This window comes from Pleurodeles waltl, chromosome 3_1, assembly GCF_031143425.1.
Source record: "Pleurodeles waltl isolate 20211129_DDA chromosome 3_1, aPleWal1.hap1.20221129, whole genome shotgun sequence".
NCBI lineage: Eukaryota > Metazoa > Chordata > Amphibia > Caudata > Salamandridae > Pleurodeles > Pleurodeles waltl.
This window is the reverse complement of record NC_090440.1, coordinates 145,097,499-145,169,587: the sequence shown is the minus strand read 5'-3', so window position 1 is coordinate 145,169,587 and position 72,089 is coordinate 145,097,499.

Sequence of the window (72,089 nt, the reverse complement as noted above, 5' to 3'; positions counted from 1 at the left end):
TGAGTGCAAGTGAGTAGCTTGTGGTGCTGGGTATCCTGGTGCGATTCCTGGTGCCTGTAGATGTGGTGCATGCAAGTGTGTGTGTAGACGAGACTGGGAGGGAGGAGGGAGAAGAGGAGGAGGGGGACACAGTGGAGACAGTGGATGTTGCTGTGTCTGTATGGGTGTGATGCTTGTGTGAGTGCCTGTGGGATGTGTGGTGCCTATGTTTGCTTGAGCTACTTTTGGGTGTTGACTTGTGTGCATGCTGGTCTGTAGGTGTGCTTGGGATGGGCTGGGGTACAGGGGATTGGGTCTGGGTGGAGGAAGTTGGAGGGGGGAGGCTCGACACAGGGACAATGGCTGCCATCAGTGCTGAGGCCAGAGATTGCAGGGTTCGCTGAAGGACAGCCTGACCAGAATGAATGCCCTCCAGGAATGCATTACTGAGTTGTAACTCTCGTACTACACCCTGAATGGCATTCACAATGGTAGACTGCCCAACAGTGAGTGACCTGAGGAGGTCAATGGCCTCCTCACTGAGGGCAGCAGGGGTGACTGGGGCAGGGCCTGAGGTGCCTGGGGCGAAGGTGATGCCCACCCTCCTGGGTGAGCGGGCACGAGGCGAACGCTGAGGGGCTGCTGGGAGGGCGGTGCTGGTAGGGGAGGTGGTGGCTGTACCTGTAGAAGTGGTGAGCACAGATGGTGCCGCCACCACAGGGGAGCTCCCATCGGCGGACGAGTCTGTGTCGCTGGTTGGTGATCCGGTGGCTGATGTGAAGCTCCCCTCGCCCTCCGTCCCACTGGTGCATTCAGAGTCCGTGGTGTGGCCCTCCATGGCCATGTGGGATGCAGCTCCCTCGTGCTCCGGTGCCACTGTACCTCCGCCTGTTGATGCTGATGTACAAAAGGACAGGGAGAGCAGGAAAAGGGGGGGAGACAGAAGAACGAGAGTTTTAGTGCATGGTATTCCGCTACCGTTGGCGGACAAGACAGACGCAGCAGCCCCCTGCATTACGCCGTGCTCCTGCACTCTGTACACGTAATTTCTGGGTTATGGCCTACATGGCAATGGTGGACATCTGCGCACATGGATGCCACAGGGGCAAATATACCTCGACTTGGCACTCTGCTGAGGTGGGGTTGAGTGCCACATGGCCTACATAACGGAGGGGCCTTGCCTACCTAACTCGCCCTGGCCTAGGGACACCCACAGCCCACCTCCCCCACCCAGACACCTCCACTGCACGCAAAGTCCGCAGAATGAGGTTGTACTCACCCCCTTGTGTCTGCTGTGATGTCCTCAAGCGCCCATCCAACTCCGGGTAGGCCACCACCAGGATCCGGAACATCAGGGGGGTCATGGTGCGACGGGCACCCATCCCATGTTGGGAGGCCATCCCCAGCTGAGCCTCCGCCGTCTTCTTGCTGCAGCGCCGAATGTCCTCCCATCTCTTCTGGCAGTGGGTGCCCCGTCTGTGGTGGGCCCCCAGGGTCCGGACCTCCTTGGCGATGGCACGCCAGATGTCCCTCTTCTGGTGGGCGCTGACCTACATGACATGCACAAGGGAAGAGGAACAGTCATTACCAACTGCACCGTCGTTGTGAGTGGCCCCCTCCCTACTCTGGCCATGTGGCCCATTCATTCGCATGCATTAATGTTCAATCAACTCTGCCCACTTCCCTCTTCCACCCAGCCCTCTCCACCCAGGCCTAGCCCATACAACGTGCTCCCTGTGTTCTAACCTGTTGGTCTGGAGGACCGTAGAGTAGCGTGTACTGGGGGAGGACCCCATCCACTAGTTTCTCCAACTCCTGTGCAGTGAAGGCAGGGGCCCTTTCCCCAGACGCAGCAGCCATCGTCGCTTCCAGACCGAGGTCACAGCAGCACTAGCAGTGTAGGTCCTCTCCTGTCGAAGGTCAGGTATCTAGTGATTGAACAGTTAGAAAATGGCGGTGACGTCCGCGGCGGTGCGCATCATCACCGCCGGCGCACCTGTTCATTGGCTCCTGGGACCCATAGGGTCCACTGTTAACCAATACAGCATTGTGCCGCGGTCTACGACCGCCTACCGCGACGGTGTGCAACGCCAGCGCAGTTACCCCACAATCCCATTGTCCCAGTTTAGAGGTCAGGCAGCCGCCATTTCAGGGGCCCACATGGCTTCATTTACTACTGCGTCACACATAGCTAGGCCTACACTCAACACACTTACAGGAAGGGTTTTGTGAGTGGTGTAGTCTTGTGTGTAACTGTGGGTACATACCTGGAGGAATAGTGACTGGTTCTTCGCTGTTGTCCTTCGTAGGCACCGTCAGCTGGGACATATGAGAAGATGGCGGAATCCTCCGGTGTACCGACCGCTGGTGGACCTGTTGACAATGGAAGAAAGACATATCATCGTCACCTACCGGTTTGACCGTGCCACTATCCAGGAACTATGTACCCAGTTGGAGCCAGACCTGATGTCACCGATCCGCCATCCGACTGGAATCCCCGCTGACGTGCAGGTGCTGTCAGTGCTCCATTTCCTTGCAAGTGGGTCTTTTCAGACAACAGTGGCCATGTCATCAGGGATGTCCCAGCCTATGTTTTCCAACGTGCTGTCCAGAGTGTTGTCTGCCCTGCTGAAACACGTAAGGAGCTACATCATTTTCCCTCAGGTGGAGGATTTGCCTACAGTGAAGGGTGACTTCTATGCCCTTGGACATATCCCCAACGTCATAGGTGCCATTGATGGGACCCATGTAGCTCTGGTCCCCCCCGCAGGAGTGAACAGGTGTACAGGAACAGGAAGAGTTATCATTCCATGAATGTCCAGATAGTCTGTTTGGCAGACCAGTACATCTCGCAGGTAAATGCTATGTTCCCTGGCTCAGTGCATGACGCCTACATCCTGCGGAATAGTAGCATCCCTGATATGATGGGTCAACTCCAGAGGCACCGGGTATGGCAATTGGGAGACTCTGGTTACCCCAACCTGTCCTGGCTATTGACCCCAGTGAGGAATCCCAGGACCAGGGCAGAGGAACGGTACAATGATGCCCATGGGCGGACTAGGAGGGTGATCGAATGCACCTTCGGACTCCTGAAGGCCAGGTTCAGGTGCCTCCATATGACAGGTGGATCCCTATTCTACTCACCGAAGAAGGTGTGCGACATCATCATCGCCTGCTCCATGCTCCATAATTTGGATTTGCGACGCCAGGTGCCTTTTCTGCAGGAGGATGATCCAGATGACGGTTTGTAGCAGCTGTGGAGTCTGTGGAGCCTGTGGACAGTGATGAGGATGAAGCTGAGGAAGAAGAAAACGACAACAGGGAGTCAGTCATACAGCAATATTTCCAGTGAGACACAGGTGAGAACATTTTCAGATTTTACATTACATTCACTGTCACACGTCTACCTCTATCCTGTTTGTCTGTTTCAATCACAATTTGTTAACTGAGTTGTACCCTTCCATTACGGTTTCACAGGTGTGGTAACCTACTTGTCAACTGCTTGCATCCTTGAAGGGCTTGTGATGTGTGACATATGTATGTTAGCCTTACAATGGTACAGCCATTATGACACTGTCATTGATAATACAAAGTACAAAATCATAGACTGACTCCAGATTGTTTTGTGTTTCAAGGGTGTTTATTTAAGTGCTAATTATTGGAGGGGGTGGTAAAATGGAGAGGGGGGATGGTGGAGGAATGTCCATGGCAGAGTCCAGTCTATTAGTCTCACAGGTGCACTGCCCATCTGGGCATAGGAAGTGGAGCTGGGGCAGTTCGAATATGGACAGGGTAACAAAGTGGGACAGTGGGAGGACAATCAGGGTGGTCTCATTTCCTGGCGTGGGTCTTGCCATCTTGCTCTGTCCTGTTCCTGGATCTGAGGGACCGCTTGCGTGGTGGTTGTCCGTCTGCAGGGGGTGGGGTGCTGGTGTGGTGGTCCTGTGGCGGGGCGTCCTGTCCACTAGCGCCGGCGGAGGTGGTGGGCAGTTCATCGTCCTGGCTAGTGTCAGGGGCCCCTTGGAGTGCCATGGTGTCCTTCAAGGTCTGCTGTATGTCCTTCAGCACCCCTACGATGGTGCCCAGGGGGAGCTGATTGTTCTGAGCTCCTCCCTGAACCCCAAATACTGCTCCTCCTGCAGCCGCAGGGTCTCCTGCAACTTGTCCAGGACCGTCGCCATCGTCTCCTGTTAGTGGTGGTACGCTCCCATGATGGAGGAGAGGGCCTCGTGGAGAGTGGGTTCTCTTGGCCTGTCCTCCCCCTGTCGCACAGCAGCCCTCCCAGTTCCACTGTGTTCCTGGGTCTCCGTCCCCTGGACCGTGTGCCCACTACCACTGCCCCCAGGTCCCTGTTGTTGTTGGGAGGGTGGGTTACTCTGGGTGCCCTTTAGTGGTGGACACACCGCTGATTGACCTGTCCTGGGTAGGGAGGTTTGGGTCCGCTGGGTGGGTGCTGTGCTGGTGTTACCAGAGGGTGGAAGGTCGGTGTTGGGCTGTGCCTGTGCAAGGGGAACCGACTGTCCTGAGGCCCACGATTGTCCGGGCTTGTCATCAAGATCCAGTAGGGCAGAGCTGCTCTCGTCACTGTGGGCCTCTTCTGGGGGTGGAGTGGTGTTGTCTGGACCCTCTGGTGTGGTGACGGTCCTTTGTGTTCCTGCAGGGGCATAAGATCATGATTATTGCATGTGTGTGTGTCATGGTGTGCAATGGGTGGCTGTGTGTGAACCCCAGTGCAAACATTCCTGTGTGGGGGCTTGTGTGATGATGGTTGGGGGGGTGTTCTGGGTATGTGCAGTGAGCATGCTTTGGTGAGGGGTGACCGTGCTTAGTTGTGTCATGCAGGGCTTGGTGTTGGGATGTGTGGTTTGTGTTATGGGTACATTAGTGATGAGTTGTAGTGATAGGGGAGGGTGTGAGGGTGGGGGTGTGTGATAGCATGCAGGTAGGGTGGGGGATCTGATAGTTGAGATTTGACTTACCAGTGTCCCATCCTCCACCGACTCCTCTGAGGCCCTCAGGATGCAGGATGGTCAAGACTTGCTCCTCCCATGTTGTTAGTTGTGGGGGAGGAGGTGGGGGTCCACCGGCAGTCTGCTGTACCGCGATGTTGTGCCTGGAGACCGTGGAACGCACCTTCCCCCGTAGGTCGTTCTACCTTTTCCTGACGTCCTCACGATTTCTTGGGTGCTGTCCCACAGCGTTGACCCTGTCAACTATTTTGCACCATAACTCCATCTTCCTGGCTATTGATGTGTGCTGTACCTGTGACCAAATAGCTGTGGCTCTACCCGTACGATTTCCTCCACCATGACCCTGAGCTCCTCCTCGGAGAAGCGGGGTTGTCTTTGGCGTTCCATGGGGTGGTGTGTGTGATGTGTGTGGTGGTGTATGTGTTGATGAGAGTGGTGAGTGTAGTGGTGTGTGGTGTTTTGTGCGTGGAAGTTGTGTGGGTGATGGTGTTGTGTGCCTCTGTGTGATGGGGTTGTCAATTGCTGTGCTGTCTCTCTGGCCTTCTTTCAGAATTTGTGGTCGTAGGGGTTTGTGGGTGATGTGGGTGTGTGTTTTATATAGTGATGGGTGTGTGGGAGTGTTGTTTGTATGTGTATCAGGTGTGTGTATTTGGAATTGTCCAATGTGGCGGTGTTTATGAGATGTGTGTGTATTTTGAGCGCGGCGGTGTGTACCGCCAATGGAATACCGCGTTTGAAAGACCGCCGCGTGGATTCGTGGTCGTAATAGCATGGGCGTGTTTCTGTTGGCGTGGAGGTGGAGGATTTGTTTCCGCATGTTTATCACTGACCTTTGGTGTGGCGGTGTTGTGTGGGTGTCTGAATTTCAGCGGATTCCGAGATGTGTGTCATAATAGCTGTGGCGGTCTACTGCGGCCGCGGCGGTGTATTGGCGGTCTTCTGCACAGCAGTAAGCGCCTTTTACCGCCAATGTTGTAATGACCCCCGTAGATATCTAGGGACGTGGAGGATACACTGATCCAACTGTCCCACTGCTGATAGCTGATTGGCTGCCAACACTGCACAAGAAAGGGTTGACAGCCTGTTTGGGACTCAGCTTCAGCCAAGTCCCACAAAAAAATAATTAAAAAAAGAAGAAAAGGGGCCATGGTAGGGATACTCTGAGCCTTTAGCCTTGATCTAGGTCTCCCCCAGGGATCCCACCAGGGCTAAAAATCTTTTTTTTTTAAAGAAATCTCCAGCACAGTTCCTTCTCCAGCTTTCCTCCTTTTCCTTCTCCCCACTGGCTCTCCACATTCCATGTGAAGTCACCACCTACATCACTGCATTCTAATATTGAGTCAACACTCCCATTGTATAAGATATCTCTACACTTCTTCCCCCTTTACAGTGCATAATTAACAAAACAATAAATATTAAGGAACATCAGTATCCACCACAGAATGTGTTATATTATACAATTTTTTTTTTCTCTTTCAGAACCGACACTAATAACTGTAACTAATAATTGCTTTTGTATTGGATACACAGAATAATGAAACAAAACTTATTATTTTAACGCTTGATTTTACACACACTTTCCATGCTCCATGAAGATCCATTCTCCAAAATCAATACATTTCGTTTAACTTCTTTCACCAACTAAGGAGCAGAATATTTGCTATCCCCTTTTAACACAATTCCACTTTTCCTTGTCACCACCCAATCACCCTTTTCTATGAAACAAGGTTTCACACTCATTCTTTTGTTATAATGTTGGATGTTTTTCTTTTGCATCTCATCTACCTTTTTTGTTACTACCTCCCTGTTTACCCACACTCTTTCATTTTTAACCACACAGGACATTCCTTCACCCCCGGCTCTCTCCTTTTCAAAGATACAATTGGTGACACCCCAGTGACCGAATGTAGAGTTGTACGATATATCCACATCATTTTATTCAATTCCCTTCTCCAAGAGAGATGATTAGCTAATGATAATTGAATATTTTCCATTACCACACGATTCACTCTCTCTACCAATCCATTGGCCTGTGGATGGAACAGGGCAACCCTCTCATGGACAATTCCCACCTTTTGCAAATAATCCTTCATCTCTCGTGACACAAATTGCACACCATTGTCAGATACAATAGTTTTAGGAATCCCTTCTTCCATAAAAGTTTCCTCAAAAAACTCCATGACTCTCGACGTGTTCACCTGGTCAACCTTTTTGATGGCAAACCATTTAGTGTGATAATCCACTAGTAATATTATAAAACTACACTTCATACCCAACTTAGAAACAGGACCAATAAAATCCACACCATGACCCTGAGCTCCTCCTCGGAGAAGCGGGGTTGTCTTTGGCGTTCCATGGGGTGGTGTGTGTGATGTGTGTGGTGGTGTATGTGTTGATGAGAGTGGTGAGTGTAGTGGTGTGTGGTGTTTTGTGCGTGGAAGTTGTGTGGGTGATGGTGTTGTGTGCCTCTGTGTGATGGGGTTGTCAATTGCTGTGCTGTCTCTCTGGCCTTCTTTCAGAATTTGTGGTCGTAGGGGTTTGTGGGTGATGTGGGTGTGTGTTTTATATAGTGTTGGGTGTGTGGGAGTGTTGTTTGTATGTGTATCAGGTGTGTGTATTTGGAATTGTCCAATGTGGCGGTGTTTATGAGATGTGTGTGTATTTTGAGCGCGGCGGTGTGTACCGCCAATGGAATACCGCGTTTGAAAGACCGCCGCGTGGATTCGTGGGTCGTAATAGCATGGGCGTGTTTCTGTTGGCGTGGAGGTGGAGGATTTGTTTCCGCATGTTTATCACTGACCTTTGGTGTGGCGGTGTTGTGTGGGTGTCTGAATTTCAGCGGATTCCGAGATGTGTGTCATAATAGCTGTGGCGGTCTACTGCGGCCGCGGCGGTGTATTGGTGGTCTTCTGCACAGCAGTAAGCGCCTTTTACCGCCAATGTTGTAATGACCCCCGTAGATATCTAGGGACGTGGAGGATACACTGATCCAACTGTCCCACTGCTGATAGCTGATTGGCTGCCAACACTGCACAAGAAAGGGTTGACAGCCTGTTTGGGACTCAGCTTCAGCCAAGTCCCACAAAAAAATAATTAAAAAAAGAAGAAAAGGGGCCATGGTAGGGATACTCTGAGCCTTTAGCCTTGATCTAGGTCTCCCCCAGGGATCCCACCAGGGCTAAAAATCTTTTTTTTTTAAAGAAATCTCCAGCACAGTTCCTTCTCCAGCTTTCCTCCTTTTCCTTCTCCCCACTGGCTCTCCACATTCCATGTGAAGTCACCACCTACATCACTGCATTCTAATATTGAGTCAACACTCCCATTGTATAAGATATCTCTACACTTCTTCCCCCTTTACAGTGCATAATTAACAAAACAATAAATATTAAGGAACATCAGTATCCACCACAGAATGTGTTATATTATACAATTTTTTTTTCTCTTTCAGAACCGACACTAATAACTGTAACTAATAATTGCTTTTGTATTGGATACACAGAATAATGAAACAAAACTTATTATTTTAACGCTTGATTTTACACACACTTTCCATGCTCCATGAAGATCCATTCTCCAAAATCAATACATTTCGTTTAACTTCTTTCACCAACTAAGGAGCAGAATATTTGCTATCCCCTTTTAACACAATTCCACTTTTCCTTGTCACCACCCAATCACCCTTTTCTATGAAACAAGGTTTCACACTCATTCTTTTGTTATAATGTTGGATGTTTTTCTTTTGCATCTCATCTACCTTTTTTGTTACTACCTCCCTGTTTACCCACACTCTTTCATTTTTAACCACACAGGACATTCCTTCACCCCCGGCTCTCTCCTTTTCAAAGATACAATTGGTGACACCCCAGTGACCGAATGTAGAGTTGTACGATATATCCACATCATTTTATTCAATTCCCTTCTCCAAGAGAGATGATTAGCTAATGATAATTGAATATTTTCCATTACCACACGATTCACTCTCTCTACCAATCCATTGGCCTGTGGATGGAACAGGGCAACCCTCTCATGGACAATTCCCACCTTTTGCAAATAATCCTTCATCTCTCGTGACACAAATTGCACACCATTGTCAGATACAATAGTTTTAGGAATCCCTTCTTCCATAAAAGTTTCCTCAAAAAACTCCATGACTCTCGACGTGTTCACCTGGTCAACCTTTTTGATGGCAAACCATTTAGTGTGATAATCCACTAGTAATATTATAAAACTACACTTCATACCCAACTTAGAAACAGGACCAATAAAATCCACAGCTAGTTTCTCCCAAGGCTTCCCTGGAAACTTCATGGGAGCTAATGGAGTTTGTCTTATAGTTTTAGTTGTATCGCTATTTGCACATGCCACACAATTCGTCACAGTTTCGTCTACCTGCCTATCCATCCCTGGCCACCAAAATGACTGTCGTACCTTTCTCTTCATCATTCCCGACCTAAATGTCCTTGATGTGTGATATCGATTATGTGCTTCCGCACGCCTTCTGGAGGAACAATTTGATCTCTCCTTAATAATCTTCCATTCCGTACACTTAATTGATCTTTATCTTTGAAGTTCCAAGACACATCACTACATTGTTCATCTTTGTTCTTCCACCCATTAATCACTTTACTTTCCACTTTACTCATAATATGATATTCGCTCTCGCATTTTCCCATTCACGCTCACTCACTGCCAGTTCTCCTAAAATTGTTCCCACAGAGTTTCCAATTTCTTCTCCTATAACCTCATCCACAACTATGGGCATTCTTGAAAGGTAATCTGCAACTACATTTCTATTTCCCTTTACAAACTCCACCTCAAAGTTGTACTCCATTACGGACAACAACCACCTTGAGACACGTGGTGTTACATTACCTACTAACCCACGCCCCCTTTGAAGATATAAGTTAATGGCTTATGGTCTGTCCTTAGTTTGAAAGGCATTCCCCACAAATAAAACCTGAAAGGGCTTCCCTTTCTATTGCAGAATACGAAAGTTCTGCACCTTGTAATCATCTTGAAGCAAATCCCACCACATACTCATCACCGTTCTTCGCCTGTGTTACAACTGCTCCGATACCCACATTGCTCACCTCAGAGGTTATGTAAGTCTTCGCAGTTACATCAAAGACACCCAAGGTGGGAGCTTCCAAGATACACTTCTTCACTTCCTCAAAAACGTGCTTACACTCTTCACTCCAAACATACACTACCCCTTTTTTCATAAGTTTTGTTAGGGGTTCCACTTTTTCTGTTAAGTACTTTATGAACTTTGAACAATATTCTGCAAGACCTAAAAACAATCTTAATTCATCTTTACAGCTTGGTTCAGGTGCGTGCTCAATTGCAGCCACTGTGCTTTTCTTGGGCCTAATACCACTACTATTTATAGTGTGTCCTAGATACGTTACCTCTGATTTCCAAATCTGACATTTTTCTTCCTTTATTGTTAAACCCTTCCTTTCTAATCTAGGCATCACTTCCCCAAACAAAAGATCATGTTAATTTTCATTGCTACCAACAATCAATATGTCATCTTGAGAGCATAATACTTTATCCATAAACCCAAAAATTTCTCCCATCATCCTTTGGAAGACAGCAGAGGCTAAACCAAAAGGCATCCTCTTGTAACGAAAAGCCCCCAAAGGCGTTACAAAGGATGTTAGGTGTCTAGAATCCTCATGCAGATTTATCTGGTGATAGGCAGATGACATGTCTAAAACACTGAATATACACCCTTTTCCTTTTACAGATAACATTTGAGATATATTTGGCAACGGTTGTCTATCAACCCATATATTTTTGTTCAAGTCTCTAAGATCGATGCATATACGAATCTTTCCAGCTTCCTTAGGTGCCACTACAATCAGAGCGAGCCATTCTGAAGATTCTATGGGTTCGATGATACCATCCTGCAACAACTTATCCAACTCCAGTTTTAAGGGCTCCCTCATCAAATTTGGTACATTTTGCACTTTATGAACTACTGGCCTAGGATTCTTCTTTAGTACTATTTTGTGAGAGAAACCTTTCAAAAGACCCAATTTTGGCGAAAAAACTTTTGGGTACTTTCCAATCAGAGGATGCTGAAGGTTCATACTCACCTCATCAATTCCTTGTTTTTCCATAACCATTACAGGTTCTTTAGCATTGGGATTCAGGACTATGCCTAAGTCCCTTTGGTGGTGCCAACCCAATAAATTTGTACCATAGTTTGTAGTATATATCTTTCCTTTAACAGCTCTACTTTTAAAGGCGCTTGTCATCCATCGCATACCGATCATCTCTATCCTCTTCCCGGCATAACCTACAGCTTTTATATCTGGTTCCAACAAGTCCTCATTCTTAGAATTTGTCCACTGTTCTTCATACATTTTCTTCGAGTTAAGTGTAAACAAACTTCCGGAATCCACTAATAATTTAATTGACACATTGTTAAACCATATTTGAACATGAGGTTTCTCCAATGAATCGGTACTTTCCATTCTAACCTGCTCATTTGACAATTGCAGATGTGGAATTCCATTATTAACTTCACAGTCATCAAGCTCTCCATCTACCGTTAAGATTATTTTTTGTATAATCTCAAATACATCTTGAATTTCTTGAATTGTTCGCCCATCACCTTCATTGACTTTCAATTTACAAACTTTAGCAAAATGTCCTCTTTTCCCGCAGTTGCGACATATTGCACTTCTTACTGCACACATTTTGCTAGAAGCAATGTTTCCGGGCGCTCCACATCGATAGCACTTTATTTCTCTCCAACCAGATTTTTTCTGTTTCTCACCATCCATGTCCTCCCAATTCTTCGTCGATTTTTTCTTTTCCTCATCAATTGAGAAGTTGCCTTTATTCCTGATTTCTCCAATAATACTTTGTTTTCCTTCTTTGTTTGATTCATCCATTTCCTGTAGCCACACAGCAGCGTGTTCCATTCTTTTGGCAATTTGTCTTGCTTCCTCTAAACGCGGATCCTTCATTAATAATCTCTCTCTTATTTTCTTGTCGAACGTGCATTTCACAATCTGATCTCTTATCAAGGAATCAGATAGTTGATCAAAACGACAAGATGGCGCAAGTCCACGTAAGGTTGCTACATAGTATGCTATATCCTCATCGGCTTTTTGCATTCTTGCAAAAAATGTATGACATTCCAGAACTAAATTGGTTTGAGGCGTAAATTGAATATCCAGCATTTGCATGGACATATCAAATACATTAGTAGGTTGTCCATCCCCCATTCCTAAAGAAACTTCCGGTAGATCTTTATATATTCTTCTCCCTTCAATGCCAAGAAGATGTAGAAGAATTGCCTGCCTCCTGACAGGACCATATTGATCACTGCCTATTGCCAAAATGTAAGTAGTAAACATTTTTTTCCATTGTTTCCATGGAATAGGTGGTTCGCCAGGTGTTGCTAAAAAAGGTGGTGGTGAAGAAATGTTCTGGTCCCCCATATTTAATAATATTAAGTAAGGAAGCAATATTAATTTCATTCTTTGTTTTCCTTCTTTTTTTTTCTTTATCTTTTTGTTTACATTTGTATTGAAGCCCTTCTTTTATTTCCCTGACAGGTTTTTACTTTTTTACTGAAGCCCTTCTTTTATTTCTCTGTTCATAAAGTCTTTCATCCATTTCTATTCCACAGTTTCATTAATTTCTATTCCAGATCATGGAAGATGAAGGTGAGCAAAGATGGTTGGTTTAATATTCAAACGTAGTAAATTACCTTTGAATTTTTGTTAGAAATACAGTTGTTTAAAAGACTTGGAACGAACGCTTGTTATAATTGCTTTCAATGGATTTTTCCGATGCCGCTGATCATCTCGTGAAGTGCGCGCTGCAGACGATTTGATTTAATGTGCTGTTGATCGCCTCTGGCACGCTGCCACGGATTTTTGCAGATAATAGGCTAGCGCACATCCAGTTCAGTTTTCCGTTATGTGCGCGCGTTGATAGCTCGTACACAATTTCTACTTTATGGCTCGCGCGTGTATTTTTCAATTACAGTTATGGAATCAAGCATATTTTAAAAGCGCTCCTTTTAACTTAATGAAAGTTAGTTGATTATTTCAGCTTCAACGCAGCATATACTCCTTCATTTGTCAGTTATAATTCAGTGAACTCCTTCTTAATAAACAGACTTAGTTAGTTAAGGTATTTGTAATATTTTAAGTCAATAAACTTGCTGACCGCAGTTACGTGGAAGAGAATTTGATATTAGATTTCCCGCAGAAGGCTTGAATTTAGTTAGTAGGAACTGTATTTGGTTCCAGGAGTGAAGATGTTCTTTGTAATCCGTCTCCTGCACGGAAGTTACCCTCATCGCCAATGTAAGGATGAGTCTTCACAGCTTTATTGTCTATCCGCATTTATTTCATTAGATAAATCCACAACATCTCCAGCGCAGTTCCTTCTCCAGCTTTTCTCCTTTTCCTTCACCCAACTGGCTCTCCACATTCCATGTGAAGTCACCACCTACATCACTACATTCTAATATTGAGTCAACACTCCCATTGTATAAGATAACTCTACAAAAATATTGGAAGAATCCACTGATGGATCTGTGGATTTTTCTGAGATGTATTTTTTTAAAAGCACACTCTCACACTCGTATTTTATTTTGCTTCCGGGTGGGCCAGGTCCCGGTGGCGTTGGTGGGCTGATAAAAACTAGGTATTATAGTAGCCCTGGGCCCACCACCTCCCCGGGAACAAAATGGAAAAGTATGCAGGGGACCTGTTGTCCCCGCATCCCGGGGTCCACCACCTCCCTCGGCCCACCACCTCTCCGGGGGAAAATGCTATTAAAATTGTAGGCAGGGTCCTGTGGACCGCCCCTGCCCACAGGGACCGCCACCTTCCTGGGGCTGTTTGTATTATATACGGTGGGAGCAAGGCCTCCCCCAGCCCTGGGGACTGCCACCTTCTGGGGCTCAAATAAAATAATGTATAGGGTTTGTCACAGACCCCCAGCCCCAGGGCTAAAGTAAAGTTTAGAGGTGGGATGCACAGCCCCCCTCATGGAGCCATAGATGGCGCTAGGGACCTCCACCCCCAGGACCGACTCCAGCTACCTCCCAAGGTGCCCACCCTCAGTTCCCACCAACTAAACATAACTCCGCTTTGCAAGTGGCAGATGTCAAACAGCTCCAACTTGCAGAAAGTGGTTTTCCTCTGTTTCCCTGCACAAGGGGTTGCTATTTAAAGGAGCTCAAGGCTTGGGGGAGAAAGGCCGGTTCCCACATGAACAGGCTGGAACCCCGGGGACCTTGAGTTCCACCTTCAAATTTTTCTGATGAAGATGAACGAGGAACAATCTCATTGGCAAAGTTACAGAAATACAATATATTTATATTTATTATCACCTCCATCTATATATTTATGCATAAAACAGGTACATTTCTAAATGGATATGCATGGCTGTTCCAAGAAACTGTACTTATGAGTTCTAGTAAGATAATTTAGGAGGTATGTCATTAAAGGGACTGGCACAGATGATGACATTTAAAAAAATATATTAACAGTTGGACATGCACAATATCTAAGGGGTTTTAACAACTCAATTGATTTGTTTTTCCCCAGTAATTTATTATGACTACTAGCATATGATCATCTTGAACTGTAAATGTTCTAAATGATGACATAGGGCCTCATATCGAGTTTGGCAGAACACTTATCAGCCAAACTCCTGAAAGGGTGGCAGCCGCCTACACGTTGATCTCCCCACCAGAGTCATTATGAGTTTCCCACTAGGTCGACGGGCAGAAACCTGAGTTTCCACAAGCCGGCCTAGCTGGAAATAGACTACAGCATTGTTCCTGGCTCAGAATCGTAATGCCAAGTGCATGGGCAGTGCAGGGGCCCCCCTGCTCTCCCCCAGCCTTTTCATGGCGGTGTTACCACCATGAAAAGGCTGCCGGAGAACAAGGTTGTAATCCGCTGACACATTACGACCTCTGTCAGGCCGCCAGGATCCATGACCTGGTAGTGCTGGCGGTCTAAGCACCAGGGTTGTAATGTGGTGGTCGGACTTCCACATTCTTGGTGATCCTGACCGCCACCTCGAATGTGGTGGTCTTAAGACTGCCACACTCGTTATGACCCCCCCATAGTGTCTGAAAACACATAAAAAGTTAATCAATGATTAATTGCATTTGTGTTATGTTTAATAAATACAATCATACATCACTGTAGTGTATTGTGAGAAATGTGGTTGTTGGTTGAGTGGAGTGTTAACCCTGCCCAAACAACAGCCATAATCCCTGTCAGGGTAAACCACAACAGTCAACACATTAACCTGTGATGAACCTTCAGGTAGCTAGACACAAAAGCAGTCAGGCTTAACATAGAGGCAATGTGTAAAGTATTCGTGCAGCATGAAAACAGTTAGAAAGTAAAAACACAATGCAATCTCACACCAATTTAGAAAAAATTGAGTTTATTTTAATACATTATTTGATTCCGCACTGCAACAGAAATCCAATCAATAGTATTGGAGTTATGATTATTTGAAGTTTATGGTGAAAACGAGTGCCTAAAACATGAAAGCACCCACCACGGTCATCTAGTCACAGAAGATCAGGTCAAAGTAAAAAAATATAGCCACCTCGATAAAGCGTGAGTTAGATACAAAACGTGAATTGGCATGGTCAGCACTTACCTTCAAAGTTTCAACAAAAAGTAGCTTGAGAAGCCAAAGTTCAGTGGGGTGCGGCTACAGTCTTTGTCCGAGGAAGAGGCGTTGATGTCAGTAAGCTTTGGACTTAGGGCCAGATGTACAAAATTCCTATTTTGCATTTCCTAAATAGCAAATCCTAAGAAATTGCTAGTTAGGAAATGCAAAATGGAATGTACAAAAATAGAGATTTCCTAATAGAGATTCCTATAGACTAGGAATCGCTACTAGGAAGTTGCTGTTTAAGAAATGCTACACCATTCATTCCAAAGGGCCTAAAGGTCCATACGTACAAATGTTTTTTTAGGCCAAGGGTGCCTAGAGCCTATGCCCCCCCTCGGTAATCCCCCAAAAAATTAGTGCACATGTAAAGTGCACAAATGCCCTAGGGGCATTTGCGCACTGAATGGCACTTTAAAGAATGCATTTTGAATGCATTTTTTAAACTTGCACATAGTTACCATCGACTTGGAGTCAATGGTTATAGCATTTCCTAAATGCCCATTACGCATTTAGGAAATGCTTTGTACATGTGCTTAGGAAATGGCAAATAGGAAATCCCTATTTGCGATTTCCTATTTGAGACTCGCAAAATGCTATTTCTACAGGTTAGAAATCACAATTTACGATTCCCTATTGCCCTTTGTACATCTGAAAGAGCAATTTAGCATTTCTTAAAGGACCAACATTTCAATTCGGTCCGTTAAGGAACGCTAAATACTTTCATACATCTAGGCCTAGGTTACTGTGAAATTTTGATGTTCGGACGTAGGGCCTTATGTACAGTGTGGCGGATCGGTTAATCTGTCACAAACGTGGCAGATATCCCATCCATCGTATTACGATGCCCATACGATATAATGGCATCGTAATACGGCAGATGGGAATTCTGTTACATTTGTGATGGAGTAACCCCATCTGCCAAACTCTAAAGCAGGCCCTTAGTCTCTTTTTGGAAGTCAGAAATCTCCAGGGGAAAGAGGCTGGAGGCTGCAGTTGACGAGAGTTCCCTGATGCATTTGTTGAAGAACCACTGCTGTGGGTTTTTTTTGCCCGGAAAAGAACGTAGTGGTAGCTGTCGCGATATCAGGCGGACCAGCAATGCAACATGGGTGGATAGACAAGGAGGTTGATCCGGCTCGCCTTTCGATTCTCAGAGCAGGTTTTATCCAAACATTTTGCATGTTTTGGATTTTGGATATTTGGGCAGTTTTAGAACCACCACCAAGGGTACAGGACTGAAGGGGTACTACTTGAGTGGGTTAGGACTCAGACTGTATCCAGGTGTGTGTTCAAGATAGTTGGAGCCGTTTTTGTCCCTGAGGATCTGATCAGGGGGCAAGGCAACTAGCCCTTGGAGTCACTCAGGTAGTCCTGTGTTCAACAGTAGAAGAGGGCTAAAACATCAGAAGAGGCCTCTGAGGGTTCAAGGCAGGCTTCGGGCAGCCAAGCAGTACTTCCAGGTGCAGCAAAGCAGTATCTGGAACACACACCAGGCCACAGCAGCAGGCAGTCCTCTGAGAGTCCTTCTGCATGCTGAGAAAGTGAATTGAAGAGTGGGTCTGAGGGCCCTATTTTTTTATCTGGTGCTTTCTATGAAATGGAACTTTCTAGAGAATTCCCTTTGAATTACTTGGAGTTTCCTGCTTATCCTGGCCTGCTCCCTGGTTGTCTGCATGAAAAATGCAGGGATGACAAGTTATTTGTGTGAAGACAGGTCACAGCCTATTCATTTGCAAGAGAGTATGTCCCCAGCTCCGCCCTCCATCATGGCTCATCCAAACATACTTCACCCCTCTATTGTGTAGCTGTTTAGGAGGAATAAACAGAGTCCAACTAAACCCAGTCTTGTCACCCCGGAACAGGCTACCACCACCAGAAAAGTTCACAAAGAACAGATGATGGACGAAATGCTGAACAATGTCAGACACTCACCCCCATTCATAGATCTGGCCCTAAATCAATTTGTTTTGCTCACCATGCCATTCCAGTCTGGACCCAGCCATTTGCAAATGAGTCTTGACCCTACTCCCCATGGTAACAGTTCAGCCTGAAATGCCAGGCCAGGTCCTCCCTAAACCAGAATAACCATCCTGGGACCTGGTTCAGGGTATCGCCCCTCATCCGCCAGGCTAGCTTGAATCCAGTGGCATAGCGAGCAATTGATCCACCAATTTAGCAGACATCCGATCCACATGCAGATTAAGTAAGTCTATTTTCCTATTGATAAACTGCAAGCTAGTCAGCATCGCTAGGAGGGTTGTCTCCAGTGATGATGGTCCTGCATAGCCTGATGCCTTCTTCCCATCCGGCGCGGCAACTTATAAGATCCTGGAGGAATATCTGGTTTTAAAGTTCAAGCGGAATTGGGCTTTATTAGCTGTTGTACCACTAATGTGGGTTGCAGCAATGGCTAAGCAGTATGTTGTAGTGTCCCCAAGCAGCAGAGTCAAGTGGTCATTGCATTAAGCCCGTGGGGGTGTGCACCCAATGAAAATCCCTTGCTCGTAGAAGGCACCCAAGCTCATCAAGCTGGAACCCTCGCAGAGTGCTGCAACAGTGATAGCAGCCCAGACACACAGCAAGGCCCAGAGTTGCTGAACTTGTTCCCTATTAGGGCCTATGTTACTGTGTGCTATGCTCTCGGGGCCTCGCTCTCTTGAGATGGGCCATCATGCCCATCCACCTCAGCCACAGGAGATCGCCCAGCGTCGGAGCCGATGACAGAGGAAGATCTCATTCTCACCTTTCAGGGTGAATGATGAGCCCGAAGACCCCCCGCCACAACTCAATGTGCCGCTACCTCGGGGTCCTCCCCCGCACATGCCCTCACCGGTGGCCCACCCACGTACCACAACCCAGGAGAGTCCCCGCAGCCCCACAGAGAACAGCCTCACTCTGTCACAGGCTGCTTCACTCCTTTGGCATCAGGCGACATGCTCACAGTGTAACAGGGCAGTCCCAGGCTGTGCGACACACAACAGTCAGTGCTTACCCTAGGTCGCAAAGCCCGCCTCTACGCCACTCACTCAAACAGCACAGCCTCTCATTCTCATCAGCAGCCCTTGGTCCGGCTGTCCAAATTTCCGAACCTTCAGAGTCCATCTGTATCTCATCTCCCACCACCGGGCGCTGATTGGATCCGCAGCACCCGCCGACAGGCCGCAGCCCAGAAGGCCTGCTACACTCTGCGCCACAAGCTCCATCTCTCCCTCGCCATCTCAGGTCGGCGGCAGCTCCACTACCAGCTAGCATTTGCTCGCTGCCAATTTTTGCTCCGCCTGTGGGGGTGAGCAACTCGCCATGAGGTATCGCATTTATTTCTTGTGATTAGACAGCCGATGTCAGGATTTTTGGGCGGATTGTTGATTTTAGCCTGCCGAGTTGCACTACTGGGTGGCCATCTTGCTCGGGTGCCCAATCACACCCCAGGTAAATGTAATTTATTATTTCTAAACAAAACCAACTCAAACTACACAAACATTATAAATTCAAAAGTTATAGTGAGCTAAATAGTGTGTTTTGGTGCAAACAGAGTGGTGACAAGAGTGGGTATGGGAGGAAGCCTAACTACTTGTAACTCTTTGCAGCATTGGCCCTGTTCAGTGCCGTAGTCCACTTTCTATTTTTAGCACGGTGCCACGGTTGGCAGTCTAGTTGTGCCCTCCCTCCTTATTTAATGGAGGCCGGGGCACGGAAGCGAGCAGCGGGCACGCTACTGGCCACCTAAAGCAAACCCGTCTATGCCCGGCCAAGGCCAAGGACCAGTCATCATGCCCTTTTGAGCCCAGGTAGGGTGGTGTATTCTCAAGCTGAGCTTCACAGCTGGAACTTTAGGCTGGCTAGGGAGCGTGTCCAGTCTTTTATTCCAGAGAGCCCGTTGGGCAAATGTGAGCACTGTAATTTTGCTTATGTCACCTACAAGACTATGAAACCCCTGAAACCACTATTGTCGTCTGAAAGTAAAATGTTTGTGGCAAGTACAGATCAGGACAGGGAAGCACCCCCCAAACATAATCTAAGTTATCAAATGATGTTAGTAAACTGCACATCATTCCCCAAACACAAATGGGATGTGTATACCATGCTAGAGGATTGAGCCAGAGATATGGTCTTCCTTACTGAAACATGGCTCAAGAAGGGGAGCGAGCCAGACATTGTGGTCTCATTGCCACTCGTATATCAAATTTGCAGATCAGATCGGGTGGGTAAAGTAAGTGGAGGTGTTGCTATTATTACTAAGCAAACCCTAGAATGTAAAACCACTCCAAACATACTTCCAAATTGCGACAATCTACTTTTCTCCATCAAACTCTCCCACTCCTTTACGTTTTCAGGGGCTCTGGTATATCGTCCTCCAGAGTCCTCATCTGATTTCGTAAAGGTAGTTACAGAAACCTTAGCCACTCTGTCTCTGCGGCCTGCTAATTTCACTCTTCTGGGGGATCTAAACTTGCATCTAGAAGATTTGTCATCTCGAGTGGTGTCCTCTTTTCTGGAAGACCTACAGGTCTTGAAGTTAGCTCAAGAAGTGACCTCACCAACTCACAGTAGGGGCCATACCCTTGATCCCATATTTTCAAATGTATATAGGTAGGCCTCCAGATACAAACAGTTTGGACAGACCACTTTGTAATTCCTTTCTGTATCTGGTTGCCATCCACATTACCTCCTAAGTCTGGAATGATTATCAACTCCATTTAATGGTCTGAGTTAGATGTAGCCAGCTGGGAAAATATCTTAGGGTGGACCATTCAGCATGCAGTATCTGAGGCCCTTAAGGAGGGGGATGCCTCACTGTGCTATAAAGAGCTGAGCTTGAGGATTATTTGGATGAAGTAATCCCGTTTAAAACCCGCAAGACAGCCAAACTTGCGGATAGGGCAAGCTGGTTCTCTGCTGAATTAAAACGGTTAAAGGGTTGTACAGTCCAGGAAAGAAGGTGGAGAAGGAATTACAAAGAAGAGGAAAATACCAGGTGCAAAGATATGCTGAAAAAATATTATCATGCAATACGCAAAGCATGGGTAGACGATTAGCGAATGAGATCAGTGCAGCCCCAACTTCTAGTAGGAAAACTGTCAGATTGTGGCGATCTTTCTGAAGGGCAACCCAGCTAAGGTAGGCCCTCCTCCTTCAGTACAGCGCTGTGAGGCACTGGCCAAGTACTTTCTTGAGAAGTAAACAACATCTATGATGCCTTAATAATTAGTTCATCAGGGCACCAGAAGGCTGTAATAAATCCTGACTCCCAGGGCTGAGGGCTTTCGTGTTTTCCCATTTTTTGTCAAGATGAAGTAGTTGACATAGCAAGATCAGTAACTTTAGGGTCTCTGCTAGACCCTGCCCCAATAGATATATTAATGAAGGGCCAGGACCAGCTAGTATCATCTTTGACCAAGCTTTACAATCTTTCTTTACAAAATGGTCAAGTCCTTTCAGAGTGGAAACAAGCCATTATCCGGCCCTTGCTAAAAAACCTTCACTGGACTTGTAGGCGGCGGAGAGTTATAGACCTATCTCTCTCCTGCCAGGGCCCAGTAAGGATCTAGAAAAGTTTGTCAATGACAAGTTGTCAACTTTCTTGAAATCCAATAATATCCTTCATCCCAATCAGACAGGTTTTCGGGTGGGTCATAGCACGGAAACAGCTTTATTAAAAGCAACTGAAGATCTTAAGCAGATCCTTGACTCTGGTGGTTCAGCAGCACTCATTCTTCTTGACCTGAGTGCGGCATTTGTCACAGTCTCTCACGATGTGCTAATACAATGCCTGGAAAACCTTCAGGTCTCCAGTTCCGTGCTAAGTTGGCTAACTTTGTTCTTGAACGAATGGAGTTTTCAGGTCCTTGAAGGATATTGTTACTCTTTGAGTTAGAAGTTGAGTTGTGTTGTCCCTTGAGGCTTATCGCTAAGTCCAACTCTCTTCAATATCTATTTGTTTTCTTTATCTGGTATTGTGGGGACATCTGGATTTGCGATGGTTTCTTATGTTGATGATACTCAATTGGTCATCTCATTATCCCAGGATACAAAGAGCACCTCCAACCAAGCTTAATAACTGTTTGACGGAGGTAGCCAAATGTATGGGAAACAGTTGTCTTAGATTAAATGGGGAGAAAACCGAGGTACCAGTGGTGGGCAATAACTCATCTATTTGGCAACAAATCTGTTGGCCATCTATGCTGGGTGAGCGCCCTCAACCAAAAACTGAAGTAAAAAGCCTGGGCTTTACATTAGATCACAAACTATCCATGGCTTCACAGGCAAACAGAACTACAGGCACCTGTTTTGGCCTGCTGAGGGCCCTCCATAAAATCTTGAAATGGCTTCCATTGGAAGCCAGAAGGATCACTATCCAGAAACTGATATTATCACGCCTGGATTACGGTAACTATATTTACATAAGTAGTCCTAAAACAGTCATTAGGAAATAGCAACATATTCAAAATGCTGCTGCTAGGATTCTTCTGGTGGTCCATAAGTTTAGTTCCTCAACTGGTGCTCTGAAATCCCTGCATTGGCTCCCAACTTGGAGTAGGATTCAGTTTAAGAGACTCTGGCCCTCATTATGACCCTGGCGGACGGCGGCATTTTGGAGAAAGGTACTGCCAACAGGCTGGCGGTACCTCTCCCCAAAATATGACATTGGTGGTTTGGCCCAAGCCAAACCATGGTGGTACGCACTATCAGTGCCAGGGAATTTCTTCCCTGATACTGATAAGGGTCTCCCCCGCCATCCTCCCGAGAGTCCTCCCCCACGACATACACGCACATTCAAGCACCAACATAAACACACATACACACACTCATACCCACATTCACCCACGCATGCATACATACATTCACACACACATCCACACACACTGACATACATACAAGCACCCACGCATTCACACAACACAACAACTGCATGCACGCACACACATACATCCACACACCCCCACACACACAGACAACGCCCCCCACCCCCTCTCCTGTCAGAGCACCTGACAGGGGGTCCTCCGGCAGGAGACGGGATGTGGCACTGCTGCCAGCAGCAGCGTCCGCCAGCAGAACACCGCCAGGCCGTATCATGGGTAATGATACGGTCTGCGGCGGTCTACTGGTGTGGCGCTGCTTCTGGCAGCAGCGCCACCTTACCGACGTCCGCCGCCATGGCTGCACCCAGAATTCTGCCAGCCTTCTGGTGGAATTCCGGCTACAGTCATAATATGGCAGACAGTAGGTAGCCGCGGCGATGATGTTTTGGTGCCCGTCGCCATGGCAGTAGGCGGTCATTACCACCAATGACATAATGAGGGCCTCTGTTTGGTTCATCAGGCCAAACACAAGCAGGGCCAAAAATGCAGTCTCCTTTGATTATTGAGGAGATCCCTAAGATTGTTCTCACTGGACCTCCTTACTATACCCAAGATAAGAAGAGCCAGGGGTGGTGGGCGGTCCTTTTCTTACTTGGCACCTAAGTTATGGAATTCTCTCCCGGTGAGTCTGAGAAGAGAAAAGAATTGGCTATGCTTTCGCAAGCAACTAAAAACATTCCTCTTTCCAAAATCAGAGTAAAAGCCGCTTGTTTTCCGGTACTTTTCAGTGCTGGGAGGCCTGGTTTCAGGTAGCCATGCACTTTATAAATCCGATAATGAATGAATGAATGAATGAATGAATAGTTAAAAATGTATAGTTATAACTTAAAGTCATAATTTGCACCTTGCCCAAACCCTACTATAACTCACGCACATCCATACAAAGTTTTGTCAACTTGCTAGCAAGACAAAACTAACTGTAACTTGACCTTCTACCATGCCCACTATTCCCATAAATTATGTCATTTGAGATGTCATGAATGTTGTTATGAACGCTATTATTTAACATGCTATAAGTAATGTAATATGATAGGGCAAAAGCAGTGCATGGGGAAGGTACGAGTTATATCTTACTCTGAAACACAGATAAAAAGGTGTTATTTTTATTTCAAGCAAAACATTCCTACAAAATCCACTCTAAACCGAGCAAATGCACAAAACAACCAATATTCCTTCGAAAGCATAGACCATACCTTTGTGTACCCTACTGAGACAGCCTGAAATATGCCCCCGATTAAAAAGCATAAGTTTGCATGCTTTAATCTACTCATGTGTAAGCTTACTCATACACCTATTTCTAATTCTCCCGGTGTTTGCTGTTTACTACTCCTGAGTGGAGATTTACATCTCAACTCTCTGTTTAGACTTATGAGTCTCCATCCACTTCAATAAGGGAATAGAGTCTACCAAATGGAATTCATGGCCATAAGGTTATGCTCTACTTTTATTGTTTTAAATATAAAATGAAGAATTTACATCAACAAACAATATGAGTTTAATTTACATCATAAATGTATACAAATCATTGTTTTCATCACATGAGTGAAAAAAATCATATTCGGAGGGCGCACTATATTTCTCGAATATAGTTAAAATTACATTGAGGATGTGACAGGATTTCAGGTTCCTCATCCTGCAAACTCCTCTAAATATCTCTTAGTTGCTTCTTGATCTATTCTCACTCCAACGTTTTGTAAATCCTCCATTAGTATCCACTCCTCCAAGTCATGTACACATTTCATAGAAGAGGAAGAATGTTTTTTCACGGCCGATATAAATCAATTATAATGATAATGCCACAGTTCAATATCCCATTTTCAGCGTTTAGGCTTAGGGTGAACATACAATGTTGCAGTGTTGCCTCAACTATCTCTCAGACTGCATCAAAGATAATGGGGGCAGAAACTTGTTCCAGGACATCCCCACCACAGGGCGTGTTCAGGCCATATTCAAAAATAATTCTTGAACAGCTCGGACCAATATTATTAGGTATACATGGAGTAAGATAAACTGTAGTAAGAAATATCTAAACATATCACTACTCATAACTACTTTAATATTGTATAGTTCCCTTTGCCACTTTTACCCTAACAATTGACACAGTCACCCTCTTATTATGTTGTTGTTTTGAAAGTTTGAATTGATTTTCTTTTTGGCACATGGTATCTCCTAATTTATTTCTAGCCACATACAAAGAAAAACGAACACTTTGCTATCACCGACCCTGCCAGGATTTAAATGACAGAATCAAAACATGATCTACCTTTCTCTGTAAGTACATGTGCCATCTGAGATATAGGAAACCTTAAAATAAAAATAAATGTTTTTCCATATTACACTCAAATGTATTTTTCATCTTTGCGGTATATAAATATATACATATCCATATTGCAATATATAAATATGTTGCAATAGATCCAGTTAAGTCATTTTTGTAATGGGTGTGTTCAAACATTCACAACAAACTGATCAGCTCTTTTGACATTGCAATTTTTTGTTGAAATATTGTGAGCTAGTCTGGCGTTATTTTGACTTCTGTACTTTATTGAAAAGGGGACGCATTAGAGGTTCGATGGACCTTTTGACTGTGCTTAGAGTGACTCCCCATGGACACAAATCTGATTCAAAACCTTAGCCAACAATGGGACAAAAAGCTCAATAAATCATCATCAACATTTAGGAGTCAGTAATTTTCTAACACACCATGACCCATGTGGTCATGAATAACCAAACCTTTTAGTAAATTATAAAGTTTATTTCCCTAGATTAACAATGCTAATGTAAAGTAAATCAATCTTTATACCAAATGATACGCAAATACAAACAACACAGGCTGACCAAAATGATGAAAAAATCTCAACTTAAACAAAGCATTTATCATTAAACACTCAAAGGTTACAGTACAAATCAACAAAACAATAACTAAGAGAGATGGCATACATTTGCCAACAGACGAATAAAGGCAACCTTTGTTAACTACAATTATTATGACAGTGACACTCTAACTAACCCTCTAATTCAAATGGCATGTTTGGACGTCATGCAAAAGGAAAAAATGACAAAAACATAATTGGGAAAATATTTGACTGTGGCTCTACAAAAATAGCAGTTGGTCCCTATACAAAGACAAAAAACCTACAACAAAGACATTTGCAGTTGTTATACCTCTCTTGTATGGATCAGCAAGCATAGACTTCTTTGTCAGTTGGGCATCCTTTTGGTCAGCGTTGGCAAGGGAGAGTGAAGGGGATTGGCTCAATCACGGTTGGGCTGTAAATTAACTGCATCAGCGTAACAAAGACGTCAAACTATGGTAAACAGCTTTAACTCTAACAATCAGTGATAAGATTAATCACATGATGAGGCTAAAGAAATGGAAATAAGGGCATCTGCCACTCTGCTAACTCCTCTGCTCTGCTCTGCTGGTAGTAATTTTCTGGCTATGTGCAGTCCGAATGAGTTAAAGTCACGAAGTAGTTTCTCGTTCTCTCATTGGTTCATACATAGGGTGTTTACAATACACCCAACAAACATTGATTGTTAAATCTGTGATATAGTTAGACTTTCACACGTCGATGATTGGCTCCTCTTCTCTCCTTCCCATCACCAGTTGTAGCCAGGTAACATTTTGTTGCAAACATAACTCCAGTCAGTGGTACTATTGTCTCCTCTCGGGAACATCAGTTTCTCATGCACGAATGATACAAATGTATCTACGGTTAGGACATAGCAGTACAGAACATGGTTCTCACAAGAAAGTTTGCGAAATCAGTCTGTTTAACGTTGCAATATTACATTTTGGTCAGCTCGGTGTGAACAAGGAACAATGAACAAGTGTGTTCTCACTATTTAGATATAAAAGCATTTACAAACATTTATTTATGCCATGAAGCATAACATGAGGCCTTGTCGACTAGGCCTAATATTTCACCATTACTCTAAGCCTAGAAATTTTAAGCAAAAGTATTTCATTAATGCGTTAATATGGTCCACTAATATATTTCGTCATACATTGAATATTATTTCTAAATAGTTATTACTATTTTTATTTATGTTGTACACGTTATGGTTACCAACTAGGTGAACACATTTCTCCATAACATCGATTTCACTATTTTACCAGAATACATGCCAGGTTCTTAGCTACTTATCAATGCAAATGTATTAGTAATTGATTCAGTTTCACAAGAGTGAGGTCCTTTGACAACAAAGTGACTCCCATCAAAAAATTTAACTACAGCTAGAGTATTTGTGGCCTCAAAGAAAATTACTAACAGGCATATGAACCCCTTTTTTCAGGACAAACAAGATAAATTCTGGGACAATGTTTCTCCTAATGATTTGCTGGGGAAACATTACTACGCATTGACCATGCTGCCATTACCACGCATCTGCGTTTACTACCCATGCGTTTAGCATGCATGCCTTTCGCACGCATATGCGTGGTAAGGGCAGAGAGAGCAGTCCAGGCGGAACAGGAAGGAGTAGCAACCAGAGGAGAGAGAGGTAAGTGGGGCCAGGTTTGGGTGGGGTTGGGGTAGTTTTTAGGGCAGGGTCACAGGGTCAGGGTAGTTTTTAGGACAGGGTGGGGAAGGTTTTAGGGTTTGGGGTTGGGGTACTCTTTTAGGATAGGGTGGCTTTTAGGGTTTAGGGCGGGGTGGGGAAAGTTTTTAGGACAGACCAGGTAGGTTTTAGGACACGGTAGGGTAGCACTTAGGGTTTAGGGTGGGGTAGTTTTTAGGACAGGGCAGGGTAGGTTTTAGGGTACAGGATTTTGTTTTTTAGACAGGGTGGGTTAGTTTTAGGACAGGGCAAGCTTTAGGATTTAGGCCGGGGTGGGGCATTTTTTAGGACAGGGCAGGGTCGCTTTTAGGGTGGTGGTGGGGGGTCTGGGCTATTTTTTAGGACAGGGCAGGATAAGGTCTGGGGCAGGGGACCAGGGTAGTATTTGGGACAGGAAGGGATGTTTTAATGACAGGGTAGGTTTTAGTGTTTAGGGTGGGGGCAGGGGGTCTGGGTAGTTTTTAGGACAGGGTGGGGTTTGTGTTAGGACAGGGAAGGGTAGCATTTAGGTTTTAGGGTAGGGGAGGGATAGTTTTAGGAAACGGCAGGGTAGGTTTTAGGGTTTAGGGCAGGGTGGGGTAGCTTTTAGGAAAGGGTGGGGTAGGTTTTAGGACAGGGTAGGTTTTAGGTTTTTGGGTGAGGTTTCGGTGTAGTTTTTAGGACAGGGTGGGGTAGGTTTTAGGACACTGCAGGGTAGCTTTTAGGGTTTAGGGTGAAGGTGGGGGGTTGGGGTAGTTTTTGGGACATGGTGGGGTAGGTTTTAGGATTCAGGGTGGAGGACGGGGTTGGGGTAGTTTTTAGGACAGAGTGTGTTAGTTTTTAGGACAGAGTAAGTTTTAGGGTTTAGGCGGGGGTTGGGGTAGTTTTTAGGACAGGGCAGGGTAGGTTTTAGGACAAGGCAGGGTAGCTTTAAGGGTTTAGGGTGGGGACAGGAGGCGGGTCGTTTTTAGGGCAGGGTGGGTTTGTTTTTAGGACAGGGTAGGTTTTAGGATTTAGGGTGGGGATGAGGGGGTGCTGTAGTTTTTAGGACAGGGCATGGTAGGTCTTAGGATTTAGGGTGGGGAGGGGTAGGGGTAGTTTTAGGACACAGCAGGGTAGGTTTTAGGGCCTGGGCTGTGGGTAGTTTTTAGGACAGGGTGGGGTAGATTTTAGGACAGGGTAGATTTTAGGGATTAGGGCGGTGCATCGGGGTCGTTTATATGACAGGATGTGGTAGTTTTTAGGACAGGGTAGGGTTTAGTGTTGAGGATGGGGGTCGGGTAGGCTTTAGGACAGGGCAGGGTAGGTTTTAGGAGAGGACAGGGTAGCTTTTATGGTTCAGGGGGGTCAGGTAATTTTTAGGACAGGGAGGGGTAGGTTTTAGGACAGGGCAGGGTCACTTTTAGGGTGGGGGATTGGGGTAGTTTTTAGGACAGGGCGGCGGTGGAGGTAGTTTTTAGGACAGGGTGGTGTAGGTTTTAGGACAGGGCATGGTAGGTTTTAGGGTTCAGGGTGGGGTGGAGGGGTCCGGGTAGTTTTTAGGACAGGGTGGGGTAGGATTTAGAACAGAGCAGGGTAGCTTTTAGGGTTGAGGACGGGGTAGTTGTTAGGACAGGGCAGGGTAGCTTTTAGGATTTAGCGAGGGGGTGGGGTAGTTTTTAGGACAGGGCAGGGTAGGTGTTAGGACAGGTTAGGTTTTAGGTTTTAGGGCAGGGTAGGTTTTAGGGAAGGGTAGGCTTTAGGACAGGGCTGGGTAGCTTTTAATGTTTAGGGAGAAGGCGGGGCTGGGATAGTTTTTAAAACAGGGCGGGGTAGGTTTTAGGGTTCAGGGTGGGGGAGGGGGCAGGGTAGGTTTTAGGACAGGGTGGGCTAATTTTTAGGACAAGGTAGGTTTAGGGATTAGGGCGTGGGATCGGGCTAGTTTTGAGGACACAGCAGGGTAGGTTTTAGGACAGGGCAGGGTTTAGGGTGGGGTGGGAGCGGGGTAGTTTTTACGGGCAGGGTGGGTTTTAGGTTTTAGGGTGAGGTCGGTATTTTTTTAGACAGAGAGGTCTAGTTTTTAGGACAGGATTAGGGCACAGGGTCAGGTTTGTTTTTAGGACAGGGCAGGGTAAGCTTTAGGACAGGGCAGGGCAGCTTTTATTGTTTAGGGTGGGAGGGAAGGGTAGGGTAGTTTTTAGGACAGGGCAGGGTAGGTTTTAGGTTTTAGGGCGGGGTGGGATGTAGGCTAGTTTTTGGGACAGGGCTGGGTAGGTTTTAGGACAGGGCAGGGTAGGGCGGGGAGTTAGGGCTCAGGGCAGGGAGTGGAAGGGGCAGTTTTAAGGGCTTAGGCTGGTGGAATATGGTGTCAAATGTAGTGTACAGGGGGAGAATTTGCCACGCATGTTCCTTTACCAAACATGCTTTTACAACGAATTTCATTGTAAATGCATGCGTGGTAAAGACGCGGTTGTTATAGAGTCTGCATTGTAAAAGCATGCGTGATATATGCATGCATTGTCCCATCATGCATTCCTTTGCTAGCAGTGATGATTTTCATCAAGGAAGTGGGATAGAAGATTACCAATGGAAAGATGAAATCCTTGTGTGATCTGCCTTCCTTTCCTCTGCCGTGAAAGGTCAATATTCATTCCATTTCGATTGTGTTTTGGAGTCTTGAAATGAGCCAATTCCAGAACATTATTTGAGCTATACAAGCCTCCTTACCACTGAAAACCTCTGTGCTTATTGAGTCTGTGCATGGCTGAAAAGACTAGGGACCATATTTATGAAAAATGGCACACAACTGCTCGAACGCAGTTGTGCGTCATTTTTTTTAACGCCAGCTAGTTCCATTCCTTAAAACCATCTGTGGGCCAAATTTATGACATGACGCACGATGGTGCTAAGTAATAACTAGTGTCGCAAAAAAAAGAAGCTAGCCAGTGGGGGATGGCCTTAGGGGAAATGGCGCTAGTGGGTCAGAAATGAAGTTAGGCTGGTTAGCTGCAACATTTCTGCCTCTAATTTTCTGACGCACAAGCAGCCAAAAAATGACTCCTGTCTAGGTATAGACAGGAGTCATTATCACCACCCCAATGCCCATCACAGGAGACCAGTGTCCTCTAGGCAAGCCCTACATACCCAGAGCCAGCCAGGGGGCCCAACGTAAAGGGCCCCCAGTGGCACAGCACACAAATACACAAACACCTTTAACTTACCTGGGATGGGCTCCCTACTCCTGAAGTGTCCCTGTGGTGTGGGTGGTGGTATTGCTGGGGTTGTGGTGGGCACCTTTGTGCCCATTACTTGGTGTTTCCCCATGGAAATGGGCCTCCCTGCAATTCAACGCCTGGTCTGACCAGGCGTTAAATAATGGCACTAAGAGGGCTTAGTGCCATTACAAAGGGCCGCCTCCCACCCATGCATTGTTTCTGCGCTGGGAGTTAAATATGGCGCTGGGGGCTAGCGTCATTTTTAGGACGGGAACGCCTACCTTGCATCTCATTGAAGCAAGGTGGGTTTGTGCATCCTAAAAATGGCACTACAATAATTTGACTTTAGGCGGGTCTAGTGTCAAAATATAAATATGGAGTTAAGTTAGCACCACTTTAGTGCCAAAATGAATGGTGCTTAGGCAACGCTAAGCTTCCATAAATATGGGCCTACATATTACCTTATTAAACCCCAAGGATGGGTGGAGGTTCCTATTTTTCTCTTCTTCGTAAACATTGCTTCCTTCTTAAAGTTATTTGATTGTCCTGCCAGCTGAAAGCCCTGAAGAGGCATACTTGGTAGCCGATGTACATCAATCGATCTAGCTGCAAGAAAAGAAAAGAAAATATTGGCTTTAGTGAAGAGTTCCAAGAAGCCTTGGTTGGCTTTATATAGATCCTTTGCTTGAAGCACCGAGACATCTAAACCCCAGAGCCAAGCATGTACAGGAGTTCATAATGTATGTGCAAAGTGCCATGGTCAGCTACGTTTCTGATTTAGGCTTGATGATAATGGAAATTCCTCTGAGTTCTAGAGGAACTGCTAACTTTAGCATCCTATTCTCTATAGGTTTGGATTTAGCATTTCCTATCGAAATCATAGAATTCCCCATTACCTGGAAGCCCTTTGCATTCAAATATTTAAAGAATTGCTGGCATTACAGACAGTAGCTTGGTTGCTGGTCTCCAAACCAGCAGTGTCTAGGGATTGAATGACTCTAGCTCCTTATATGAAGAACACTGCATAGCCGTGCATGTTGGACAGCTTCAATTTTAGTGTCATCATAATAGGGGCCAGATGTACAAAGTTTTTGTGACTTGCAAATCAGTCGCAAATAGGTTTTTAAGCGTGAAAAGATAAGCATGAAATGTATCAAAGTGGCTTTCGGTTCTGTTTGCAACATAGGAAACTATATCTTGCTGACTCACTATTTGTATGACTGGAAATGGCAATTACCTATTCACGAATTTCTCATTGTGTTTCCTAAATGAGATACATTAACTGCTTGCAAATTGCGGATAGTCACAAAAATTGATGTTTGTGTACACATATTAGCATCAAATGAGAGCAGGTGCAAACTATAGGAGAGGAAATATATTTGCCCACAATGGCTGCTCTATATGCTATGATGAGGAGGATGAGGGTTTTTGCTCCACACCAGCAGAGAAGACAAAGTGACTTTATTCCAGCAGATTGATGAGGAGATTTATAATAACTACAGCTGAGTTTCAGTGTTGTATTAGAAGACATTGCTAAATTTGACCCAGTGGTGTCTAACCCCACGTACAATACCTCCTTTTATCCTCAGGGAGATATCATGGTGAGATATCATGGTGTAGTAGCCACAGAAGGAGGTGTTTCTCATCCTGATGTCTAGTTACATTTTGCTTTATTAAATACAATACTATTCCAATTTCTAGAAAACAAAGAATAAACGGATGCTATTGCCTTAGGGAAGCATTAATGTGGGGTTAAGTACTGAGAGCAGCAGGGTACTGCCAGTCAGAGATACAGGGCCTCTTATTCATCATAATTAGACCAGTAACACTTCTTCTGAAGAAGCTTCGGGATAGCATCAATCTTTGATGACAGTCTGTTAATTGTATTGTTCCCAGTGACATCATTTATTTACATTTTATTGGATGAATTCCGTGATTATACCCACTGAGGACCCACTGAGAGTTGTGGAGCAAGGGCCTCTCAGGGCAGTCTTTTTAAGACCATACAAATGATCCCTCGTGAATGCAAGAGTGGTCACGCATCTTGCGTTAATGGCTTCCGATAACCAAACGATCACTCAGAGGAGCTCGGGGCTTTCGTGCAATGTGTAAAACTAAAGGCGCAGCCGTGGAACGGAGTCTGCTGGTTCACATCGCTGCTGTTTTTGTTGGGATGAGTTGCAAAACATTTGGTGATCAGCACGTTTTGGTTTTTGCATTTTGTTCTTTTAATGTTGGTGTTCTGCTTCTTCGCTTTGGGCTTTTCACCGTTCTGCCTGCTCCCATTTTGTTAAATTTTCGAAAGAAAACAAATTAGGCATAAATCAGCCATTTGCTCCGAAAAATATTGCTTGTGCACAGCAATGACAAAGACAAACAATAATCGCAATCCTCGTCTCAGGGCGTACTTGGGCAGCCAGGAGCAAATCTGTTTTGATCAACGAGTTGTAAATAAAAGAAAAGGAATCAAATGAAATAAAAAAAAGACCCTGGAGCTCAGAACAAAACTTTCCATTCTGCGCCTGCCTGGCCCTTTCCCACTAGTCTGTTCAATGATGATGCATTGCACATTCTTTAAACTATTTGTTACTCTATGGAAAACGTGCCTAAATAAAAAGTTGCCTTCACACTGCTTGAAGGTATTATTTATGTGTAGAGCTATTGGGGAGAACCCTAACCATACAGAGAGAGACATTTATGGTAATCAATGCCGTAGAGAAAGCATCATGTCCTGGTGAAGCAGGGCGAGGTTAGCGAGGCAGGAAGTGCTTGCATTTCAGAGACAAAGGGCCAGATGTATGAAGATTTTGCTTTGCGAGTCCCTAATATCGAATTTTAAGAAATCGCTATTTCCGGCACGCAAAATGTGATGTAACAAAATTGCGAGTCGGAAATATCGATTTCTTAAAAATCGCTAATGCAATTTGCGACGTCCAAATGCCGAATCGCAAACAAAATTGGGATTCGGTATTTGAAAATCGCAAATTGCGAAAACGGTTACCTGGCACAGCCTGATGACATCACAAGCAGGAAGTGAGTCAGCCCATGCTGTTTCCAGGTACCACACCCACAGGAGCAGTCAGAGAGTCACAGACCAGCCCCAGGGAGCAAGTGCGTGAGCAAGCCAGGACCTAACACCAACATGGCCAATGCTGGCAATGGGAAGGAGAAGGGTGAGAGGAAGAGGAAGCTGAAATTCAGTGAGCAAGAATTGGAGGTGCCCACTGAGGAGGTGGTCAGGAGCCATTACCGGCTCTTTGGGAAGAGCTCACTCCAGGTACCAGAGAGTGAGAAGCGTAAACTTTGGGCTGACATCCAGACCAAAATCTGTGCAGTGGGGGTTGCGCAGCGCTCAGTGGAAGAGATACGCAAGAGGTGGTATGACCTGCACTCCCGTGCCAAGGAGAGGGTGGCCAGCAGGCTAAAGGAGGCAAGGAGCACAGGAGGCGGACCTTCCACCCAGACACCCTCCACCCCCATGGAAGACCTGGTGAAGTCCACACTGCTTCCAGAAGCTGTCAGTGGGGTCACTGACATTGACACTTCCGGCACACCCAGCACCAGTAAAGGTAAGTCCAATGATGATGTGTATCCCCATATGTGCATGTAGAAATGCCCCTTAGGAAATAGCATTTAGTGCAAAGCATTGTGATAAGTAGTCGATTCCACATCTGTACTGCCATTTGATAAAGTTTGTTTTGACCAATGACTTTGTGTTTCACCACTGCGCATATTAGTTGCTCAATGTTCACCAGTAGCACATGGTATGTTTTGTTCAGTTTAGCCGCCTATTGGCTTTGACATGGCATTAGCCATTACTTTCTGTATTCAGTTGAGCCGCCTATGGGCTTTGACATTGTATTAGCCATTACATTCTGTATTCTGCCTATTGGCTTTGACATGCTGTATCCAGTCTAGCCGCCTATTGGCTTTGACATTGCATTCCTATTGACTTTGACATGATGTATTCAGTTTAGCTGCCTATTGACTTTGACATGCTATTAGATATTCTGCCTATTGGCTTTGACATTATATCATATATTACATTTTGTATTCAGCTCCGCTGCCTATTGGCTTTGACATGATATCATATATTACATTTTGTATTCAGCTTAACTATCTATTGGCTTTGATATGATCTTATACATTGCATTTTGTATTCAGCTCAGCTGCCTATTGGCTTTGATATGACACTAGACATTGCATTTGATATTTAGGTTAGCTGCCTGTTGCCTTTAACATGACATTGCATTTGATATTTAGGTTAGCTGCCCATTGCCTTTAACGTGGAGTTAGACATTGCAGTTGAGAATCCAAGCTGTATTTTTCCAAGCTGTGTTTTTGCACCAGAGAACCAAGATGTTTTTCTCACAGTAGACTAGACATGATAAGAGAGAGTACATGGGTGTTGTTCTCTCTGCTTGAGCTTGGGAACAGGAGTAGTCTTGGAGACCTGGCCAGTCTCCAAAAGGCTTGCTCAGTTTCCCAGGTCTGAGAGGAGGGGGCACACCTTTGTAACGAATGTAACAGGCTGCAGAGAGTCAGATTCGAATCTGCCGGACCTCGTGCTGGAGCTTGGCGCCAGCTGCCAGCAATCCCGTGTGGGTAGATGAATCTCTCTTTCTCGCGGCTGACAGGGGTCATCAGCTTGCAGACATTAGAAAGATGAAGCTGTAAATAATTCCCACACGGTGAAGTATTTGTTTTGCTTTGCATTCAATATCTTATAAATATAACCTGCTGTGTATATTGCAAACTGATATATTTTGTTTGATTAACGCGGACTTGAAAGCTACTAATTCGTCATACATAAAATATTGTGGTTGGGGAAGAATTAACAACAATAAAAGTCTTCTTTGACCTCAGAAGTGCATTTCTGTTGTGTTATGTTAGTGCTTAGAAACTAGATAAGAGGAAAGCACTACAACATCTTACATGCGGCACAACAATGCCTTATGGGAGTGGTAGTCCACAACCCTGAGCTGAAAATAGCACATAGATAGCAATTAAGAATACCGACACACAGAAAAACAAAACACACAGTTCATAGTGATACGATGTAAGTGTACATTTATTACCATTGTGCCACATTTGGTGATACATACATAATTGACATGCTGCGCATTGTCGTTGCAAATGGCTCAGGCCCAGCAGCAGCAGAATGTGCCAAAGTGGGGGATGCAAAAACACAGCCTCTGTCCGACTCAAACACCAGCGAGTCATTGTGTATAGCACCAATCAGACGCAGGGAAAGGGTGTTACCTCTCCATGAGTTGAACCTGGACTCCGATGAAATGGCGGATGAAGGCCACACACCACCCCCAGAAGCTAAATCCACAGGAAGGCAGCAGTCCCTGCCCCAGCGTCACTCAACTCCCCGCAGGAGGCCTCACGATGCAGGCACACAGCACACAGATGAAGGTGAGGGCCCATCATTCTTTGGTGGCCTTGAAGCGTCCATGCTCAAAGTGCAGTGCCTGCAATGCAAAAACATGAGGGCAATGCACAGGCAGTTGCAGTCACACAATGCCAAGCTGCATGAGGGACAGCAAACTTCAGCAGATAACACCAAGGAACTGACAAATGCCATTAAGGAACTTTGTACTGAGATCAGGCAGGAGCGTGTTAGCCACCGCAGGCGCGAACGGCAATTCATGGAAATGTTCCATGGCTTTTGCAGATCTATAAATCGCCTTGCTACATCAACTGCCCTGATATCACGGCATGCTGTGGCTGCACAGGTGGAGGCAGCAAATAGCAGTCCGGACGTTGCCCAGGGATAGGTGCAAATAACCAACGTTCTGGATGCTATGATGACAGCACGCAGTGCTACACCCAGCGAACTGAGTGTTGGGGATACTGAGGAGTCATCTAGCCTCAGCAGTCTTGCAGTCCCCGTGATGGATCCTAGGCACAGTACTGCCTGTGAGCCTGATACAAGAGGTGCCGGTGAGGCCACTGCGCACTCAAGTGGAATGCATGGTCGTAAGAAGTGACATTGAGGGCTACAGGGGACTACCTTCACATGTAGCAATACAGTGAAACTATGATGATAATAGTGTGACACTGTTAATGGCTCATGTCTGCCTCATGTGTATTGCTTTGTCCTAGTGACACTTATGTTACCTGAAGTCAAGGTAATAAAGGTGCTAACTACCGGAATACATGTCAGTGAGTTGGTGTTGTCATTACTTACATCTGAAATGGTTGTGCGTGATGTCAGCACGCCTTTGCCTGCCCTCTGCTGCACTGGTCCCGTCTGTTGGCTGTAGGGGTGGTATGGGATCATCATCCTCATCTGAGTCTGGCTCCGATATTTCCACAGGTATGCCCCTGGTGGTAGCTATATTGTGCAAGATCGCACATGTGGGCACTATTCTACAGGTTGTGTCCGGACTGTACTGTAGTGCTCCTCTACTTTTGTGGATGCACCGGAAGCGACTCTTCAGCAGGCCATATGGTGCGCTCCATCACATTGCGGGTTGCCCTGTGTGCTGAATTGTATCTCCGCTCTGCTGGCGTTGCAGGATTTAGGTAGGGTGTCATCATGTAGGTGTGCACTGCGTAGGCACTGTCTCCTGGAAGGAACAGAGGGTATAATGAGTAGCAGTGCCATCTGACGTCACACTGCCATCAATGCAACATTGTAAAGTTGGAAATTACCTAGTAGATATCCTTCACCAAATTCCCCAGCTAGCAGTCTTGTGTGAATCCCGCTGTGGCAAAAGATGTACGAATCATGTGTGCTCCCTGGGTACCTGGCCACAAGATCAGTTATGATGTCAGAGGCATCGCATCTCACCTGTATGTTCATCGAATGTTGGTATTTACGGTTGCAGTACACATACTCTGTGGTCAACGGTGGACAGATTGCAACATGTGTCCCATCTATGGCACCTAGAACATGGGGGAACTGTGCTATCTGGGGGGATCTGATGTACTGGTGTATCCCGCTCAGCATGGCATTTAGAAATGCATTGAAAAATCTAGAGAAGGCACTCTGATACCCCTCCAGCTGCTGCTATGACCCCTTGATAGCTCCCTGAGCAAGTAGGTGCAGGGAGCATAATACCTGCACATAGGTGGGCATGCTATTGGTCCTGTGTGTTGTGCGCTACAGTATGGGTTGTAGCTTAGCTATCAGGTCAAGTATCATGGCTGAGCTCAACCTGTACTTATCAAAAATGTCCTCCTCAGTCTGGTCAAAAAGGGTAATGCGCACTCTGAAAATGCGCTCCTGTCTCCTCCTCCCTCTCCTCAAACCTGCCAAGATCTTCATTCTCCTCGCCATGAAGCAGAGTGCAGCCATTGTGGAAAAGAGGCTGAGGCATTCTGGGCCTCTTTATATAGGTTGCACCTGGTTACCACCTGGTTTCAATCCGTGGTAAATTGCATGTGCAAAAGGCCATTCTGCGAATATTCGCAATTTGCGATTTTTTGATGCATTGAATTGCGACATGGTTTTGCGTGTCGCATTCTGCCTATCGCAATTTGCGGCAAAAAATACTGATTCTGTATTTGCGAGTCGCTATTCGGGCTCGCAATTTGCGGGATGCAAATAGCGATTCGGTTTTTCATGTCGCAAATTGCGATACGCATTTTGCGACACGCAAAACCAATTGTGAATTTTTGCGATTCCTTGTTTTTGGCCTGCGAATGCCTTTCATACATCGCAAAACAAGTTTTTGCATTCGCAAACGGCTGATTTCTGCGATTCGCACTGTTTGTGAATGCAAAAAAGTTTGATGCATCTGGCCCAGAATGAAGAATCCACATACTGCTTCTTTTCTAATGTCACTCTGATTTTAATAATTCTCAAAATGATGGTAAAACAGAAATTATACATCTACATTAAAATTCTACTCTCGGTGGTCTTCTTTAGATCCCAGATATTGGCAAAGCCCAGCTCAGACACCGCTCCCTCCTGCTCCTGCTGGGACTCTGCCGAAGAGCATGTACTGGTGCGCCATCCCTCTAGCCTATGAGATAAAATTGAGTTTAGTGATTCAACCTCACTTTTAGCCACAAAAATAAAGTTTATGTTTTTGAAGAAAAGCTCAACCTAGGACAATGTTTGGTCTTGTAGATCGTAAGGGGACAAGCAGCTGGAGTCTTTCAATACTCTGCAGAGGATGAATGACGTAAAGCAGGGTAGTTATGAAATCAGAACAAGTTTAGAACACAATCAGAGTCAGGCCCTCATTTGGACTTTGGCAGTCAATTTCCCTGTCCGCCAAAGCCCAACCCGCCAGACGACCACCAGTCCTGGCACTCGTGAGACCGCCATATTATGAGTGCTGGCTGCTTTCCACCATCATTGAGGTGGAAAGCAGCCAGCAGTCGTGCTGGCCGTTAGCGCTGCAGAGGCAGGTACCTCGCAGACACCATCACACCAGCAGGACTCCGCCCACCTTATTACAAGCCGTAATTCGGCTTGGTAGAGTCCTGCTGGCTTGGTGGTGGTGGTGAGGGAAGACTGCCAGGACCCATCCCCTCCCGGATGTCCCCCTCGACTGAGGAGGTAAGAGGGAATGTGAAAGGAGGGGGTTAGGAGGTTTGTGTGTTTGAGTGTGTGTGTGCATGTTTGTGGAGGGGGAGAGGGTGCTGAATGCGTGCATGTATGTGCACATTTATGGGGGTGTCCGTGCTGATTAATGTGCGTGTATGGGGGTGTCTGTAGATGAATGTGAGTGTATGGGGGTGTCTGTGTTGATGAATGTGTGTGAGTGGGGTTGTCTGAGTGCATGTATGCTTATGCTGAATGGGTGTGTATGTGAATGCATGCATGCGTGAATTGGTGAGGGGTGTTTGTGAGTGTATGGAAGAGTGGGGGGGATGTGTGCATGTGTGGGGACATGTTTGCATGTGTGTGCCGGTGACAGGAAGGGAGATTCCTGTCACCGGGTGCGTGACCGCCAGGGTTTTTGTGGCAGGGTTACCACCATGGAAAGCCTGGCAGTTTTAAGCCTTGTAATCCGGATGGCAGGCTGCGGCCTGCTGCTGGATTGGAGGTGCTCACCGCCGTCCACAGCAGTGTGACCGCACCAGTGGGCCAGGCGGAGTTGTGGAGGTTTGGCATCTACCAAGCCTCACAACTCGTAATGTGGCGGTCTATACTGCTGGCTCCGCGGCGGTAGGACCGCCATGGCGAGGCTGATGGTCTCATGACCGCCAGCCTCGTAATGAGGGCCTCAGTCTCTCTTCACAGTATTATGTTTCTGTTACAAATGTGGTCTTTGGTTGGCAGTCAGGTTACCCCCTGTCCAAGCAAGGACCCTCACTCTAGTCAGGGCAAAAGAGAATCACGCTCAGCTAACCCCCTGCTCACCCCCTTGGTAGCGTGGCACGAGCAGGCAGGCTTAACTTCAGAGTGCTAGGTGTCAATTATTTGTACTAACAGACACAATAACTCAATGAAAACACTACAAAATGACACAACACAGGTTTAGAACAATAGAAAATATTTATCTAAACAAAACAAGACCAAAATGACAAAAATCCACCATACACAAGTCAAGTTATCAATTAAAACCCAAAAAGAGTCTTCATGTGATTTTAAACACAATGTTAACGCTGTTAGCATGGAAATGTACCTGGGTGCGTCAAAAATAACCCAGCGCGGGTGAGTGTGCATCAAAAGGGGCTTGCGATGTGTTGATATCACTAACTATCGAGACTATGCGTCGTTTCCCCCTCAGTCAGGTTGGAGTGCATCGTTTCTTCTCACTGTAGAATAGAGATGCGTTGATCTGAACAGCACTCGGGTCCGGGCAGGCCTTGCATCATTTTTACACACCCAGTGATGTTTGCATTGGAAATTGTGCCGCACAATGATTAGAAAACCCAGCAGCGTGGGTTGCGATCTTACCAGCCTCCATCAGTGATGCTGCGCATCGTTTCTCCAGCTGCATGCATCGATCTTCCAACCGTGCTGCAGACGAGCGTCGATATCAGCCGCGAAGCCGGGGGCGCGTCAATTTTTCAGCTGCGTCTTGGAGTTGCGGCTATTTTTTCCCCACACAGCGGTCTGTGCGTGGATTTCTTACTCTTGTTCTGCCAGCTTCTTCTTTCAGGATCCCAGGAACTGGATGGGCACCACTTGGCAGAGGCTCCAGGTGCTGGCAGAGAGAAGTTTTTGCTGTCCCTGAGACTTCAACAACAGGAGGCAAGTTCAATGTCAAGCCCTTGCAGAGTTCTTCACAAGAAGGAAGGCACACAAAGTCTAGTCTTTGTCCTCTTGCACAGGCAGAAGCAGCAACTGCCTGATAGCTCCACAAAGCACAGTCACAGGCAGGGCAGCTCTTCTTCCTCAGCTCTTCAGCTTTTCTCTAGGCAGAGGTTCCTCTGGTTTCCAGAAGTGGTCTAAAGTCTGTGGTTTTTGGTGCCCTTCTTATACCCATTTTGCCCTTTGAAGTAGGCTTACGTCAAAGAAAAGTCTCTCCTGTTTGTGAAATCCTGTCTTGCCCAGGCCAGGCCCCAGACACACACAAGGGGTTTGGAGACTGCATTGTGTGAGGGCAGGCACCGCCCTTTCAGGTGTGAGTGATTACTCCTCCCCTCCCTCCTAGCACAGATGGCTCATCAGGATATGCAGGCTACACCCCAGCTCCCTTTATGTCACTGTCTGGAGAGAGGGGCAAACAGCCCAACTGTCAAACTGACCCAGGCAGGGAATCCACAAACAGGCAGAGTCACAGAATGGGTTAAGCAAGAAAATGCTCACTTTCTAAAAGTGGCCTTTTCAAATACACAATCTTAAAATCAACTTTACTAAAAGATGAATTTTTAAATTATGAGCTCAGAGACCCCAAACTGCACATGTCTATCCACTCCCAAAGGGAATCTACACTTTAATCATATTTAAAGGCAGCCCCCCATGTTAACCTATAAGAAGGATAGGCCTTGAAACAGTGAAATCCGAATTTGGCAGTATTTCACTGTTAGGACATATAAAACGGACATATAAAACACATTAGTATATGTCCTACCTTAAACATTCACTGCACCCTGCCCATGGGGCTACCTAGGGCCTACCTTAGGGGTGTCTTATTTGTAAGAAAAGGGAAGGTTTAGGCCTGGCAAGTGGGTACACTTACCAAGTCAAAGTGGCAGTTTAAGGGGGGCGTGGCCAGCAACCGATGAAGCTGCATGCCTAACGCGACGCTCCGGGGTCGAGAGCGGACCCCAGTCAAATCCTGACTTTTAATTAGCCCAGACAGCCCAAAGAAACACGTCCCCAACACCGGAGAACCGCCGGGCTTGAGAGGGATCGATATCAGCCGAAACGAAGCAGCTGCGGTGGAGGAGTTTGCTGGTGTTCCTCGCGGCCGCCTGAGGCCAAGATGGCGGGTGCGTCCAAGAGCCGGCTCCCTTGATGGACCGTCTCGGGAGGTGAGGAAGCGGAGGCCTGCGACTGCAAACCCGGCACCCCTGCTCCATCGGAGCGTCTCAGAGGCGCCGACAGACCATTCGCCTCCCCAGGAGGGAAGGATTACCTGAGAGCGAGGGGTGCGAGCTGAAAGAGCCGGGGAGGCGCGCAGGAGAGAGAGGGCGGAGCGGCCTGCGGGAATCGGAATGGCGGTTGCAGCCTGCTCCATGGCCCGCGGCTCCAGTAAGGTGAGGAGACAAGACCAAGCTCTTAGCCTCTTTACGAGCTCTGAGGGGAGGGTTACTAAAATAAAGACACTTGCTCAAGTAAACTGAGCCCTCCACTCCCGTGCAAACTCATCTGGGGAGGTCTGCCGAGAGGAACATTGGCCCCTGTCTGTGCAGTGGTGGGGCGCTCCCGATTGTTGCCTGATGGCCGGCGCCCGCTGTGCGCGTGTGCCAGCGGGATTTCTGCTCTAGGTCCCACCTATCTGTAGATACCAAATGGACATAAAAAACTCAAGCAACCAGAAGAGGAGATCGCTTTGACACCCCAGCACGGCATTAACATCTCCCCACCCTGATACCAGACTCGGAGCCTCGAGAAATATGATGAATCTAATCCTGCAGCAACTTAAGAATAAGAGTGCATCTAACCACAACCCCCGAAAACCTCTCCTTCTGTGAACTTTCATCAGTTCTACACCAATGGGTAAACCCAAAAAGTGTGAAGAGCAGGGCGTGGAGGAACCAGTGGCCACCAAGATGCCCGGCCAACCTCAATGTTCAAATCCTCAAATTAGCCCAACACAACAAGAGACGACACTGGACATGGTCCTTCAGGCCATCAGAGAATCTCGCGAAGTGCTCGAGCAAAAAATAGATAACCTGACAGTAGACCTATCACTACTGCGAGATGACCACCGTAAACTCACGGAGAGAGTGGGAACGACCAAAAAGACTCTGGAACTGATGACATCAACGCAGAAGTACTCATCTACCGCAATTGCTGATCATTCATCTCGGATCAAAGCCCTAGAAGCTAGGGTGGAAGACGCAGAAAACCGCGCTCGCAGGAGCAACCTTAGATTGGCCGGGGTACCGGAGGGAGTAGAGTCCTCGGCAGCAAATATGGAATCCTTCCTGGAAAACTGGATTAAAGACATAGTGCCGCCCGAAGGCCTCTCACCATTTTTTGCGATTGAAAGAGCCCATAGAGTACATGGCAGACCTCCTCCCCCAGGAAAAAGACCTCGACCGATAGTGGCGAAACTATTACACTTCAAAGATAGAGACTACATCCTATCGCAAACTCGCCTAAAAGGTGAAATTACACTAAATAACCAGCGTGTTATGGTATTCCCAGATTTCACCAAAGGTACGCAAGGTCAAAGGGCCTCCTTCAATGACTCCAAACGCATCCTACGTGAAAAAGATATGAAGTACGCAATGCTCTTCCCGGCCAAACTCAGAGTGGAATATGAAGGTAAAACACACTTTTTTACATCACCGCGACTAATAGGAGAATGGCTGGAATCTCTGAATATTGCATCTATACACACCCGGCCCAGGGCCCACCGCCTGCCCGACAGGAAATGCAGCAGGTCCTCCAAACGAATCTCAGAGGTTGCACCACCCAGAATCCAAACTCTCCAAGAGATGCGCGAAGCAGTGGATGCGGCGGCCGCACTGACCTGAGGAGTCTTCCCCCCCTCTCGGGCCTCATGCGACACCTTGGACCATAACTCGAGCTGCGGGGGCTCCTCGATCTCATCACAGGACACCATCACTAGCCTGCCAAAAGTGAACCCGAGATCATCGGAAGAAATTATTTAACTCCTTATCAAGTGAGCTGAAACCTCATAGGTAATACTATGAACATAACTAACTTGAAATACTTATCAGAAGAAGCAAACACTGGAACTGCAGTCGACGGCAAACCTCGATTAAAATCTTTCTGGGTTGCGGATGTGTTCCTGCGGGGCCCCAGAAACGACCTGGAGCGTAGGCTCTCCGTCTCTGGCGCGACACCCACCATTAGGACTTTACGATAAGTTATTATGGTTTGGACGGGGAAACTTTTAGTGACAGGTCCTGGGGAGAGGGAGTTGGGAGTTATACTTGTTAAATTAGTTAAAGGGGTACCTCATGCATTTATCACTACTGAAGCTGATCATTCTCGAACTAGAACCTTGTCATTGAACCTTCAATCTAAATGCCGCTACACGTACTTCTACCCTAGCCGCCTCAAACAAGAGACACCTAGATCATGTCTACACAATATAAAATAGTAACCTGGAACGTTAGAGGCTTAAACAATATGTCTAAACGGTACAAAATACACAGCTATCTCAAATGCAGAGGGATACACATGGCTCTCCTGCAGTAAACCCATCTAGTGGAACAAGAAGTCCAGGCTCTAAAAAAAAAGATGGAGAGGTCAGATAATTGCCACTAATTGTTCAGCATACGCAAGGGGAGTGCTACTGTGGATCCGCCCAGGGGCACCCTTTCAGGCATTACACAAGATAGTAGACAAAGAGGGGAGGTATGTGGTGGTTAGCTGGAGACTAGAGGGCAGAGAAGTCACCATGGGTGGTATGTACGCACCGAACCACAAACAGGGGACATTTTTTGACAAACTATCCTTAGAGAGAGGCCCACTTCTTGCAGGCCTCAATATAATTGGGGGTGACTTTAATTGCATAGTAAATATCAACCTGGACAGATCACATCTGCCCCTATCGCAATCACAAATTCTAAAATCCGTTAAATCATTTACCGAGTGGCAACAGCACTGGCAATTAGGAGATAGCTGGAGGAAACTCAATCCATTCACGAGAGATTACTCTTTTTACTCAACAGTACATGATTTACACGTCAGACTCGACACCTTTTTGGTATCCCCTGAAATTCAAAATGTCGTGACAGCAGCTGAATACCTTAGCCGAACAATCTCAGATCACAATCCCTTGGTGATTTCGCTATCCTGAGGCAGAGAGAGGCCAACGATTCCAACTTGGCACCTTAGGGCGGAAATGCTAGAAGACGAAGCATTCAAACAGAGTTTGCACGTAGCCATTGTCGAGTTTTTCAAACAAAACACAGGGACGACGACCACTAGATCCACTGAATGGAAATCTTTCAAAATAGTAATTTGGGGCACTTGCATCACTGAAAATGTAGGAGTCTGGAAATCAATAGGAGCCAAGCTCCGGCGATTGGAGGACTCCCTCAGAGACACCGAGGTGCCTACACAGCAAGAATTGATCCCCCTTTTAAATTAAACCAAAACCAAAATAGTTGAAGCAAGCACTAGATTAACACGCTTTGAATATAAACAGTACCTAACCCCTAACCAGACAACATTCAGAAGGTGATAAGGCAGGTGCGCTTCTAGCCTGGCTTGCTAAACCCCCAAAACAACAGACAGTCATAGTTGAAATTGAAGAAAAACCCCAGGTAATAGCGTTTATACTTAAAAAGGGATTAATGCTAGCTTTACTAAATACTATGCAGCATTATATGCCCCCCCCACGGACACGCTAAGCATCTCCCAAATACGGGAATTAGAAGAACTCCCCCTCCCCAGACTGGGCACGGAAGAGAGCACGGCCCTAGCAGCTCCAATAACGGTCGCAGAAATCAAAACCGCGATCAAAAGCATGGCGAAGGGCAAGGTTCCAGGAGAAGATGGACTCCCTTTGGAGTTCTATCACCTATACTAAGACCTATTAGCGCCACATCTTTGTACACTATATGGAGAAGAATTGAACAACAATAACTTACCTCAATCAACTAACGAAGCCATTGTGATACCCCTGCTGAAACCTGATAGGCCTTCCACCGATGTCCGCTCTTACCGCCCATTGTCCATGCTTAATATAGACCACAAAATATTAAGCCGGATATTGGCTAATAGACTCCTCCCTCGTATGCCATCATTGATTCACCAAGACCAGTCGGGCTTTATCCCACAGCGTAGCACAGCTCAAAATATTAGGCGTTTAATATCAGTGCTCCACTCTATACCCCCGACAAGGTCACCAGCGGCGATCATATCCGTGGACATTGAGAAGGCTTTTGACAGCCTGAGATGGGACTATCTTGAGCAGGCCATGCTAAAGTTGGGACTAGGGGAGGGATTTGTAAGATGGACAAAACTTATGTACACTAACACCACTGCAAGGGTGCGCACAGGCAATACTATACCCACCCCTTTCCAGGTTTGTAGGGGCACCAGACAGGGTTGTCCACTATCTCCCCTTCTATTCGCAGTAGCAGTGAAACCCCTAGCTCAAATGGACAGAGCAGGACAATACTTTGAGGGCATCATAAGTAATAACTGGACCCATCACATCGCCCTCTATGCAGATGATATGCAGCTTTTCCTCCGAAACCTAGAGACAGACTTGCCAGGAGCCATGTTGATGCTGGAGAACTATGGAATAGCTTCTGGGCTCCAAATCAACTGGAGGAAGTCCTTCATTTTCCCAATGGTTAAAAACGCCACTGAACCTAACAACACTAGGGGTTTTCCCTGGTCTCCTAGCATGTTTAAGTACGTGGGAGTAAATATATACCACAAAATGGAAGACTTATTAGGAGGAAACATACATGGGACACTCAGAGGGATTAGAGCTAGTATGCGCTTTTGGGAGACACTGCCCCTGACGGTCTCAGGAAGAACTGCACTGCTCAAAATGATAGTATTGCCCAGACTGCTGTACTATTTTTCCACTGTCCCACTCATAAGTCCGAAAGCTGTGTTCAGAGATTTAGAATCTATGACCACAAATTTTATATGGGGGTCGGGTAGGCACAGAACTGCACTACACTCCCTCTGGAGACCTACCGCAGGAGGAGGTTTAGCCGCCCCTGATTTGGAGATATATTATTGGGCGGGACAACAGCAGTGGCTAGCAAAACTAATTAGCGACCCTCCAGTTACAAATGGATTACAACTCCCATTAAATTACCCACCTGACAGAATATTGGGTATATTATTGAATCCCAAGAAGCCAAAACAACAGCTACCACTAGAGTGGGAATCGATAAGACGCTGTTGGGAACAATACCACCTTTGAAGAATCTCAGTGGACTAGGATCACCTCTCATATCTATTCAGTGTCCAGAAATGCCAGATTCAAGCTAATAAACCTATATATTTACCACAGGGCTTATTTAACCCCGCATATGATAGCCAAAATATACAACAGAAATGATGTAGGCTGCCCTCGATGTGCCGAACCAGCAGCAGGACTAGTGCACATGCTATGGTGCTGCCCCCAGCTTAGTTCATACTGGGTAGAAATATTTAAGAGAATCTCTACCTGCACAGACAGGGTGCTGTCCTTTTCCCCTGTGGTGGCCCTGCTGGGGGACTTTCCTCGCCCCTCAGCTCTCAAAACATCCACTAGGTTTATCGACCTGGCCTTGGTCCTCGCCAAAAGGGAAATCACCTCACACTGGAGGGCGTCAGCGGGCCCGCAAGTAACTAGTTGGCAAAACACCTTAGAAAAATGGGCCGAAACTGAAGGAGCTGTGCTGTTGCAAGAAGCGCTGCAGGGGCGGAGACCCAGGGACGATGCCACACAATGGGACTCATTACTGGAGAACATGAGGACCCCTGATGCCCCTGCCCCGGAGAACACCTCAACCACCTTGGACTCCGAACCTGAATTTGCCTCCACGCCTAAAACATAGTATTGTACATAGGTGTGACATACTGTTTATTGCAACAAGAATTATTGACTCAAGTCCATCATACGGTAATATTTATGCATGTAGGGGGAGGGGGGAATTGTGAAAGTTGTTGGGAATTCACTATATCCATACTATTGGCAAGTTGAAGAAAACAATAAAAAAATATTTAAAAAAAAAAAAAAAGAAGTGGCAGTTTAAAACTGCACACACACACACACACTGCAGTGGCAGGTCTAAGCCATATTTACAGAGCTACTAATGTGGGTGGCACAACCAGTGCTGCATGCCCACTAGTAGCAGTTGATGTACAGGCCCTGGCACCTCTAGTGCACTGTACTAGGGACTTACCAGTAAATCAAATATGCCAATCGTGGATCAACCAATTACATACACATTTTGTATAGGAGAACTTGCACTTTAGCACCTGATTGCAGTGGTAAAGTGAAAAGAGTGACAAAAACAGCAAAACAGAGTTCATCACACATCAACAACCTGGGAAACAGAAGCAAAAAGTGAGACCTCTCCAAGGATGAAAAGTCTGACAGTTTCCAATGCCACAGCTGTTAGTGGCTACACATTTAAGGAAAATATATGTGGAAGACTTAATGTTTCTGATAGAGTTGAGACAAATTCATAAATTCACGTGGTTCAGTAACATCAGCAAATCTATTTTTTGGGCTACGAAATACTAACTATGAGAAATATGTTTAAACATAGAGATGAGATTATGGAAAGCAACATTTCAGCAACAAAGCCGTCAATAGAACATTTTACGATCAACAAATGTCAGGCTCCAAAAAGGAGGTTACCAGAGTCAATACAAACAATTGGAGTCTGTCTGGGTGATATTCTGAGTGTTCGGTGTTTACAGTCTTGTTAAAGTAAATTGATAATGGGGCCAATCACAGCAACTTTAAGGTTATAGCCAATGGCATTGAGTTGTTTCTTAAACCTTTTTATCGGCTTCTATGAGTGTAGGTCTTATATTGGAAATTTAGGCTATTGCCATTTTCCAGACATATGCCTAAGAATCTTAAATGATTTTGTACATGTAGAGAAAGGGACATAGTAGTCAAAGTTGGTTTGGGAAAGTGCCTCCTTTTGTGTGGTCACCTGCATTTTCTCAGGACTAATGCTGCTGGTTTTTGGATTCTGTGCACTCAGGCACTACTGTCCATTTCCCAGTGAATGAGGTTAGACCCCTGAAACATAGTAAAATTGACTTATTTAACTTTCCACTAAGGCCATAGTATATGGTACAGGAAATACACCAAAGGCATGGAGAGTTTAATAACGCCTGTGTACTACAGCACATGTTATGCCATCCAATAGGGAGACAAATCCAGCATGCCTTCAGGCCTACCAGTGTAGCCTGACTTTTGCGGCTTTTAAGTTTGCAGGTGAATCTGTCTAAGTTCTTCTTTTTTGGCAGGAAGGAATCCTACTTCTAAATATTAAATAAGTCATCTCTAATTAAACCTTGTAGCCCACAAGGTACTGTGCCTAGTATTTTAAATTGGTAATGCAAGAATTTAGTGTTGTCAGGAGCATACAGTGACTGGCACACAACAGCTATTTTCACTCTAAATGGACAGTAGCTGTCCTGTGAGAGAAACAAATGGAACTTGTAACGGTAAAGGCGCCTCCGATTTTGCTCCCAACATAAATACAGAACATCGCAACTAGAACAAAGTGGATGACTTTGGAAAAAGGGCTGATCTTGCCAGATGATCGGGAGCTTCTTTGTCCCGGGTTGGTAGAGATTCAAACTTAATGCAGAGTGGCTCTACCAGTTGAGTGAGATCCCCGTCCATCGGTAGTGAAGCTGAATCCTGCTAGGATGGTGCTTTACCTGACACTCTGTGGGCGTAGATTGGCCCCGGTCTGCTGCCTCTTTCACTGGTCTCTCACGAGTTGTAAGATCCTCCAGCAACTGCCATTAAGCAGGATTTGTCTTCTCCATATCTTGGCGAGGGTGAGGGGGCAGTGGTGGCTGCTGGGCATGCAGGGAGTTGTGAGAGAGTAGGATATGAATCTGTACAGGAATACTTGAGTCACTTCAAACCTGTACTCCATTGACCTGTAGATACAAAGGGGCTGGATAGATATCTGAGCAAAAGAAGCAGCCTCCAGCAAGGGGATTACTACCTACCGCTGAATGACAGACACAGGTGAGAGTAACCTGTGCTGACTACCAGTCAACACAGACCATACTACAAAAGGGGTGTTAAGGATACATTTAGTTATTTGTATTTTTATTTGATTAATTTCCATATATATATGATTTCTCCAACACTTTATGTGCCTATTTTATGGAATTGCTCTTTTTCTAATTTATCTGAAACTCCTGGAAGTGAGGGCCCCGTCTTTGACCTAACCCAACTTCATTTTGTGTGGGGGTTTTAATGCTAAATGAATGATTAATATTGCGGGGCAGAGAGAAAGGGGTTTGAAAAATACATGGGAATCTCGAAAATTGAGAGATGGAGCTAGGCCAGCATGTAGCTGCAGCTGACCTTGTTGACCTTGTCCTAATGTTTGCAGGAGGAGGACCTCTATTGCTTTCCTTTAGAGGAAAAGGCCGTGCATCGATCATTGATTACATCTTTGTAACAAGAAAGTTCTAATGTTTTTCTCAGGGTATTGTGTTAGGAACAGAGTGTGGGGGCGGATCATAGTACTTTAGTTGTGGTAGGGCACTTTTCAGTGCCCAGAGTAAAAGAGCCTGTTAAGATGTTATTGCCCGCACACCCCTCAAATGAAGGTTTAAGGTTTATTTGGTATCTGAAAAAGCCGGGGCTGCACTCAGTTTCCCTTATGACGAAGCACCCAGATATATTTGTGAACTTGTGAGAGGAGGAGCTATGTTAGCCTATCATGAAGAGGTATGTATACAGCAGTCTAATAAAACCTGTCAGGTGTGCCCAGGAGAGCCCGAGATCACATTAAGGCATGTGGACATATCGGTTGGCACTCGACCCCAAAGATGTTAATGGAGTAGTTTTTGATTCCTCTGGTGCCTGCCATTCACGGGTCAGTAATTCCTGCTAGGCGGTTAGTAGATTGGCAGGAGCAATATTTAATCGCCCTCATACTGTAAGTAGAGTGACCATCTTTCCCCAGGTGAACATATATAGACTGCAATATGTTCCTGCATATCTGTATGGCGCAGGGGTCTGGGTATATTTTAAACCTCGCCCTCTACAGATTAAAGAAAACCGCATATGTAGCTGGCTCCTATGTCTTCCTGTTATCAGCTCCCACTTTGTCATCAACTCAGAGTTTAGTTTACAATATGTATGAGCAAATGAAGTTGGCCCCTCTTTTGGAGTGGGTTAAGATCTAGATCAATAAGGAGACAAGCCTGAATAGGGAGGTTATACTCAACTGCCCTAGGATTGAGAAGGGAATGTTGGTCCCCTGGCTGGACTATGTGCAAAGCAGCCTGAAAGATTTAGGTTTGTCCCATAAATTTAAATAGCATTCCTCTCTAACTAAAGACGATAAGCAATTGCTTAAATTCAGATTTCCGGAAGTCAGCCAGGTATGGAGGCTACCCACAGAATGTAATTAACCTTCTGTTACGGAGTTTATTGCACCATCAGTGCCAGACGGGCCTGTGCTGTATTTAACGTTAGATCTGGCGTGCTAGGAAAGGTCTCTTCTCTTTCCTTTTAGAGCAGCTCAGTGTGTTAGCTTCTGTGTTTTTGGGTGGATCAGAGTGCCTTTGAAAGCACTGCATTGGCTTGCCCACTTGATGGCTGTCTGAGCAACCTTTGATGCACTTTATGTTCTTCTGTAAACTTTTTAGACCTTTTTTTATATTCTATTTAAAACTTATTTCAAATTGCCTTAAGTTCCCGAAAGTGCAGGGATGCGTTACTCTGTTTGCAGTTTTTAGGCAACCCTGATATTTGTTTTAGAGGGTGTTTCTTTTTCAAAGGGGCAGTAAGGTTAGGGAAATAGTGGATGGTTAACTTCCTGGCTTCCGTTATCGTTTACGGTGCTTCAGGTTACACAGATTAAATCTGAAGCAGTGTGCCCTCAGCTTTTACCTATAGAATGATAGCCGACCTTTGTATGTTTATGATGTTTGTATAGCTGTAAATCCATAGGCTATCCCACACTTGCATCGCCATGTAATTAATGTTTTAGAATTTAAACAATATACCAATGCTTAGTAATGTTATTCGAGTCTCTCAACTGCTGCTCATTTTGAGTGTATGCACCCTGTCCTGAACGTCTGTTCTTGTGCTGTCATGAACACTGAGTTTTAAGCTTAGCTGTAGTGCTGGTTGTTTAAACTGTATGCACTTTAATCCGCTTCTTGCCCTAACATGGCTACGGATGCATTTCTAATGTATCGCTTGTGTCTTTTATGATTTTATTGAGAAGAACTAAAGCTCAGAAGAAAATCATAACGTTACTATCTTTGGTTTGGAACAGAATAATTCAGCTAGTATTGCTATTGTTAATCCCAATTCAGTGATGAAGTCGGATTTTAATAAATATTGAGGAAAAGTGACTTTTAAAGAGTTAAACATTGTCTATCTGAACATCCAACGGGTTAATTAGCATTAGCCTTCCAGCAACTGTCCCCCATCAGTGCTTCCCCTTAATGAAGCATGGAAACTGTTCCCACAGCACAACCAATGGCTGAGGACTTTTGGCAGGAAGGATTGAGTGTGAGTTATGCGTCTCCCATCAGCTCAGGAAGGGCAGCTTGGGAGAGGGTTCAGGAATGTCATTGAATTGAAAAGGACCATGGTAAGACCTGCCTATTCATAGTTAAGTGAAGAGGGAGACCTGGTTAAGAAATCATTTCTTCTCTCTGTTCTCTGTAGCAAGTTTTGCACCAGACCAGGGGGAGCTGAAGAGGAAATTGCTTATATACTTAAACAAAACCCTGGCTAGCACAGAAGACAAACCCCGGCTAGCACACAAGACACCCTTTAGGGAAAAAGCTTGTGCGATCATGGATTTAACTTAGAGTAGTACACTCTGGTAGAGTTTATAATGAGGCAAGGAGAATGTGCTGCAAAAGTGAGAAGCACTGTCCTGCGACATTTTTGCCCAGTGGTAGGGAGTCTCCGAGAGACAGCCATTTCCTACTGTTTTGCCACAGCTTACCAGAACACTCTTTACATTTGTAGGTGAACAGAAGAAGACTGGTCTTATTGTTTGAAACCTGTATGGGTGACTGAAGGGCTAGACCTACTCTCACTTGTACCCTGGACTCCAAGGGAAAATTGCCTGACCTCATGTTTGGCTACAGAGACAGAACAAGCTGCAAGACATGTTTCTCCTGAAGTGTCCAGTTGAATAGCAGCAACTGGAATTGGACTGAACACTGCTGGTGAACCCTGCTAAAATGAGTATTTGTCCCTAAGTGCTTTTGCTGAGGTACATGAGGTCCTGAGAGCCTTAGAAGTGCGTGAGAGAAAATGATTCTGAAAGAGTGATGAGTTCAGACTTAGAACATGTTTGGACTTCCAGAGCTTCAGAGCTTTACCAAGACTCCAGAACTTCACCAAGAGCTCTCAGCACAGGTGCAACATTATAAGGACTTTATTGGCTAAGGCTTCCAGGTTTGCAATGCTGGAGGAATCTCTGGAGAATTTTGAGCTCCAAAAAAGATACTAAGAGCCTGATTTCGATCTTGATGTTAGCGGTCCCATCATCGATTTTCTGACTGAAAACCCATTCACCGTCTTGGCTATCTGCCTGCCAGATTTAGATGTTTGTGGTCCCATAGGCGAAAACCCGCACAAGACCCACGGACTCCGCAAAGGATTTACATCCATGTCAATGAGACCATAAGAAATAGTGACTGGTGGCGGGGACCCCAGCCACCTTTACTGCCTTGCAAATTTGAATGTGCCTTACTGCCAAGCCAACTGTGGTAGTCCGGCCTCTGAATCTGAGATAGCAGATGGGGGGGGGGGGGGGATGGGGTGAATACTTACCTTTTCTCCTAATTCCACTTCTGTTTTCAACTGGACACCTTCCATTGCTGCTGTCACTGGCCCACAGAGAAACCCTCCCACCTGTGCCCCCACCCCGTCGCTGTGCTCAGAGGTAGGGAACCTGCATTGCCTGTGTACAATGTGTGGGCGCTGCATATGAGCTCAGAACCACTGCAATCAGATACATGGTACAGCATTTCTTTTAAATTACTGTGACATGCATATGTCGGGGACACAAATGGGTTGGACAAGGTTGGGGCCACAATGGTACATCACAGATATCACACTACTGACAATTTGGTGTCAGAATTCATTGCCAAATGCGTGCTAGCACTGCAATGATGGTATAATCACACTTGTCAATTGTACACATTGCAAGGTGAACCTGTACCTGTCATGTTGTGCAACCACTTGTGTATGTGAGTCTGTATGCGTATGTGCGTGCATGATGTGATTGGCTGGTTGAGGTTGAGGGAGCTGGCGTGGGTGTTGTGGGTGTGTCAGTATGTGTGCCACTTGCATGTGGCTTTGAGATCATTGTGTATGTTTTGTTGTGTTGTTGTGTGCAACAGTCAGGTGAGTATTGTGTGGCAGTCGTGTTGTGATGTGTGTAGTTGCGCTTGCATGCCAGTGTGTTTGTGTAGATGAGTGTGTAGCTGAGTTGGTTGTTGTGGTTGTGTAATGTGTGGGTAAAGTGTCAATAGTGTGTGCATATTGTTTCATGAATTAATGTCAGTGTGTGTTTGTGGCATGTACATGTTTTGTTGTGGTGGAATAGCAATGGAAAAAAGTGTGTATGTAGTGTGTTGTGTAGGCTGTTGTGCAGGGGGGCATAAATGGTTGAGATACAGTGTGTCTGTGTCTGTGACGTACCTGTATTCCATAGCCACTGCCATTGTCCAATGTTCATTGGGACCAGCGATGTCCTCCCACCATCAGTAGTCTGCTGGCTGCACACAGCCTTGAGGGCTCTGACATTTAAATATGCTCGGCAGGAAGTCCCCAGCCTAACAACAAGGAAGAGAACTCCAATCTGGCGGTTGGCAGTACAGCCACAGTACATCTAAATAGGGAGAGTGGAACACTGTTGACTTGACAGTGTTCTCGGGTCTGCCGCTGCCGCAGATAAGTGGTTGTTAAAAAAAAGCATTGAAAATAACTCTAAGGTTAAGTGGGACAAAATGTTGGCAGAAAATAGGAGGCAGCAGCACCCAATGGTAACACCATGAAGACAAAACACAGTGCTAATCGCATCTTTCCGTCCATATTGCAGCTCACCTAAATTACTGTGCAACATGCATCAACTTTCCAAATCAGAGACTGTCATTGCTGCTCGCCATTTAACAAGGATCAAATAAGAAGGGTGGGATTGATGGAAACGTACCCGAAGAATGAGGTGCTATGGATGGGAATGAGCACATTTAGGGAATTACAATATAGGGATGTCAGAGGTATTTGTGGAGCTGTGCCCTTCTGGAGATGTATTAATCTGTATTCAACCTTGTATGATCTGCTAAAGTCTCCCAGCAGACATGTTGCAGCCTTTCATCATTTCACAGTAAAGGGTGGGTCTGATGTGCTAGAGCCTTGATTACACCGCTAGGTATGCAGTCATAAGGAATCATATGTTTTCATTGCAAATGATGGGCTATCCTCAGATTAGAATCAAAAGCTTAGGGTACCACAGGACTCATCCAATCACTGTGCCATGTGTAATACCTCTAGCCCTGGGTGGTGACTGAAGAGTATAGTGTGTTAAGCACTCACCACATGCATGTACCCAGTTCAGCTCTTGGATGGAACATTATGGGAGAAATGATTACTATGTCCTTTGCAGGCGAAACACACACCAAAGTGTAATGCACTCCATGTCACCGGATCAAGCAGCTTTTACTTTACCCTATATCAGAGATGAAAGTATAACTTTTGGCTGTAAATATGTTCTGCTCTGTCTTGCTTCTGACTGAATACCTACAAACTAAGCTCCAGATGCTCTTCAACTGACCTGGTGGTGAATCAAATTAGGTTTAATACAGCTGTAGCATGCTTATGCATTATTTGGAACAATTTCTGCAAATGCCACATTTAGCATTTTCTTGGCCTAATCATTTGGTGCCTGCAGCCTGTTTTCTGGGTCTTATCACTAGGTGTAGTTGGCAGTTTGTCTTTGTGTATTCCACCCAGACACTTGCACAATGAGGTTTCTTAATGTTGGCAGGATGGACCATCTTGGCAGCAATAGGGAGCAGAGCTGTGCATTTATACTTGAAAGGAGGTGCCACAGCCCTCCACACACACTAGCCTTTTGTGCCCCCAGACATCCTAGGACCAGGACAGAGTGGAAGGAAATTAAAATTCCAATTCCATCTTTGGGGGGAAACTAGAAGTTTCTTTCACTTCAAAACTGGCACCAAGGAAAAAATTAGGACCCTCAGACCCACTCTTCAGTTCACTTCTGGACCTATGGAGGACTCTCAGAGAACTGCTGTGCTACTTATGGCCTGTTGTGTACTTCAAAAGACTGCCATGATGCAACAAGAGGACAGCTGCATTGCCTGACGCCTGCCAACTCCATTCAGAGTACTGCCCTTCTGTTTGCAACCTGCTTTTCTACTTGATCCCCAGACTTCCAGTGTGACTTGGAGGGCTACTTGACATGCCTCCTCATTAAGGCCTTAGGGACTGAAAAGTCTACAACGACATTGAACCTGGAGCCAGCCAGAGTGAGTCCTGAGCCTCCACGTTGTGCCCTCCCAGTCCTGAACCCTTCCAAGTGGTGCTAAAGGTGCTCTGATAATCCAAATTCAAAACTTGGGACTTAAAAAATTCACCTAAGACGCATTGCTGGTCGGCTTGACTTTGCGGTAGCCCCTGATATGTTCTTCAACCAGTAATAAATACTGTTTAGCTACTCCTTGGAGAAGGGATGTCTGTCCTCGTGTAGCCCTCTTCAGCTACTGCCTACAGCTTCATCTTGCTTGAGATTTTCGATATCCAAAAAAGAGAATGAGTCCGAACAGAAAAATCTTCCCCAAGAGTTGATGCAGTGGTCCCTCCAAGGACAATGCCTCTTCCAAGGACAACGCTAAGTGCCTTGGCCCAGTGAACGTTACCTTCTCAGACATTATTTTACAAACTTTAATTCCAAAGGTAAGTGTAGACCATGCCTAATCCACTTCATGTATCCAAAGTGCGCTCCATCGCAGATGGCTATAATTTTCAACTTGGCCCCAGTCTCATGCGATTGCATGCCTGAAGTCTGTGCTATATTGCAGTTTAAAAATGTACAACTCTAGTTCTACTGATTGGATTTTTGTTGTTCTGGTGTCAAATAGTTTATTAGATTTTACTTTGTATTTCTAAATTAGAATAGGATTGTTCTTGTATTGTGTTTTCAGTTTATTACTGATTAAGTGTTGCATAAGTAATTTACACATTGCCTCTAAGTTAAGCCAGACTGCTTTTGTGCCAAGCTACCAGAGGGTGAAGCACAGGATACATTATTGACTTTTCTGGGTCATCCTGATTAAGATAGTGGTTGTTCCTTGAGAAGGGCTCACACACCCTCAACTCACACCCTCTCAACTTCTCAATTTCTCACTGTGTTTTTCTGACTCTGCCTATGCCTTAATTTTTGTCTCCCAGGCATATTGTTCAAAATGGATGTCTTCCCTGTCTTCCTGCTACGCATTTCATTGTTTGTTATTTCTGCAGCACAAAGTAAAGCAGAATAATGTTTGTTTATAACCATTGTAATTTTTCATGCTGTTCTTGAGAAATCTTCCCCAGCCCAGTTACAAAACTGCAAACTTACTTCAAGGTCCTTTCGCTCACTCACTATATCCTTTTCAGTCATAAAAGAATGCCGCTGTTCATTTTATCTAGTTTGTTCCATCATCACCGAATGACATTAGGATTGAGTGGGCAGAACCATTATTCATGTAGTTGGATAGTGCTTAGGTGCTAAAACAATATGACGGTGAATTAAACAGACCCTCCAGGATTTTGCAGTTTTTGTAATATGCAAAAAAAATGTGTATTGAGCAGCTTTGTAAAAAGCCTACACTTTTTACAAAAGTGTTTGCGAAATTTAAAGAATGAGACTCTTCTTGTACTGATCCAATGGCTTGCCCACTGGGCCAAAAGAAGGAAGGCCTCACAAGAGGCAGACAAGATAGCATGTGGCGGGTCGAGGGGGCATGCACTTTTTTGAATGATTAGGTCCTGCCACCCATGGTGCATGCGACAGGCCCAAGGGGCATTTATATTTTTGAAAGATTATGGCCCACCACCCACGGGACATGCAGCAGGCCCAGGGGGAATTTATTTTCATTAAATTCCCCAAAACTTGAGAAAACGACATGCTCCCTGGGCTCACCGTGTGCCCTGTGGGCTCTAAACATTTTACAAAATTCATCCTCCCTGGGCCCACTACGAGCCCCATAGTCAGTGGACCCAAAACGTGATGCAAATTAAGCCCCACCGTGCCCACAGGCCACTTGGGGGCAGTACATTTTATCAAGTTTTGGGCTTGCTGTCCACATGCTAGGCAGCAGGCCCAGGGGGCATGCATTTTTTAAAATGATTAGGGCCTGCTTCCCATGGGGCACCTGGCAGGCCCCGGGAGCATTTTTCTTTTTTTAAATGTTAAGGGCCTGCAGCCAATGGGCCATGGGGCAGGACCAGGGGGCATGCAGTTTTTTGACTGATTGGAGTCTGAAACCCAAGGGGCATGCAGCAGGTCCAGGGAACATTTACTTATTGGAATGTTTAGGGTCCCAGTCCATGGGGCATACGACGGTTCCAGAGGCAATGCATTTTTTTGAATGATTAGTGCCTGCCACCCACAGGCCACGTGACAGGACCAGGGGGCATTTATTTTTTTGAATGATTAGGTTCTGCCACCAATGGGGCATGGACACGGTGGCCCATAGGGTATTTGTTTTTATCATGTTCCCCAAAACTTGATAAAAATACATGACACATGGGCCCACCGTATACCCATGGGCCGCGGGCCCAAAACTTGATAAAAATGCCCATGTGACACCTGGTGAGGGCGGGGCATTCATTTCTATCATGTTTTTGGCCCGCTGCCCATGGGGCATATGGTGGAGCCGGGCATTTATTCTTCTGAACGATTAGGACCCACCACCCAGGTGGCACACAGAAGGCCTGGGGAGCATTTCTTTTTTCTTTTTAATGGTTAGGGTCTGCTACTCACAGGGCACACAGCAGGCCCAGGTATTTTTTTTTTTTAACATAGTTTGAGTCTGATACCCATGGGCACACAGCAGGGGTAGGGGGCATTTTTTTTAAAAAAAGACTAGGGTCCACCACCAATAGAGCATGTGACGTCCCAGTGGGGATTTGATTTTTACCATGGGTAGGGCTCAGGTGGCATTTATATTTAGCATGGTGAGTGCCCACTGCCCATGGGCATACAGCGGGCTTTGGGGACATTAATTTTTTTAAATGATTAGGGCCTGCTATCCACAGGGCATACAGTTGGGCCAGGGGGTGATATTGTAATGTAGGAGCCCGCCCCCTGAATGGCAGGGCAAGGGTGTGGGGTCTAGTTATTTCAGGATATAGTGGTGGTTGTAGAGACTGGTGTTTAGCAGAAGGGACAGGGGTACTGTAGTGGTTGGTTTGTTGGGGTGGGGGTGGCAGGGTAGAGGGTAACATTTTGCGAAAAGCAGTTAGGGTAGTGTTTTAGGGAAGGCGGCAGTGTGGGGGCAGTGGTGTTTAAGGGTAGTGTTGTGGGATAGTTGTCAGTGCTGTGAGGTAGGGTGACATGGAAAAGACCTAGGCCCTCATTACGACCCTGGCGGTAAATCCTGCTTACCGCCACACTGACAGCCGCCAACTTACCGCAGTGGTGGCGGTTATCCGTCCACCATATTACGACACACACACACAAATCCGATAGAATAGAGCCACATACACAAATCCGACAGAATAAGGCCACATACAGAAATCCACCAGACCAAAGGTCAGTGATAAACTGGTGGTCCCAAAACCTACACCGTTACGCCAACAGAACAACTCCCATCACAGTATGACCCACGAATCAACACGTTGGACATTCAACGGCGGTAAACCATTGGCGGTACATACAGCCGCGCTCACAATGGACACCCAAGGACAAAACAATACCACATTGGCCAATTCAAACAACACACACCTGAAACACATAAACACACCACACCCACACACCCTCACCACTATAAAACACACACCCACATTACCCACAACCCCGTAAGAATACAAATCATTGCCACCAGACTGACAACAAGACCACTGCCACTACTAGAGCCACACACCACTCACACCCATACACCCCTCAGGCACTCCACATCACACACCCCATTCACATTACTCAACACCCCCCCACCAACACACATCACACAACACCCATGGCACCACAAAGGCACGCCCGTTTCACTGAGGAGGAGTAAAGGGTCATGGTGGAGGAAATCGTCAGGGTAGAGCCACAGCTATTTGGAGCACAGGTGCAGCAAATATCAATAGCTAGGAAGATGGAGCTAGGTCGGCGAATCGTGGACAGGGTCAACGCCGTGGGATAGCACCCCAGAACAAGGGACAACATCAGGAAGAGGTGGAACGACCTACGGGAGAAGGTACATTATATAGCAGCAAGACACCAGCTCGCTATACAGAGGACTGGCGGTGGACCTCCATCTCCTCCCCCATAACTCACAGCATGGGAGGAGCAAGTCTTAGCAATACTGCATCATGAGGGCCTGGACAGAGTCGGAGGAGGACTGGACTCTGGTAAGTCAACTTCCAACAATTATCACCCCCCATACTTGCATGCCACACACATATCCCTGCCCTCACTCCCATCACTCCACTCCATCCCACACACCCCACCATCACATCGCACTAATCCCAATGCCAAGCCCTGCATTCTGTACCAATGCATGGACACCCCTCACAGCCCTGCATGGACACTCATCACTAAAGCATGCACATCATAGAGAAACTAACAATCCCACCATACACCAACATACACAAGTAAAAGCTTGCAGGGCAACACCAACCATAGAGGGGAAGCCAGGGATGTACAATATGTCTTACACATGAAGCATAATACATCATTTACATCCCCACAGATACCCCAGCCAATGTCACTGGAGAGGAGGTGCCACCACTATCCAGTCCCCCAACAGAAGAGGCCCACAGGGATGACAGTAACTCTGGTCTTCCGGATCTTGATCTACCTGGCCCATCAGGGACCACTGGACAGACGGTCACCCATGCCCAGTCACAGACCACCACAGAGCCTCCCCATCAGGAACCAACACCAAAGCAACCACTCAGCATCCCCAAACCTCTGTCCCCAGGACACATCAATCAGCAGTGTGTCCACCTGTACAGGGACCCCAGGCTACACCTCACACATAAGACAATTAGGGACCTGGGGTCAGTGGCAGTTTGCACACGGTTCAGGGGACAGAGGCACAGGCCAACAGGGACACTGGGAGGACTGCTGTGCACAAGGGGGAGGACAGGATCAGGGAACTGACTCTCCAGGAGGCGCTCTTAGAGATCCTAGGAGCCTATCAACATTCCCAGGACACAATGAACTAGATCCTAGACAACGTGCAGGAGAACAGACGGCTACAGGAGGATCAGTATCAGGGGATCAGTGAGGACTTGTAAGCCTTCAACAACACCCTGATCTCCATAGAAGGGGTGCTGGCAGACATGGCCAACATTATGAGGGAGTCAGTGTCACACCAGCGGACCCCTGCCACTAGCCGGTCATCTGAACAGCCATCCACTTCTGCTGCCGCTAGTGGCCAGGAGGCCCCGCCACAGGACCAACAAGCCACCAGCACCCTTCCCCCTGCAGAAGGTGAACCACCCCACAAACGGTCCCTGCGATCCAGACAAAAGCCAGAGATACTTGCCAAGACCCTGCCAGGAAATGAGACTCTTCTGATTTTCCCCCTTGTGTCACACTCAGTCACCTTGTCCACATTGAACTGCCATTGCTCCCCTTCCTATGTCCCCGTGGACAATGCACCTGTGCTACGAACAGACTGGAGCAATACTCTGGACTTTCTTCCATCATCACCCCATCCCATTGCACTTTCCCCTCTATATATTAGCACCACAATAAACACCCTTTGTCAAAAGTTGACTTAGAGTATGTCATGTATTACTAATATGTATTGATTGAAACAGCTACAACCATTGCAAATTAACTGTACATAGAATGAGCATAGAATTAATGACCTGTAGCTGGCTGTTGTGATCACACCAGGAGTATTTGTCAAGTCACCAACATCTGCAAAATGAATATCCAGAGGGGACAGTAAGTGGGCAAAGAAGTGGGAAATGCCAGTATGCCAATGCCACACAGATTACAACCAAAGTCATTGAAATGTAAAGTTGCACTGTCTCATCTGTGTGTCATTCTGTTGTCCACATCCTCATCCTCTACCGCCTCATCCTCACTGTCCACAGGGTCCACTGTTGTCACAGGGGCATCTCCAGTCTCCTCCTCCTGCAGAAATGGTACATGGTGTCTGACGGCCAGGTTGTGCAACATGCAGCATACCACTACTGTCTGGCAGACCGTCTTGGGTGAGTAGCACAGGGATCCACCTGTCAGATGGAGGCACCGGAACCTGGCCTTCAGGAGTCCAAAGGTCCTTTCAATGATCCTTCTGGTTACCCCATGTGCCTCATTATAATGTTCTTCTGCCCTTGTCCTGGCGTTCCTCACTGGGGTCAGCAGCCATGATAGGTTTGGGTAACCAGAGTCACCTGTAAATACTGAGGGACAACATTTAGTTTCACACTATCCTATATGGCCAACACCACAGGCATACACCAATATATACTGGGTGTGAACCAGGGCTCACCTATTAGCCATACCCTGTGCCTCTGTAGCTGGGACATCACATTTGGGATGCTGCTATTCCTCAGGACAAAGGCATCATGCACCAACCCAGGATACTTAGCATTGACGTGGGAGATGTACTGTTCCGCTAAGCACACAATCTGCACATTCATGGAGCAGAAACTCTTACGCTTCCTGAACACCTGTTCATTCTGGCGGGGGGGGACAAATGCAATATCTCTTCCATCAGTCACACCAATTATATTGGGGATATGTACCATTGCATAGAATCCGGCCTTCACAGTGGCCAAATCCTCAACCTGGGGGAATGCAATGTAGACGCACATGTGTTTTATCAGGGCAGACAACAATCTTGTCAGCACTATTTAGAACATTGGCTGTGAAATTCCTGCTGCCAAGCCCACTGTCACTTGAAAAGAACCAGTTACCAGGAAATGGAGAACTGATAGCACTTGCACAACAGGGGGGATCCCAGTGGGCTGACAGATAGCAGGTATCAGGTCAGGCACCAATTGGTCACACAGCTCTGTGATTATGGCCCTGTCCAGTCTATAGGTGAGAATAATTTGCCTGTCCTCCAGTGTAGCCAAGTACATCAGGGGTCTGTACATGGGGGTATGTCTCCATATCCTATTCATCCTATTCATCCACAGCAGCAGGTATCTAAGGGACAAAAGAGTGAAGAGACTGTCACAAACTGAACAATGGAGCCACAACAGTAGTCCGAAATCGCCAAACATGTTATGGGACAGTGTAATTTGTCAAGTATGTGCCTATTTATCCTGTGACGTAGCATTAATCCATAGGTCTGTTCCCCCTCCCCTGAAATGGCATCCGCCTGTCCTGTGTGGAGTGACAGTTGGAAGTGAGGTAATGCTGCTGACGTTGTGCGCCATGGCGGTAGGTGGTCGTGAACCGCCGCGTAACTCCTCATTGGTTATAATTGGGCCCTATGGGGTACAGTGACCAATGGGGATCTACGCCGGCGGTGATGGTATGCACCAACGCGTACATGACCACCATTTTCTTACACATACCACACTTGTTTCCTGACCTTCTATAGGCGAGGACCTACACTTCATGTGCTGCTGTGACTTGTGTCTGGAACCTACCATGGCCCGTGTGATCGGGGAAAGGACCCTTCACTTCTGATGAGCTGGAGTGACTGGTGGATGGGGTCCTACCCCAGTACGGACTGCTTTATGGGCCTCCAGACCAACAGGTGAGTACACTGTGGGCACAATGCATGTGGCATGAATGCATGGAGTTGTGTGGTGTGAAGGCATTGTGCATGGGGAGTGGGTGGGTGTATGTACTCTTGGTGAGGTACACGTTGTGTGCTGGGCTATGTGTGTGCCAATGGTGATGGGAACTTGTATGGTCAGCCATTTGTGTTACTGGCTGGACTGTTTGTCTAATGGTGTTATCCTGTCTGTATTGCCTCTGCAGGCTAGTGCCCATCAAAAGAAGGGTACATGGCGTGCCATAGCCAAGGAGGTGTGGACCCTGGGGGTCTATGGCAGGCGGAGCACCCACTGTCGGAAACGGTGGGAGGACCTGAGACGCTGGGCACGGAAGACCGCAGAGGCATTCTGGCGGTGGCCTATCCTGAGCTGGATGGGTGCTTGAGGGCATCACAGCAGCCACCAGGGGGTGAGTACAGTGACCATCATTGAAGCTCACAGCTGGAGGGGTGGTATCCAGGTGGTGGTTGTGTGTCAGTGGGTTCCCCAAGGCCAGGCCAGACATAACAGCGTAGGTACTCTGGTGGCTAAGGGTCTGAAGGGGAAATACTGCTTCACTACTGGTCATGGCTGCGTGGGTCCCAGGTGTGCTGCAGTTGGTGGTGTGTGCCCCTCCTCATTCCTTGTTGAGTATCCATTTCACTGGTAGTGCAATGCATAGTGCGTAAGCCTGCTCCCTTTGTGTGAGAGTGCTGTGTAGGCCAACCGTGGTGTTGCAGTCATTGACCCAGTGTATCCTTTGTCTCTCTCCCCCTCCCCTCTCTCCGTTCTTGTTTTGTCATCCTGTCCATATGTGTATTAGCATCATCTGGCGGAGGAGCAGAGGCACTGGCGACAGAGGGAGCTGCATCCCTCAGGACCCTGGAGGGAGAGTCCACCGATGCTGAGGAAACCAGTGGGACGTGGGGCGAGGGGAGCACCACAGCAGAGACTGGAGGGGACAATACAGTCTCTGATACCTCCTCCAATGGGAGCTCCCAGGTGGCGGTCGACAACTCTGTCACCATCCCAGCTGCAGGTACAGCCGCCACCCTCGTACCAGCACCGTCCTCCCAGTAGCCCCTCAGCGAGTTGCCCGTGCTCGCTCACCCAGGAGGGTGGGCATCTCCTTCGCCCCAGACACCTCGGGCCCTGCCCCTGTCAGTCCTGCTGCCCTTAGTGAGGAGGCTATTGACCTCCTGAGATCTATTTCTGTGGGGCAGTCAACCATAGTGAATGCCATCCAGGGGCTGGCAGCCCAGATGCAGCCATCTAATGCATTCCTGGAGGGCATTCACGGTGGATTGGCGGCCCAACAGAGATCGATTCAGGCTCTGGCCTCCTCTCTGATGGCAGCCATTGTCCCTGTTTTAACCATCCCCCCTCCAACTTCCACTTCCCTGTCCCATTCTCCTCAACCCCTAACCCATCCCAAGCGTACAGCCAGACGAGCATGCACACAAGACAACACCCAAGAGTGTCACAGGCAAACACAAGCACCACACTTCATCCAACAGGCACTCACACACACACCATTCATTTGCAGACAGAACAGCATCCACTATTTCCACTGTCTCCCCCTCCTCCTCCTCCTCCACCTCCCACCCAGTTACGTCCACACTCACTGCACTACATCAATATCCACTACCAGCATCATCACCACACCAAGCAGAACACACACCTCACTGGCAGACACCTCCACAACATCCATGCACACGTTCCACTGTGTCTGCTCCCCCTCCTAAAGTACACAAACGCAAGCACTCAGATACCCAAAAGCCATCCACCTCACAACAGCATACAGCCCATGCACCCAAATCCAAACACCTCCAACAACCACACACTCATCCTCCACTCCCATTACTCCTCCCTCTTCCCACTCCAATGTCCCTAAAAAGTTTTTCCTTTCCCAGATTGATTCTTCCCTACCCCACCACCCCCGTCCTGCACGAATGGGCATGATAGCAAGGACCCAGCCAAGCACCTCAGCCAAGCAGTCCACGGCCCAGTGGTAGCAGCACCTACTCATGGTAGAAAGGATTCCAGGCCACAAATACTGAAGGGGAAGGAGCTTGCTCCAGCCACAAAGAAGGGGAAGGGGCCTGCACCAGCCACAAAGAAGGGGAATGTGCCTGCACCAGCCACAAAGAAGGGGAAGGAGCCTGCACCAGCAGCTGTCACGGAATCCCCACCGCCAGCCACGGTTGTGCAGCCATCAGAGTGTGCAGGGATTGAGCAGGAGCCTCCCACAACAACCACCACAGTGCAGCCATCGGAGGGTGCAGGGGCTGAGCAGGAGCCTCCCACAACAACCACCACAGTGCAGCTATCACCGCCGGCAGACTCCATGTAGTCCAGCCTTCATGGGCTGCTGTGCGGCTTGCCCTCTTCAGAACTAGTGGGAAAGACACCCACTCAAGAGAATGTGGCCTTGCACTCCCCAGGACAAAGAGCACAGGGCATGTTGCCCCCTCCAGAACCAGTGGGGTATTCACCCACTCCAGAGACTGTGGCCTCGCACACCCCAGGACAAAGAGCACAGGGCATGTTGCCCCCTCCAGAACCAGTGGTCTTGTTTCCGCATCTGGCTGAGGTGCCTGCTTATTTGCCAACTGATGCACCTCCATATTGGGCCAGGATTCGAGTGTGGCCTTGGACTTTGCCCTGTGGCCATGTGGTCCCTATGAACTATGGACTGGGCAGTGTTCCTTTTTTGTACATTTGTACATATCTGTTGCATTGCCACATCGACATATTGATTTTTTTGTTGAACTGATTACAATCACTTTAGCCAATTCCTGTTGTCCTTGCATTATTCTGCCGATTATCGGGGACAAATTGTTTTTGTAATGGAGCTGGTTGTGTTTATGGTGTGTGTGTGAATGGTGTGTGTGGTGCGAGTGTGTGTCACTCTCATTTCCCTCCCCCCTCCCTTGTGTGCTAGGCGTCTGCACTTACCGTCGTCGTCTTCACCGGCGTTGGTGTTCCAGGTGGAGCATAACGTAGGAGATCATCCGGAAAAAAGCAGTTCTGTTTCCATGGTGGCATATTTCTTCCCTCTGTCTCCAATGGTGAGTCCTCTGACTTTTGTGTTCTGTTTCCACCAGCTTTTTGATGGCTTTGGTACTGCCCCAGAAAGGGTGGTTGATTCAAGGGTCATAATATGGTGGGAGGTACTTTGTCTTCCGCCTGGCAGTGGGCAGCCACTGCCATGGTGCCTGTTGTTTCCGCCCTGGAGGTCAGTGTGATACATTGGCTGTCTATCGGAGATATCACTGCCATGGTCATAATTTGGAGGTAGTTACCGCCAGCCTGTTGGCGGTATTACCACCACTTTATCACCGACCGCCAGGGTCGTAATGAGGGCCCTAGTCTGCTGTAACTCATTTTTGTTCTTTTGTAGAGTCTGAGAGGAAAGAATCCGCTGGTTCTAGAGCACCATTGGGTGGTCTGCTAACTACCATATATGTGTGCGACTGCACAGCTCTGGTAAGTCTTGTGTTCTGTACACTTCTGGTGAGATAAATAATGCATATGCTGAAGCACAGAACCTTGAGGTCTGCGTACATATTTGTGAAGTCCTACTTGCAATGGGTGGGAGGAACATGGGTGCCCCACGCAGTGTGCATCATGTCTTTCATAGGCAAAGTGTTGAAATGGGGTGCTTTCACAGGAGTAGCCCAACGTCGTATCATGGTCTCGTGATGGAATTCTGTGTATTCTTTGTTGGGTATTTTAAATTTTTATTTATTTGTTTATTTTCTTTTTTACAAATCAATACATTTGGCTAAAATACATTGTTCTACTTTTTTTATAGTTTTATTTTTTTGCGGGTAGGGCTGGCTGCGATTTTGAGCCCATGCATTTAAGTTTCATCCTTTTTACATCATAAGTTCTGATGTATCCACTGTATTCCCTCTTTAAATAGTTTCTCTTTTTTTCTCCAATAACTGGTCAAGGCCAGACTGATTTCATTTTCTCAGTGGATTGTTATGTTTTAAATTTGTTTCAAAAGCTCTTAGGTTTCCCTTTCTTCTAGGTCGCTTCCCCACCACCGCAGCTCCACCTGCCCAGGCCCCTGCCACTGGTCTGGTAAGTCCTAGGCTCCTCTTCTGCTCCGCTCCCGTCCGTCTCCTTGTCTGTGCTTTTTCCCTTCTCTGTGCTCTTCCTCGCTCCGTTTTCTTCTCCTATTGTGCTCTTCTTCGCTCGATTTACCTCGCCTGTTGTGCTATCTTCGCCCTCCCTTTTCTTCTCCTGCTGTGCTCTTCTTCACTCCGTTTTCTCCTCCTGCTGTGCTCTTCTTTGCTTCATTAACCTCTCCTGTTGTGCCCTCTTCGCTCCGTTTTTCTTCACCTGTTGTGCCCTCTTCGCTCCGCTTTTCTTCACCTGTTGTGCCCTCTTCGCTCCCCATTTCTTCACCTGTTGTGCCCTCTTCGCTCCATTCTTCTTCACCTGTTGTGCCCTCTTCGCTCCGTTCTTCTTCACCTGTTTTGCCCTCTTCGCTCCACTTTTCTTCACCTGTTGTGCCCTCTTCGCTCTGCTTTTCTTCACCAGTTGTGCTCTTCTTCGCTCCTTTTACCTCTCCTGTTGTGCTATCTTCACTTTCCCTCTTTCTCTCCTGCTGCACGTTATCTCTTTTTTTTCCATCTATTCTGTTGTCCTGTTTCCTTTCCCGCCCATTTCCGCTCTCTGGACGCTCTCCGGACGCCCCCTGTCCCCCGCTCTCCCCCCTCCCGCATTCCCGCTTTCCTGCCGCTGCCTCCCGTGCGGGCCCCGCCTCCGCTTCCATTCGCTACTCCGCCTTCTGCCTCCTGCCTCCCAGCTGACCCCGCCCCCCCCTTCCCTCTTATGGCGGCCGCTGCGCGGCAGAGACAGCGACCCTTGACCCTAGGGTAGGTCGCTTCCCCGCCACCTCAGCTCCACCTGCCCAGGCCCCTGCCACTGGTCTGGTAAGTCCTAGGCTCCTCTTCTGCTCCCCTCCCGTCCGTTTCCTTGTCTGTGCTTTTTCCCTTCTCTGTGCTCTTCCTCGCTCCGTTTTCTTCTCCTACTGTGCTCTTCTTCACTCCATTTACCTCGCCTGTTGTGCTATCTTCGCCCTCCCTTTTCTTCTCCTGCTGTGCTCTTCTTCACTCCGTTTTCTCCTCCTGCTGTGCTCTTCTTCGCTTCATTAACCTCTCCTGTTGTGCCCTCTTCGCCCCGTTTTTCTTCACCTGTTGTGCCCTCTTCGCTCTGCTTTTCTTCACCTGTTGTGCCCACTTCGCTCCGCTTTTCTTCACCAATTGTGCCCTCTTCGCTCTGTTCTTCTTCACCTGTTGTGCCCTCTTCGCTCCGTTCTTCTTCACCTGTTGTGCCCTCTTCGCTCCGCTTTTCTTCACCTATTGTGCTCTTCTTCGCTCCTTTTGCCTCTCCTGTTGGGCTATCTTCGCTTTCCCTCTTTCTCTCCTGCTGCACGTTATCTCTTTTTTTTCCATCTATTCTGTTGTCCTTTTTCCTTTCCCGCCCGTTTCCGCTCTCCCCCCTCCCGCCTTCCCGCTTTCCCGCCGCTGCCTCCCGTGCGGCCCCACCCCCGCTTCCATTCGCTACTCTGCCTCCCGCCCCCAGCTGACCCCGCCTCCCCCTTCCCTCTTATGGTGGCTGCTGTGCGGCTGCGCAGCGGACGCGCCGAAGGCGCGCCAAAGGCAAGCCCGTCTGCGCCTGGACCGCGCCCAGCGCCAGAACCACTGGCCCCCGGCTCTCCCAAAACCCCCAGCTTTGCTACGACGCCGCCTCCCTCCACGCACTCAACCCCGGACAAACTACCACTTGCTACCAAGCCAACCCGAAACGCACCCATGGACCCTTCGCCTGTCATACATGCAAGTATACCTTCCACCGCAACTTCAATCCGTCCACCATCCCACACTCCAACAACCACCTCAAGTGCATCCTCATCAACGCACGCTCCGTCCACAAGCACGCCATTGAACTATGGGACCTCTTGGACTCAGCTGCACCAGACGTCGCCTTCATCACTGTGACCTGTATGAACGCCTCATCGGCCCCCGACATCGCCCTAGCCATCCCTGACGGCTACAAGATCGCCAGGAAAGACCGCACCAACCAAATCGGAGGAGGAATCGCCATCGTCTACAAGAGCTCCATCAACGTCACTACCTCCACCGAAGACACCCTCCTCGCAGCCGAACACATGCACTTCCTGATCCACACCGACCCCAGGACCACCCTCAGAGGAACTCTTGTCTACAGGCCCCCTGGCCCACGCGCCCAATTCAGCGAATCAATCACAGACTTCATCTCCCCGCACGCCCTTGCCTCGCCAGACTACATCCTCCTCGGAGACCGAAACTTCCACCTGGAGAAGAACAACGACACCAACACCACCACCCTGCTCGACAACCATGCCAACCTCGGACTCAAGCAACTGGTGAACACCCCCACCCACACCGCTGGACACACGCTCAACCCCATCTACTCCGCCAGCGACCACGTATCCTTCAGCCACTCCTCCGAGATACACTGGACCGACCACAGATATGTCCACTTCACCTTCAGACGCAAGACCCACCACCTTCGCACACAACTTACCACCCGCAGACCCTGGAACAAAATCTCCACAGAACAGCTACTCTCCACTCTCAACCATAACCAACCTGCCATCACCTCCGACGCCAACAACGCAGCCCTCAGCCTCACACAGTAGATCACCAACTGCGCCAACAACCTCCCCCCCCTCAGAAGCCACCCAAGACAGACCAACATCAGGAAACCTCCTTGGTTCACAGACGCCCTCAGAGAATCCAAGAAAACCTGCCGTACCCTGGAAAAAACCTTGCGCAAAGAACACACTGCAGAAAATATGTCAGCCCTCAAAATCGCCACCCGCGAACACCACCAGCTGATCCGCTCCACCAAAAGAGCATCCTTCAAAGAGAGATTGGACAAGAACACCCACAACAGCAAAGAACTCTTCAACATCGTCAAAGAGCTCTCCAATCCCAACGCCAACTCCAACTCCATCACGCCCTCACAAGAACTCTGCAACTCCCTCGCTACCTTCTTCCATCGAAAGATCACCGACCTACACGACAGCTTCGGACCACAGATCCCGCCGATCACCACGGAACTCACAGCCCCAACCATCACCCTAAACGCCTGGACACCCATCAGCACCAAAGAGACTAGAACCACCATGAACACCATCCACTCCGGCGCCCCCTCTGACCCGTGCCCACATCACATCTTCAACAAAGCCGACGCCATCATCGCCCCCTACCTCCAGAGCATCATCAACAGCTCTTTTACATCTGCCACCTTCCCCGAGAGATGGAAACACGCGGAAGTCAACGCTCTCCTGAAAAAAACCTACGGCAGACCCCAACGACCTGAAGAACTTCCGCCCCATCTCGCTCCTCCCCTTCCCGGCCAAGGTCATCGAGAAGGCTATCAACAAGCAACTGACCAACTTCCTCAAAGACAACAACCTGCTCGACCCCTCCCAGTCCGGCTTTCGAGCCAACCACAGCACGGAAACCAACCTCATCGCAGTCACCGACGACATCCGAATCCTGCTGGACAACGGAGAAACAACCGCCCTCATCCTCCTTGACCTCTCGGCTGCCTTTGACACCGTCTACCACCGCACCCTAATAACCCGCCTCCGCTCCACCGGTATACAAGGACAGGCCCTGGACTGGATCATCTCTTTTCTCTCGGACCGATCCCAAAGAGTCTACCTCCCGCCCTTCCGATCGGAACACACCGAGATCATCTGCGGCGTCCCACAAGGCTCCTCGCTCAGCCCTACGCTCTTCAGTGTCTACATGATCCCCTCGCCGACATCGCTCGCAAACACAACATCAAAATCATCTCCTACGCCGACGACACCCAGCTGATACTCTCCCTCACCAAAGACCCAGCCACCGCCAAAGCCAACCTAAAGGATGGAATGAGAGACGTCACAGAATGAATGAAGCTCAGCCGCCTGAAGCTGAACTCAGGCAAAACAGAAGTCCTCATCCTCGGAAACTCCCCGTCCGCCTGGGACAACTCTTGGTGGCCCACGGCCCTGGGCACCGCACCGACCCCTTCAGACCACGCAAGCAACCTCGGATTCATCCTGGACCCCCTTCTCACCATGACAAAGCAAGTCAATGCCGTCTCGTCCTCTTGCTTCCTCACACTTTGCATGCTCCGAAAGATCTTCTGCTGGATCCCCGCCGACACCAGAAAAACTGTGACCCATGCCCTCGTCACAAGCCGCCTGACTACGGAAACACCCTATACGCAGGAACCACCGCAAAACTTCAGAGACGTCTTCAGCGCATACAGAACGCTTCTGCATGCCTCATCCTCGACGCACCCCGCCACAGCCACATCTCCGCCCACCTGAAACACCTGCACTGGCTACCCGTCAACAAAAGGATCACCTTCAGGCTCCTCACCCACGCACACAAAGCCCTCCACAACAAAGTCCCCAAATACCTCAACAGCCGCCTCGCCTTCTACACGCCCACCCGTCAACTTCGCTCTACCAGCCTCGTCGCCGTCCCTCGCATCCGCCGAACCAACGCTGGAGGGAAATCCTTCTACCTGGCAGCCAAGACGTGGAATTCCCTCCCTACCCACATCAGGACTACCAAGGACCACCTCGCCTTCAGGAAGCGCCTCAAGACCTGGCTCTTCGAGCAGCAGTGACCCCCGCGCCTT